The sequence below is a fragment of the Podarcis melisellensis genome (assembly GCF_964234715.1).
Source record: "Podarcis melisellensis genome assembly, chromosome: 13".
In the NCBI taxonomy this organism is placed as follows: domain Eukaryota; kingdom Metazoa; phylum Chordata; class Lepidosauria; order Squamata; family Lacertidae; genus Podarcis; species Podarcis melisellensis.
The window spans coordinates 40,879,267-40,940,214 of NC_138545.1; the positions used below are offsets into that span (position 1 = coordinate 40,879,267).

A 60,948-nucleotide genomic window follows, 5' to 3' on the forward strand; every position below is an offset into this window, starting at 1 on the left:
TCCTGAAGCAAAGTTCTTAACCTGAGGTACTATTTCTGGGTTAGCGGAGTCTGTAACCTGAAGCGTATGTAACCTGAAGCGTGTGTAACCTGAGGTACCACTGTATGTTGGAAAAATCCCATCCGAGATCTCCTGTTGGTCCTTCCTGCTTACTGAGCTCTCCTGAGCAAACGGAAAACACGAGAAAGTAGTTCCTGCTTCAAGAAATTCCAAAAATTCACTGGAAAGCAGAACCAAAGCCAAAAGGCTGGGGGAATCCCATAAGCCAAAATGCTTCTGACTCAATAACTTTGGCTCCATCAGCCCTCAGGAAAATCCCGCCAGCCTAGTACGCAAATCCGCAGGCCTGCTGTGCTGAAAAAGGAGGAAAGAATCCTCCTCCATTCTCCTAGTTATAAATTGATTTTAATACCGTATTTTTTATTGGTCAATGCCCAGGGACCTTATGGAAAAGGACAGGCAAGAAATCTAATAAGTAAACAAACCAAACAGATAGGTTCAATCACTGTGATAAATTGGGAGTGAGGAAAGAGGAACCCAAAATAGTCACTTGAAGGAATAAGCGAACTCTACAGTAATAAACTTTATTGCATTGTAACCAGGGCTGTAATTCCGGTAACTGTAGTTTGTTAAGGGGTTGCTGGAAATTGTAGCTCTGTGAGGGATAAACTACAATACCCATACTTTCTTTGACAGAAGGAATGTGCTTTAAATGTGTAGTGTGTACACGGCCGAAGAAACTCAGGCTGCATATACAAAAGGCATTTAAATCACATGACTTCCCCCAAAGAATCATGGGAACTATAGTTTTTCCAGCATCCTTAAAAAAAAACTACAATCCCCATGATTCTTTGGGGGACGTCATGTGCTTTAAATAGGTCTTAAATATATGGTGTGTACACAGCTTGTCAGATTATTTAACTGCACGCAGTAATGATTACACAAACTTGCAGAATGTTGTATTCTTGCTGGTTTCAGGGTTGCCAACAAAAAAACCTGCACAGTTAACAGCCGCCTGGCTTGGAGAAATTAAGTGGGCGATGTTTTCCTCGTCTCCATGCCAGGAAAATCTTCCTCTATTACATGTCAGTGTGCTATTTAAAAGCACAAAAACAGAGTCACTTGAGAAAGCTGGCCACACAAAAGCTTTTCCCTTTCTTCCTTTTTACCGTGAAAGCTAAACTATTGTGTAAAATTTGGCAGGAATTGGGAGTGGGTGAATCTTCCCAAAGCAGAGGACGAGGCAGTTTGGAAATAAATGTTTAGAGGAAAGAAGTAGGGAGAAACCTGGGTGGGTTGGGGAACTCACCTGTTTGAAATCGGGCTCAAGTAGATCTCATGATTGTGGGATCTACATTTTCTTTCTTTCTAGAGCTCCACTAGTTGGCACCAAGAGAAAAAAGTGGTTTTTGGGGTAGGTAAAGGGACCCCTGACCATTAGGTCCAGTCGTGACCGACTCTGGGGTTGCGGCGCTCATCTCGCTTTATTGGCCAAGGGAGCCGGCATACAGCTGCCGGGTCATGTGGCCAGCATGACTAAGCTGCTTCTGGTGAACCAGAGCAGCGCACGGAAATGTCGTTTACCTTCCCGCTGGAGCGGTGCCTATTTATCTACTTGCACTTTGATGTGCTTTCAAACTGCTAGGTTGGCAGGAGCAGGGACTGAGCAACGGGAGCTCACTCCGTCGTAAGGATTCGAACTGCCAACCTTCTGATTGGCAAGTCCTAAGCTCTGTGGTTTAACCCACAGCGCCACCCGTGCCAGTTACAAAAGGGGCTGGAGTCCTATCGCACCCTATGAGCTATAGGCTGGGATGGCGTGAAAATACAACAAACCATTGTTACAGATCAGTGAGGTTTTAACAGCCTAATTGAGTAAAAGAATTGCCAGCCCTTAGACTATGGCTAAATTAACTGTGTCTGTAAAAAAGAGACACATAACTTGATTTCAATGGGGGCCTAACCCCATTTCTTCCGACTTGGGAGTAATTTTCCACATCTCCCCCTATAAAAACAAACTTGTACAGATAAGGGGAAAGGCTGGTTCACACATGCATAGGTATCTTTAAAAAAATAATAATAATCCATGCTTTTCAGATATATACATTTTACTGATTTTACAATCATTTTGACATTTTAAAAATTCACTTCCCCCTTTTTGCGGTTCCTTAAATTTTTAATATCTTCTGCATATCCAAATTCACTTAACTTACTCATTTATTTATCTTCTTTAAATATATACTCTTATGTAACTGCAGGCGATTGCATTAATCCTGCCAGTGTTTTTATCTGTTTACAATTTATCTGTAAATATTAAACAAACCACTTCCACTCTTTTATAAAAAGTTTGATATCTTGATTTCTTATTCTCCCGGCAAGTTTCGCCATCCTTGCATAATCCATACGTTTTTGTACACATTCTTCATTTTCTGGGACTTCTGGTTTTTTTCCAGTTTTGGGCAAGTAACATTCTTGCTGCTGTAGTTGCATACATAAATAAATTTCTATACCATCTGTCCCTATAATTCCCAAAAGAAAAGCTTCTGGGTTTTGTTTTGTTTTAATAAAAGTTATTCTGAACATCTTTTTCAATTCATTATATATCATTTCCCAATAAGCTTTAACCTTACTACAAGACCACCACATATGATAAAATGAACCTTCTTTCTCTTTACATTTTCAGCAATGCATGTGTGCGTCTCGATCTCTTACCGCTTGATGACTCACAATCAAAGGCATGAGCTGAGGGACTTCATTGATAAATATCGCCTTTGAGGTGACATGTAACTGTTCTGTCTGTGGTTGCTACCGTATTTTTCGCTCTATAACACGCACCCGACCATAACATGAACATAGTTTTTAGAGGAGGAAAACAAGAAAAAAAATATTCTAAACGAAACAGTGGATGTATGATTTTCGTGGTTCATGCTGTGGCCACAGACATGTGATCTGACGGTGAGTTTGGGGTAGCCCAATGCAAAAATCCTGAGGATCCATGTGGATCCATGCTTTGTAACCACATTTTTGCACCACTGCGGCCCCAGGCAACAGTGGGTGTGTGATTTTTTTGGTGCAAGCTGTAGCCATGGACATGCTATGTGATCTGATGGTGAATTTGGAGTGCAAAAATCCTGAGGATCCATGTGGATCCATGCTTTGTAACCACGTTTTAAGTGGGGAGGGAAGGAAAAGCACTCAAGGGACAAGGAACACGCTTGGGGTGGGTGGGTGGAGAAGGATGCTGCTAATAATGCAGAAGAGGGGTATAAGGGGAGAAGGCTCCTCTCCTCTCCCGATTTGCTCCTTTAAAGCAAGCAGGCTCTCTCCTCCCCACTCAGCGGCTCTGCTCCCGCTTTGCTGTTTCAAAGTGAGCCACGGAGGAGGGAAGGAAGGGGAACCATGGATCCTCTGCTCACGACTGCAGCAGATCCCCCCGCCATCCATAGGCATTCGCTCCATAACACGCACAGACATTTCCCCTTACTTTCTAGGAGGAAAAAAGTGATTGTTATGGTGCAAAAAATACGGTAATTTACAGGTTCATCCAAGTCATTGACACTGTATCCCCCCGAGTGACAAAGGTACTTGTGTGAACCAGCCCAGGAAGAAAGGCAGCCGAGGAGCGGAGATTATCTTTGCTGATTATCTCAGAAAGTTAATTGCTCCTGGGGGACGGCCATAGGGATGTTTTGGTAGTTCTTGCAGAGCAATAAAACTGTACCATGGATGATCCGCTCCAAAGTACACTAGGAGACCCACCCTGATGGGAAAACAGTTCTGACATTAGCTTTAGGGCAGGGGAACCTTTGGGGCAGGGGTCAGCAAACTTTTTCAGCAGGGGGCTGGTCCACTGTCCCTCAGACCATGTGTGGGGCCGGACTATATTTTGAAGAAGAAAAAATGAACGAATTCCTATGCCCCACAAATAACCCAGAGATGCATTTTAAATACAGTGGTACCTCAGGTTACATACGCTTCAGGTTACATATGCTTCAAGTTACACGCTACACTAAGCCAGAAATAGTGCTTCAGGTTAAGAACTTTGCTTCAGGATAAGAACAGAAATTGGGCCCTGGCGGTGCGGCAGCAGCAGGAGGCCCCATTAGCTAAAGTGGTGCTTCAGGTTAAGAACAGTTTCAGGTTAAGTACGGACCTCCGGAACGAATTAAGTACTTAACCGAAGATACCACTGTACAGCCATACCTCGGGTTGAAGTAGTTTCGGAATGAATATTTTCAGGTTGTGCTCCACTGTGACGCGGAAGTAACGGAGCGCGTTACTTCCGGGTTTTGCCACTGGCGCATGCACAGGTGCTCAAAATGACATCACACGCATGCGCGGAAGTGGCGAAACACGACCTGCGCATGCGCAGGCGCGCAGTCACGTCTTATGTTTACTTCAGGATGCGAACGGGGCTCCGGAACAGATCCCGTTTGTATCCAGAGGTACCACTGTAAAAGGACACATTCTACTCATGTAAAAACACCAGGCAGGCCCCACAAATAACCCAGAGATGCATTTTAAATAAAAGGGCACATTCTACTCATATAAAAACATGCTGATTCCTGGACCGTCTGAGGGCTGGATTTAGAAGGCGATTGGGCCAGATCTGGCCTCTGAGCCTTAGTTTGCCTACCCATGCTTTAGGGGGCCTTGAGACAAAGTGCCCTCTCTCAGTCTCTCTCCCTTTCTCCCCAAGGCACTGCTACCCACCTGCCCATTCCCTCCTGCTGGGCCCAAACCATGAAAACACCCAGGTGTGCACAAAACAGGTAGAGGATGCTGCTGTTATCTCTACCTCCTTGCCAATGTCTGCATGCTCAGAGCTGCATATTCAGAGATGACAGGAGAGCATGGGGAGGAACAGTAAACAGGCCTAGAAGCAGGCGTTTCCAGCAAGTTGCAGTGGCTTCCTCGCAAGGGATGTGGACTTGGCTGCCGCCCAGTGCTGCCCACACGTGTTGGCAGGTGTAAACCAACGCTAATGCTGCTCTAGGCAGCATCAGCAGAAGTAGTATAGTGTCCAGAACAAGGGAAATCAAAGGACTTCTGCTCTATCCTGCCTTGGTCAGACTACACCTGGAGTCCCGTGTCCAGTTCTGGGCATCACAGTTTAAGAAGGAAGTGGACTAGTTGGAATATGGGTGACCAAGAGGGACAAGGGCACAGAAACCAAGCCTGATGAGGAACAGTTAAGGGAGTTGGGTATGATTGGCCTGGAAAAGAGGAGACTGAGAGGAGATACAGTGGTACCTCGGGTTACAGACGCTTCAGGTTACAGACTCCACTATCCCAGAAATAGTATCTTGGGTTAAGAACTTTGCTTCAGGATGAGAACAGAAATCATGTGGCAGTTGGCAGCAGGAGGCCCCATTAGCTAAAGTGGCACTTCAGTTTCAGGTTAAGAATGGACCTCCAGAACGAATTAAGTTCTTAACCCGAGGTACCACTGTATGATAGCCATCGTCAAATACAGTTGTACCTTGGATCCCAAACGCCCTGCAACTTGGACGTTGGGTCTCCCAAACACCGCAAACCCGGTTTGCGAACATTCTTTAGGAACCCGAATGTCCGACGGGGCTTCTGCGGCTTCTGATTGGCTTGCAGCAGCTTCCTGCAGCCAATCAGAAGCCTCAATTTGGTTTCTGAATGTTTTGGAAGTCGAACGGACTTCTGGAACGGCTTCCGTTCGACTTCCGAGGTACGGCTGTATCTAAAGGGCTGTCACATGGAGCAAGCTCGTTTTCTCCTGCTTTGGAGGGTGGGACCCAACCCAAAGGCTCAAGTTACACAACAGGAGGTTCTGACAAAACATCAGGAAGACCATTTTTGACGATAAGAGCTGTCTGACAATGGAAAACGCTCCCTCTGAAGGCGGTGGATTCTCCTTCTTAGGTGCTTCTTTTCCGCATTGGTTGGATGGCTCTCTGTCATTGATAATTCCGTTAAGATTCCTGCACTGCAAGGGGTTAGACTAGATGACTCTGGGGGTCCCTTCCAACTCAACAATTCTATGATAAGCAGGAATGACTATCATTTTCATGCCTTCCTTGCAAGATTCTCAGGAGGGAAATACAGTGGTACCTCGGGTTACATACACTTCAAGTTACATACGCTTCGGGTTACAGACTCCGCTAAACCCAGAAATAGTGCTTCAGGTTAAGAACTTTGCTTCAGGATAAGAACAGAAATCAAGCTCCGGCAGCAAGGCAGCAGCAGGAGGCCCCATTAGCTAAAGTGGTGCTTCAGGTTAAGAACAGTTTCACGTTAAGAATGGACCTCCGGAACGAATTAAGTACTTAACCTGAGGTACCACTGTACTGGACGGTAGGGACCTTTGACTGCTTCACCGAAGCAGCTGCCAGATTTACACTATCATGAAATGTTTTGATGTGATTCTCATAAAAGGGAGAGAAGAGGTTTAAATCCCAGGAATGCCTGGATTCCCCCCCCCCCAAAAAAACCCCTACCCTGTGAATTCTAGCTCTTAATGGTGAGTTGTCCATTTATCGGCACCCTAATACAACAAAACCAGAATGTACGCTTTCTGTTGCTTGTGTCATGATGTCATCTTTTATTGTCTTAGCTTGCCCAACATTTAAAAATGTATGTTACTTTGAAAGGATTTCTGCCAGGTTTATAGAAGCGCTGTTGCCTGAAGAATCTAGCTCGCCCAGGTACTGCAAAACCACGGATCGGTTTGCACAATATTTGTTTGTGAGTTTCTGCCATTATTGACCTGTTGCCAGCTTCAGAATTGTTGTAAGAGCTACTCTGCACTGCACTACTTCAAACTGCTGGTAGGGAGCGGTAACCTTATTTTTTATATACGATATATACAATATCTTTCTTGTCATTGTCCCATGCAGAACAATGAAATAGAAAAACTACATAAAACTACATAAAAACTACATAAAACATTCAAAAACCCCTAAAAACTCTGAAACCCCATTTTAAAATACACTATACTATAGAGACCCCTTATGCTGCATTTAGAACCAGAATTGCACCCCCTGCATGGAAAAAATATATATATTGCCTGTATTTACTAAACCAGATCAGCAAGATGTTTCCTCCTTTAAGAGCTAGTTTACTACATGCAGGGAGTTGTGCATGTGGATTTTTCTAAAACATACTGGAGCTTTCAGAAATCTTTTTTAATTTGCCTTTCTGCAGAATACATTCTAGACAACTTATAAGGAAGAGCTTATCGCCAATTGATAAATATTTTTTTAAAAAATAAACTGAACTCTCAGCAACTCGGATAACTTAAGATGATGAAGTCATTCATCAAAAGCAGGGGTCAGCAAACTTTTTCAGCAGGGGGCCGGTCCACTGTCCCTCAGACCTTGTGGGGGGGCCGGTCTATATTTTAGAAAAAAAGAAAGAAAAAAGAACGAATTCCTAAGCCCCACAAATAACCCAGAGATGCATTTTAAATAAAAGCACACATTCTACTCATGTAAAAACACCAGACAGGCCCCACAAATAACCCAGAGATGCATTTTAAATAAAAGCACACATTCTACTCATGTAAAAACACCAGGCAGGTCCCACAAATAACCCAGAAATGCATTTTAAATAAAAGCACACATTCTACTCGTGTGAAAACAGCAGGCAGGCCCCACAAATAACCCAGAGATGCATTTTAAATAAAAGCACACATTCTACTCATGTGAAAACAGCAGGCAGGTCCCGTAAATAACCTAGAGATGCATTTTAAATAAAAGGACACATTCTACTCATGTAAAAACACACTGATTCCTGGACTGTCCGCAGGCTGGATTTAGAAGGTGATTGGGCCAGATCCGGCCCCCGGGCCTTAGTTTGCCTACCCATGATCAAAAGCGTAGATCTTATGAAGGCCAAGATACATCTACTTTTAATAACCTAGACATTGCCGGTGTGTGGACAACTGTGGCAAGTGTTTTCTTTTCCCCCGAAGGACACAGCTGGCACCCCAGCGTTTGTACAAAGACACCTGTTTGTGACAGATTGCACGCTGCCATCCATAGTCAAGGCCACAGGAGAAGACTCTCCTCCAACCACGATACAGAATTCTACCCCCTCCGTTTGCACTGTGCGCAGAACAGCTCCATCGTACATCTCTAGAGGCGTTGACCCTGTTCCTTCCCAAGCTTCTCCGAAAAAGGGATTAGGAGATAAAGTACCCCCACGCTAAATGCATCCGCTTATTAAGAGATAAAACATTGTGCACTTTGAGAAACCTTGTTTCAAGGATGTCTTTCCTCTTCCCATTTCAGCAAAGGATTAGCTGGTTACATTAATTTTTTTTAAGGAATAATAATTTTTTTAAAAATGCATAAAACCCACGAACTGTCCATTTTCAAAGACTTTTGCAGAGCTGCAACTTTCCCCTTCTCAAAGTTTATTGCAATTTTAAGAGAGAGGTGGTAAACTGAATCCCGAGGAGGCGCTCTGTAATCTGGGTTCTTTCCTGATCATGGGCCCGGATCCAATGAGCTCTGCTTCTTCCATGGCACTTCCTTATGAAATTCCTCTTTCCCCCAGGGAGACCCCATCAAACTCCACGCTTTCAGGTGACACAGGCAAATATCAAGTTTCTTTCTACTGCTCTCCGGATGATAGAGCTGGCTGCGGGTTGCTGCAGCCATTTCCCACAGTTAAGTTTTTAAATTTGTAATCAGGGTGGATAAAAATCATGTGTTGTTTTTTTTAAAAAAACATATTATTAAATCAGATTTTTTTTGTTTAAATTGGATTTTTTGTAAATTTAAATTGGATTTTTAAAATAAAATGCTTTTGGAGGAAAAATCTTTCTAAAGTTAGTTTTCTATTTAAGTTACCGTACATTACAGTCCAAAGGCTATTCGCTGGGAAATAAGGATTTGTTTTAAGTTTTTCATGTGTGCTACAACTCAGTCTAAGTTTTTGTTTTTAATCGTTTAACCACATCAGTTAACAAACATGGATGCATATGTTATAATGTCATTGTTTCAGTTAAGTAAATTGTTTAGTTATTAAGGAAATGATTATTTTCCTCCTTCCAATAAAGTACAGCAGAAAAGTTGTCCAAACATAAACAGTTAACTTATTAAACCTCACAGTAATTTCATAATTCTCGGTCTATGTATTTCTAATAGTATAACCAAATCGGTAATTTTTGATATGACTGTAAAAAAATACTCTGAAAATTTATTATTCCAAAAATGAAACCTTCATCTGGTTGTAAATATTAAGATTATACCAGCAAGAATGAGTCTTTCTGTAAAAAACAAGAGATTTTATTCAAGTCTTACTGACTTACTTTAAATCATGATTTAAATCGATTTGATTTAAATCAAATCCATCCTGTTTATAATTACCGTAACTTTGTTTTCATCTAAAGGCTTCGTTGCAGGCAGTGAACCTTTTGCCCAACATGGGACTCAAACGCACGACCCTGAGCTTAAGAGTCTCACGCTTTATTTACTTACTTTCTATACCACGCTTCATCCAGGGATCACAGGGCTGTTTGCAATATAAAAACAGCAAAAATGCGTAACATAGTAACCACCAAAAACAGTAACTTTGCCCCCAGTTTAAAGGGCCATCGTTTGTTGACATAGTCAAAGACCTGGGAGAGGAGGAATGCTTTTGCCTGGCGTCTAAAGGTATGTAACAAAGGTGAGCCTTGCTGCAGAGAGCACTTCGGAAATGTGGAGCCACCACCGAAATGGCCCCGCTGTCATGTTGCCACCCTCCGGACCTCTCATGGAGGAGGCACATAAGGAAGGGCCTCAGATGATGATTGCAGGGTCTGGGTTGGTTCATATGGGGAAAGGCGGTCCTTGAAGTATTACAGTCCCGAGTTGTTTTAAGGCTTTATAGGTCAGTTATACCAATTATGCCACAACGGCAGCACAAGGAAGGTGAGAGAGCGACAAGGCTGAGTCCTTAGCTAGAGCAGCTGAAGATCTATTCCATCACCCTTCTTAATTTTATTGTGAGCTAATTCAGGGGCAGACGAGGAAGCCAATACAGTGGTACCTCAGGTTAAGTACTTAATTCGCTCCGGAGGTCTGTTCTTAACCGGAAACTGTTCTTAACCTGAAGCACCACTTTAGCTAATGGGGCCTCCTGCTGTCACCGCGCCACCGGAGTATGATTTCTGTTCTCATCCTGAAGCAAAGTTCTTTACCTGAAGCACTATTTCTGGGTTAGCGGAGTCTGTAACCTGAAGCATATGTAACCTGAAGTGTATGTAACCTGAGGTACCACTGTACCAGGGTAAATATTAACAACTGTACCATTTGCTACATTTTTAGAAGTGGGTGTATGTTTTAATCTGTGCTTCAAAGGTATAAATATATGGTGAAAGAGATGGCATATGCTATCACCTGAGGGAGGCTGGAGGAACTTTGGGGGCATAAGTAGACTGGGTTTTCTATTCCCTTCCACCCCATAAACAGCAGGGCTTTGAAGGGAGAACAACCTGCATTCACGAAGGAAGCAAGGAACCTACTTCCTTGGGGGTGAAGAATAAAAAGCAAGAACATGTGGTTGTAGGGGAAAATAGGGGCAACTTGTTCCATTTCCCCAACCCAGAAAGAGATGATGAGGTTATCTCACCAGTGTTTAACATGCCCAATTCTCCTTTTTCCTGCCTCCTCCCTGCCTGAGAGAAAAGTAGCACGAATTAACCGACAAGTTAGAAACGTGAAAGCGTTCTGTGTAGCTCAAAACCTTGCGATTCCCTTCACTGCTTGTTGTTTTCCCTCGCTGCCGGCTCTGAAACATCCGCTCCCTTCCCCACTGCAGAAGAGAACTTTGTCTGTTTTTGTTTTTGTTTATTTTAAAAAAACCTTCCCCAAGGCAGAGAAAACAGATCAAGGCAGACTCAAGAACCAGACACAGAGAGAGCTGCAGTCAAAGTCTTAGAAAGGGAACCCAATTTTCTGCTGGCTTGGAAACAGTATTTTGGGTGACACAGAACTCTTCCATAGCTGTAGCTCAAAAACAGGCTCACACAGCCTCCATCAGAAAAAGATGGGGAACGTAAGAATGGAATAGAATTGCTTTAGTTTATTGCGACTCCTGATACCCACAGGTGTACACAAGAAGGGATTAATTTGGGATTTGGACAACCCAACAGCTTCTGCTGGGGGTTTATTTTCTCAGCAGGTCCAGACCGGGGGGGGGGGCATATGGGCCACTTGGCCTGGGTTTCTGATTCCAAAGGGGGCCTCGCCAAAACCACTATTGTATATCTATATTTTCCATTTTGTCTTTATATGCAGATACAGTTCAAGCCTTGAAATAAAATTATTTGTCAGCATAACCTTTGTGAAAATTATTTATATACTTACTTATTTATAAGACTTCAGTTATCCCCAGGGTAAAAAAAAAAGGGGGGGTACATTATCTACCTGGCCCGGGCCTCTGCCTGGCTCTGTTTATCAGTTTTGCCAAGGCACCATAGCTGTCAACTTTTCCCTTTTCTTGCAAGGAATCCTATTTGGAATAAGGGGATTTCCCTTAAAAAAAGGAAAAAGTTGACAGCTTTGCTAGGCACTTACCCGGTGAGATAAAACACCAACCAACACAAGGCTTTCCTTACCGATGAGCCCCATATTCTATTGCTCTAGAAGCACAGAGGTACTCTTGGCATCTCTTTCCAGATGTATTTTTACGATGCACACAAGTGGTAGTTTAATGAACCTCTTTCTCTTTCTCTGGCAGTCGCAGCTGCAGCTCCACCCTCTTTAGTTAGCCTTTGGTGATTTCTCTCTCTCTCTCTCTCTCTCTCTCTCTCTCTCTCTCTCTCTCTCTCACACACACACACACACACACACACACACACACACGAAGGCCTCTGCCAACTTCTATTCCCCCCCTCCAAATAATAATTTTGTCTGCTTCTTAACATACAGTACTGACATTGCACCCCTATCTATTCAGAGGTTGTTCTTTGTGGGATGTAACATAAGCAGTAAAGTACACCACTTTGCCCAGAGTGGATACACAGGGGGATGTTACTCCAGCCAGGAGGACTTCCTGTCACACCTGTTCTGGAGCCTCCTGCCCCTGCGTGTGACCAGGTAGATGGGCACACATGACCTGTGAGACCCCATAAAAGGGCTGGTCACGCAGCCATCTTCCTTTTTTCTTTGTTTTATTCCATCTTGATGTACCGTATTTTTTGCTTTATAAGATGCACCAGACCACAAGACGCACCTAGTTTTTGGAGGAGGAAAACAAGAAAAAAAATATTCTGAATCTCAGAAGCCAGAACAGCAAGAGGGGTCGCTGCGCAGCGAAAGCAGCAATCCCTCTTGCTGTTCTGGCTTCTCGGATAGCTGCGCAGCCTGCATTCGCTCCAGAAGACGCACACACATTTCCCCTTACTTTTTAGGAGGGAAAAAGTGAGCCTTAGAGAGCAAAAAATACGGTATTTTGCTGTCTGCTGGCTCTCAGCCAGCAGCACATGAGCTCAGTCCCCAGATGGGATGAACTCAAACTCTATTCTGTACCTCCAAGCTAAAGCCTGCCTTCAGGGAACCTACAGTGAACTGAATGTGAGTAAATGTCTAACTGCTTTTAAGGAAGACTGTTGTGTCTTTATTCTTTTTTAGGAGGGGTAAAAGGGGAGTTTACCAGGAACAAAACCCAACCAGATTGGATTGCTTAAGTGAAGAGATTCAAATGAATCTACCAACTAGCTTCCTGTTATATACTAGGGAATGTACTCTGCTACTGACTCACTAGCGTGAGGAAGGATAATACTGAGTCAATATATCCTCTCCCACTTTCCACAGCATTCCCACAGTTCCACGGAGCTTCATGAGGCTCCCTCCTAGTTAAGCGGGGAGTTTTGCAGCCCAGGAATTGTGACCAGCTTCTAATTAGAGAAACACCTTCCTTTTCCCGTCATGACAGCCTTTTCTGGAACCTGGAATATTCCCTTCCTTCGGCAGGCAGGAAAGCAGGGGTGAAGAACCCGCAACCCTCCAGATTATTATTTCTGGGGTCTCCAGTTTCCCATTTGCTTCAGCCAGCAAGAAATTAAGATGGACGGGCCTGACAGGGTTATTTAAAAACTTGTTGGGGCAACCCGTCAGATGGATGGCCTAATAATAATAATAACAATAATTACTGCAGCTGCTGCTATACACACTGAAGTACAGTGGTACCTCGGGTTAAGTAGATGGAGAACTTGTAGCCCTCCTGGGTTTTGATGGTTAAATCCTCATCATCCTCAACCATTTGCCAAGCTGTCTGGATTAAGCAAATGGGAGCTAGAGTCCACTGGCATTGGAGTAGAACGGAACAGTCTTGCAAAATCAAGATGCATTTTATATTGAAATAATTACTACGAAATAATCCCATTTTGGAAAAGCAGTGTTGGCATAAAATGGGAGAACTAAATACAGTGGCACCTCGGGTAAGTACTTAATTCATTCCGGAGGTCTGTACTTAACCTGAAACTGTTCTTAACCTGAAGCACCACTTTAGCTAATGGGGCCTTCTGCTGCCGTGGCGCCACCGGAACACGATTTCTGTTCTCATCCAGAAGCAAAGTTCTTAGCCTGAAGCACTATTTCTGGGTTAGCGGAGTCTGTAACCTGAAGCGTATGTAACCTGAGGTACCACTGTACTTAATTCATTACAGAGATCCATTCTTAACCTGAAACTGTTCTTAACCTGGAGCACCACTTTAGCTAATGGGACCTCCCCGCTGCTGCCGGAGCACGATTTCTGTTCCCATCCTGAAGCAAAGTTCTTAACCCGAGGTAATAATTCTGGGTTAGCGGAGTCTGTAACCTGAAGCGTCTGTAACCCGACGTACCACTGTATTAGAGGAGAGACTGCTCCATTTATAGCAGGGATGGTCCTACAGATGTAGGTCAGCTGTTCCCAGCGCTAGAAATTAGCTTGGGGCATTTTGCGTCAGGTGTGAGTCCAATTGCGACCATGCAGAGATCTCGGGATGCCGGTTTGGCGACTGACATCTCCATCACCCCTCCGGCTTTCTTAAGCAGCCAAGCAGAATACCTTATTTATTGCCTTTATATCCCCGCCTTTTTCTCCAAGGAGTGTTTGGGTTCAACCCTACGACGACCCAGCAAGGTAGGCGAAGAGGCTGTGATGGACTCCAAGGTCCCCCAGTCCGCTTCATGGCTGAGTGGTGATTTGAACCCTGATCTCCCAGGTCCTGGTCCAACACTCTAGCTCAGGAGTAGGCAAGCGAAGGTCCGGGGGCTGGATACGGCCCAATTGCCTTCTCAATCTGGCCCGCCAACGGTCTGGGAATCAGTGTGTTTTTACATTAGTAGAATGTGTCCTTTTATTTAAAACACATCTCTGGGTTCTTTGTGGGGCATAGGAATTCGTTGCTTTTTTTCTTCAAAATATAGTCCTGCCCACCACATGGTCTGAGGGACGGTGGACCGGCCCACAGCTGAAAAAGGTTGCTGACCCCTGCTCTAACCACTATATAATACTGCCTTCTTTGAGCCCTTCTGCTATGAGACAGCTATATAAATTAAGTTGGTAAATAAATATGGGGAAGGCAAAAGTTCACTTAGAGAAAGATCTTAAATATTTTCCTCGAAGCTTGAATTTGTTTTAGTCTGGATTGTTTTATCTGCTTTTTTAATATATTGTAAACTGCTTTGAGATTTTTTTTCTTTAAAACGAATAAACACAGAAATATAATTAATTAAAATAACAAGAAGAAACTCCACAGGGGGTGGGGGGTGTCACCTAGACATACTGTTGTGGTAATTTGTAACCCAGGTTTAGTGCTATTTTGAGATTAGTGTGTGTGTGTGTGTGTGTGTGTGTGTATGTGTGTGTACTTTTCTATCCATGACCCCAAACTTTCCCCCACTATTGACCACCTGAAAATTGCCGAAGGTCTTGCTGGACCACTTAAATGATTTTTCTGTCTGTCGTGGAAATTGCAATGCACTGTGCAAGGCTCCGTATGATTTTAATCGTATTCTTATTGCTTCTTGTATTTCTTACACGGCATTTTCTTGGACTAAAAATTAAGTTCTACGGAACTCGTGATCGCGTGCAAAGGAATAAATAAAAGGCTGAAAATGCAATTTTAAAATCAATATGAATATTCCATGTGGACCTGCCACAGAACACCTGAAAGACACTTGCAGAGCACTGAAACTTTGGCAACTCCAATGTTGGACTTGATCCTCCCTTGTCGGTTGACCATGCTAGCTAGGGCCGATGTCAAAAGAGGCTAAAGTGTTAACCTCTCAAGTCTTCTGCTCAACTCTTTAATTGGGCAATAGCTACACACCACAGAAAAGGGACGCGGGTGGCACTGTGGTCTAAACCACAGAGCCTAGGACTTGCCGATCAGAAGGTCGGCGGTTCGAATCCCTGCAACGGGGGTGAGCTCCAATTGCTCGGTCCCTGCTCCTGCCAACCTAGCAGTTTGAAAGCACGTCAGAGTGCAAGTAGATAAATAGGTACTGTTCCAGTGGGAAGGTAAACAGCACTTCCGTGCGCTGCTCTGGTTCACCAGAAGCGGCTTAGTCATGCTGGCCACATGACCCGGAAGCTGTCTGCGGACAAACACCGGCTCCCTCGGCCTATAGAGCAAGATTAGTGCCGCAACCCCAGTCATCCGCAACTGGACCTAATGGTCAGGGGTACCTTTACACACCACAGAGGGCAGTGAGGGGGAGATGGGGCTTGACACCCTAGGAAGGTAGCCCACCTAGGAGAACTGATTCTAAACTACTGCCTTGAGGGACATCTTTGGGAGAAGAAAAAGGCTCAAGAGCAAACCCTAGACAGATCCAGAGTCCCTAAAGCGATTGGATGGTGTCTGTTTTCCTTTGGACCCCCATCAGCAAGGGTAAGAAGGGGGTCTTGGCATCTGGGCAGCCCAGGATTCCCATACACACTGCCTAGGCTTTCCCAGGTTCCTAAAAGCCTCGATTCTGATCTCACCAGTGCCCTTCCCAATGTTTGTTTTTGCAAACAGATATCTGGAGTCAACAAACAGGGGCAGATGCAATCCAGAAGTATAGTTATCTTTCCAGAATCAAGGGGAATGAAAATTCACATACAGGAAGGAAGGGCCACAATTCTGAAGAGCAGCCCAACTGTGGTTTGGAAACTCAACAGGGTTTTGTCTGTGCCAGGTTTATGTCTGCCATGCCAAGGGCCAGAACGAAGTACAGGTAGACGGAGAACCTGTAGCCCTCCCAGGTTTTGATGATTAAATCCTCATCATCCTCAACCATTTGCCAAGTTGTCTGGATGAAGCAAATGGGAGCTGGAGTCCACTGGCATTGGAGTAGAACGGAACAGTCTTGCAAAAACAAAATGCATTTTATATTGAAATAATTGCTAAAATATAATCCCATTTCGAAAAAGCAGGGTTGGCATAAAATGGGAGAACTAAATACAGTGGTACCTCGGGTTAAGTACTTAATTCATTCCGGAGGTCCGTTCTTAACCTGAAACTGTTCTTAACCTGAAGCACCACTTTAGCTAATGGGGCCTCCTGCTGCCTCTGCCGCACGATTTCTGTTCTCATCCTGAAGCAAAGTTCTTACCCCGAGGTACTATTTCCGGGTTAGCGGAGTCTGTAACCTGAAGCATTTGTAACGTGAATCGTATGTAACCCGAGGTACCACTGTAATCCCGAACACCACTTCTTGACATAGTCACAACCACAAAAGGGACTTTGCATTCTCCCTGTGTTCATCGAATTCCACCCAACTCGCACTCCCCAAGCAAGTGTGCGTACAATCACATCGGCCGCATGCAGCCCTCTAGCTATGGGTGAGAGAGGAACAAACTGGACACCAGGCAATCAAGTTACTGCCCATAGGCTTAGCTGCACTGTGCAGCTGGCTCAAGCAAGTGAGCCAACTTACATGCGCAAGTGCGAGCAAACAACTGAGCATGCACACAAATCCTGGCCTGGGGGGAAAATCCTTTTGTGGCTGAGCATGAAAAGCAAACCAAAACACTTCTGTAATGAAACGTCTCTGACCACACCCAAATTCTCCTATGATCTCTCTCTCGGGCCCCAGAAACAGGCGTGATCTTCGGCTTTTGATTTAGCCCAGAATGGGCTGTTTAACCTTTTCAAAAAGGCGACATGTCGTTCCTTCCAGCTCATAATGCCATGACTACTATTAAAGTGGAAGGATGTTGGCTGTATCTCCATAAACAATATTCATAATAAACACTTCCAACATTTGATTCAATATTTGGTTCAGGCAGCCAGATCTGAGCTCCACCTCCTATCCTGGACTTCTTCTATATTGCCTTGGACAAATCACACCTCCCCTTACCCCAAACCTCTGTTCTCCAACTGTAAAAATTGGAACAACAGTAACCCAACCAAACAGGCGAGAAACAGTTTGCTTTGACAGCACATATGGTAAAGGAAACAACTGTAAGGTACTATGGACAAGTTAAGGGTGATCTAACAACTAATGTGCTTTCCATATTAGGAAGTCAAAACAATGGCTTAAAGCGGGCTGTCCCAATTAATTTCCCATTAAAACTTTAAATAATGGCATCCAAATGTCACCTGGAAAAATGATTCACAATATTCTCCACCTAGGGAGAATATCTTGAATTATTTTTCTAGAAACCACACCAGAATCATTACGCTGACATGTCCTTCAGTTTATTAGAACTCTTAGCATGAATCTGTATATCTTTTTGTCACAATGTGACCGTGTTTTCCTTTTACAACTCCTCGCCACTTCTCCCTCCACCCACAACTAGTCTTCCCTTTCGAAGACACTCAAAATAATAGTTTTAACAAGTCAGATGCAGTTTTGCAAAAAAAAAGAAGTTCTCCCATGAATGCTGGATATTGTTCCGTTTTGCTTTTTTTAAAAGAACCCCACTCAGAGACCCCTTTGATTACACATAATTTAAAGAAAGAGCACACACTACATTAGAGCTATCTTCAAAAACAGTATGAGGTTTTGAATTTATTCTGATTAAATCACCGAAGAAAAAAAAAGGTCCATTGTCATATATATATATATATATATATATATATTCATAATCTATATATATATGTATATACATACACACACACACGCACCCACAAAATGGAAATAACTTCTTTCATTCTGATTTCGGGGGGGTTGGGGGTTTCTGTCCCATTCCACAAGTCCTTAGGGGGGGGGAAATTTCCCCTGTTCCATCACTCTCCCAATTTGGGAAAAGCTTTCTCTTGTTGTCTGCTGAGTTCGTTCTCTTTCAAGAGTTTTTGGTTCTCAGCTCTCAACCTGCCCAGTTCCTCCTCTAGCTGACTTACCCGGGGGTCTTCCGTCGAGTCCCCCAAGAATTTCTTGTTCTCCATCCGCAGGCGGTTGTTCTCTTCCTCCATCCTGGAGAGACACTTCTCTAGCTCCAGGTACTCTGTGATCAACTCCTGCTTGCTCATGTTCTGAAGGCTCTCGACGTGGTACTTCTCGTAGGTCTCGGAGAAGTCCTTCTGGAGAAACTCACTGCCATCGCCTCCCATCCCGTCGCTGCCACCGCCTTCCTCCTCCACGAAGAAGTCTTCCTCGCTGGTGTCCTCCGACTTGGTGGCAGTCTTCTTGGGGAATAGGCCGGTCTTCAAGTCTGGTTCTTCCTGGTCGTGGTCCTCCATCAAGAACTGTGTGGTGTTGTACGGGGCGACGGGCTGCCCCTTGGCGAACATCTCTGCCCGCAGCCTGGAGGCCCGTTGGCTCTGCTTCTCATCAAACTTCTTCTTCTCCTCCCAGCTGAGCTTGTAGTAAGGTTTCCAGTGCCTCTTCTTCTTGGAAGGACGTCTCCTGTGCTTCTTCTTGACGAGCTTTTCCTCCTCCTCGCCTTCAGCTTGGGGCCTGAACCTCTGGCCAACAGGCCCGGAATAGCCTTGGCACTGCAAGCCGAGCTGCTCTCCATCACATGGCTTTTGGACGTCCGCAGGTGTGCCACAGTTCTGGTCCTCAACCTCACCGCCGACGGCTCCCTCTAGGGCACCCAAACTTCTCCCAACCGGAGGAACCGCATGTTCTGCATCAAGACAAGCTTCTTCGCCTCCGCTCATCAGGCTGCCATCCTGCTGCTTGGTCTCTCTTGGCTGCCACCTACCGTCCATCGCTTCTCCTTGGAGCACTTCTCGGCTGGTGGGTGGAGACACCAAAAAGGGCCCCTCTCCACTACTGGCATCCCTGCAGGGGGAGAAGGGAGAAGTTTTGCCATTGGGTTGCTGCTGGCTGGCAGAGAGGGCAGCGTCAGCCATTGTTGGCAAGCCAAAATTTGGATTTCGGGTGCTGTTGTTCTCAGTCCAAAGGGGCTGGCTCCCTCCTCTTCCTCCTTCAAACCTGCAACTGTCTTTAACTCTTTAGGCCCTGCTGTTGTGGCGGCCAGCTTTTAAAGTTCGCAGGAAACAAAGGCCCTTAACCCTTCACGCGCTGGCCTTCATTTATAAACCTTTGCAGTCCTCTAGGGCCACTTCAGATCGGGATCTCACAAGTTGCCACTGTTAACCCTTGCAGAAGCAGATCAGCAGCAGTCTTGTCCTCCGAAGGCCTTTAGGCCTGCATTACCCTCGCAGTGTCGGCCAGGGGCTGAAGAACCAGTTCTGCCCACCAGCTAGCACCCTGTCTCTTCACATCAACAGCTGCATGGCAACTCTGCACATCTGGAAACACAAAAGTTGGGGGTGGAGAGATATATGAGCTAGCACAGGACCCAAGGCAACAAGAATAACTATGCCCCCTTGAGAGCAACTTGCAAACGATAATAATAGGTTTTTTGGGGGGGGGACAAAATCCTAGAGATGAAAAAGGAAACTGGGGGGTTAAGCTGCAGGCAACGAAGAGTTAAAACTGTCTCAAGTCCAGGCACTTACGGGTTAAAGGGGATCCAGTTCCAGCACCGCAGGAGTTAAGAGCTGTCCCGATGCCAAGTGTTATTCCTTCCTCTCACCAGTTCCGATCCAAATAATAAGCTCGAGGAGAAGAAGAAAATCCGGCCCAAGCTTTCAACAATTTGAAAAACTCTCCCGGTACAGCATCGAAAGGGTTAAAAGAGAGCTCCACCTTAGACAGCAAATTGCGAATTCAGCCCGGAAGGGGTTAACTTCTCCACGCACACCCAACGTTCGAACACCCACCCCCTCGCAGTTGGCCCCGCCCCTCCCCAGGCCTCTTTCCTCCCTTACTCGAGCGCCTTCTGCTCTCAACTGCTACTCCCCGCTCGCCGCCTCGCCTTATATAAACGAGCCAGCCCCCACGTCGGAGTGCGCAGCCGCCTCTCAGATCCCTTGTCCCAAGGTATCTCGGGATTTGTGGTTTCCCTTTCCGATCGATTGCACAGTTCGCTCTAGCCACAACGACTACGATTCCCAGAACTGCGGCGTGACGGCGTTCGTCAGCCAATCAACCATTGGGTAGGGTTGGACGAAGAACGAGACGCTCTCTGATAGGGCTGCTAAACAACTAAGGCATGAATGGCTATACTGGACGCCTTTCATTCGTGGCTTAGCCAATTAGAGGTGGATAGTAGGAGGCGGTGGAGGCGGTGGGAAATGGAATATACCATCAGTTTACGCGGGGGTTGAAATCTCCCCCGGGGGCCGAACAGCTTCAAATAGTCCTCACGGAGCACATATTAAGAGGAATATCACCTTATAATATTTATTTTTCGTAATGGGGATGGTGGAAAAAAGATTGGTGATTCTCCCCGCAGGAAAAAAAATGGTACGGCCCAAAAAGTAGTTCGAGGCTATTTTTGAAGATTAAGAGGATTCCGTAACAGCTCAGCGATTTAAGACAGCGGAATTTCAGTAAAAGGTCGAGTATTTGGAAAGAGAAGAGATGTCATCGGGTGGCGAAAAGGATCTGGATGAGAAAGGCTGGTAGGAAGCTCCTGCAGGCGGAAGGACACTTCATTGTTTAAAGAAACACACGCTGCGTTAACCTATGACGGTGACTGAGCCGTGTGGAAGGAGTTGTAAACAAACCGAAGTCAGAAACGAGTTCCGTCTTAAAGGGACAACGCCAGCTCTCCCGTTAGATCAAATGATGTAATAGGAGGCCTGGGAAGGCTGTGTGGACTAGTGGTTAAAGACTTGGCAGCCTGGGCTCTTCTTCATGTTGTTGTTGTTGTTGTTGCTTCCTCTGTAGAAGATCTATGTGAGTTGCAGCAGATTAAAGCAGAGGGTATTTATTAGCCAGATCCTCCTGTTTCTGACAGCTGAGATGCAAGGGAAGGTGGGGAGGGGTTAACCTCCAGGAAGGTTCAGACCTTCAAGCCTTATTGCATGACGTGGAAGCACGCCCCTAATGTCCCAGATGTTTAGGAGCATGCAAAAGTCGGGATGGTAGTGGGAGAGGCTGCACTCTGCACATGGTCAGAGGCCCCTTCACCTTCCGCGTTGCTTTGTGCATTTCCAAATCCTGCGGGCCTTCGGATTTAAGCAACAGCATTTGCAACTGAGCTAAACCTTGGAAAGCCATCAGCTCTGGCTCCGCCCAGCCCTTGCTTCCACACAAGCCACGATTGTGGTAGCAGAGTACCTGCTTTGCATGCAAAAAGGCCTGGGGTTGTTGTTTTTCCAATCGCTGGCATTTTTCAGGTAGGGCTAGGAAAGGCTGGAACCCTGGAGTGCTGCTGCCAGCTCGAGTAGACAGCACTAAGGTAGATGGACCCATATGGCCTGACTCAGAATAAAACAGCTTCCTGTGAGATCTGGACTGAGGGTTCTTCAAGAAAGAGTGTTATGGGTAGAGGCCTTCCTTTATGCACCTCGGCTGCTCAGGCAAAAATGGTATGCGAATGCATAGGAAACAAAACCTTGATAAAACCAAAGTCCCCTTTTGATTTAATGTTATTTTAAATACAGTTTTAACACGCTGAGCGTTCTTTAATTTCCTCCCATCATCGCAGAACAGTCCTGCGAGCCTGGGATGTTATAACCAAACCCAAATTGAGAGGCCATGCAAAAGAATATCTGCTGCTGGGTTTTCCACCACAGGAACTTGCACCAGACAATAGGGATAAACTGAGTAGGAGGTTAGATTCAGCATATTTGATCTTTTAAAAACCGAAGGCTTGCTTCTCCTCTTCAGCTTAAAAACCCAGGCTTTTTTAGAAGGCATGTTTTAATTAATGTGCAGGAAAGCTGAGAGCATGCAAAGTACTCTGAATGCAGATAATACTGCTCTTGCACAAGTTTCTGCCGATTGCCCAAAACATTCCTTGTGCAACCTTACTGAAGATCGCCAGGACAAAGGTGTAGGCAGGAAATAAAATTCCAAACCAGCTGATCAGCCTGTGAAAGTCACGCTTCCTAAACACCTATGTTACAGACAGAGAAACTGAGGTTGGATAATTGCAGCTTGCCCGAGGCAATGGCGCCACGGCAGAAGCAATGCTTCAGTCCAGGTCAGATTTCAGCTCTCTTGTTATTGAACCACATGCGTTTTCCCACACCAGGTCCAGTGAACCACCAGCCTTGGAGTAACTTTAAAGGAAGTAAGATGTACTGATAGTGCAGTCCTAACTATGCTTACTCAGAAATAAGTCTCGGCTAGTTCAGTGGGACTTAGTGGCTTGTCAGCACGTTCAGAACTGCAGCCTAAAACATTGTCAAACCCGCCAATGGCCTTTGACAGTTATTCTGTGTGGCTGTGGCAACCCTTGCTGGCCCAGGACATATCCTGCACAGAGACAGAGTGGTCCTTCTGGGGCTCAGTAGTTGGATTTATACCGCCTCTCCCGGTATACCCCACAGAGAGCCTCAAGGTCCATAAATAGCAACACCCTAGTGGTCCCGGGCCCTAAGGAAGTTAGATTGGCTTCAACCAGAGCCAGGGCCTTTTCAACTCTGGCTCCGGCCTGGTGGAACTCTCTGCCTCATGAGACCAGGGCCCTGCAGGATCTGATTTCTTTCCGCAGGGCCTGTAAGACAGAGTTGTTCCGCCTGGCCTTTGGCTTGGAGCCAATTTGATTCCCTCCCCCTCTTTCTTTTTTCCTTTCCTTCTCCTGCGATGAGGCTAAATTTTAATATTTTAATGTTGTATTTTAAGTTTGTTTTTAACTTGTAATCATTCAACTTGTTTTTATTATTGCTTGTAAGCCGCTCTGAGCCCGGCCTTGGTTGGGGATGGCAGGGTATAAATAAATATTATTATTATTATTATTATTTAGATCTGGGAGAAGACTTCCCTCTGCTCTGTAGTGGGATTGCTGTGCAGCCTTGGTTATCTTTCTGTAAAATGGGAATAACTGACCAGCCTCCTATGGGCCATGAGATGCAATAAAAACATTAATGCTCTGTAAACATTTTCAGTTGAAGGCTATTAAAATCCACCGCCCCGCCCCCCTCTGATTGTTCCAAATAAATTACAAAGCAAAATCAGTCCAGGTTTTTTTTTTCAGAGACAGTTCCTGCTTTTCAAAACTTGCTCCTGGTCTCTGGCTTTCCAAAGGGATTGTTCTATCGGTATACCTGACAGCAGAACAGAAAGTCTTTTCCTGATAGGCCGCTACTTTTTGGCTCCCTGAAATTTGGCCTGGCTCCTGCTTGGACAGGCTGTTCCCTCTTTGCAGGGCGAAGGAACGCCAAGCAGACGGCTGAACTCTTCAGAGAACCATTCCCCTCCCTCCTGCCGCTTGCTTTCAGGTCTTTTGTTCCTGAAAGGGAACATGGGGTCTCCGCCTTGGTGTTCCTTCCAAAGAGCCTCTCTTTGGGTTTTCCCAGGGCACTACTAGTTTGGCATCCCCTGTGCCCATCCTTTGCCAAGGATTTCTTGGTTCGTAGCAAGAGGAAAGCCAACTTGGTATACAGGAGCTCAGTCAAGGCATAGCTGTCAACTTATAAGGGACCAGCAGCCTTGAAAATAAGGGATCAGCAGCCAAAATAAGGGATTTTAGTCAACCAGCAGCCAAACGAAGCCTCAAGTGGTGGTTTCCACAGCGTAGCAACCCGGCAAAGGGGATGCAGCAAGGAAAACAACCGTCACCTCTCTGCTGGGAAGCGCTGAGCAAAGGCGAGTCCCCAGGCAACACGGCCAGTTTGATTGGCACAAAGTATGCAAGCTCCATTCCCCAGTCGTTCTTAGACTCCTTATTAGGTGAGCAACGCAGCCAAGCAACACAGTTGGAGCCTCCCTCCTCCCTGGCTGGCAGGGAGGGAGGGAGAGGAGCTGCTTCCTTTGAAACTCGGGAAATTTAAGGGACATCATCAATAAGGGACAGCAGCGGGACACGGCACTGGAATAAGGGACTTTCCCGCCAAATAAGGGACGGTTGGCAGCTATGGTCTAGGTAGATTCAGGCAGAGCTGACGGTGGAGAATTTAGTGTTTCGCATCTGGGACCTCTGCAAACACAACTTCACCTAGGGTTACAAACTGCCCAGGGAGAACCAACAGACCGCCTAGGTGTGCCTTGAATATGTGCAGAAATCGCCTGCGAAACTTTTTCATAGCTTGGAGATAATGAGCTGTACTGGGTGCTAAGCGAGCTGCTGTTAAAAGCGCAACTACGGAGGTTGTTTCAAAAAGCTGGCAACCTTGATCTGTTAGGTTTATGCATCCATGTCCAGTGACAGCAACCCATGTGCAGAAATGGGATTCAGCCTATGGACCTGTTGAATCAGGAGAGAGGGTGAAAAATTCCAATTCCTTTATGGCACACAGGTTTTGGATACCTGGATCCTTCTGCTGTGCTCATGGTTCCTTGAAGTGAGGTCTCGCATGGAATGGTAAAATGGGAATAATAGATATTATTCTCCCTAATGTTTGTTGTGTGTTTCATCTTTTCCTGAAATCTCTGAAATGTGGCTCTCCTCTCTTAGCCCCTCCAAGTGTCCCTATTGTCCAGGGACAGTCCCAGACTTATAGATGCCATCCCGGTTTCTGATTTGATCCCGGAATATCCTGCTTTTCTTTAGGACGTCCCTATTTTTATTAGAGAAATGTTGGAGGGTATGGAGTTATGTAGCTCCTGAGCTCAGTAGATAAGTAAATCTACAACCTTTAGAAGACATCTGAAGGCAGCCCGGTATATGAAGTTTTTTTAAAAAAAATGTTTTAATGTTTTATTTTGTTTTTATATATGTTGGAAGCCTCCCAGAGTGGCTGGGAGAACCTAGCCAGATAGATGGGGTACAAACATATTACATTATTATTATTATTATTAATAATAATAAATAGGGACATCCCAGTTTTCATTGGGACATCCCAATAGTATTATAAATAAATAAATAAATAAATAGGGACATCCCTATTTTCATTGGGGAAATGTTGGAGGTCTGCCCCTCAGAATTGTTCCCAAGCTGTATCTCTCACAGGCCCAGCTATGTACCCTGACTCTTTTTGCCTGCCTTGAATATGCTATTGAACTCAGATCATGCCACCTATTTAGTAGGTTTGTTGGGGCCAATTATAATCATGACTGCTGAGGATTAAGGACTTCCTTGTCATGATAAGTTCCAGCACCTCCCCCCCCCCTAGAAAAATAGCACTGGTTTTCTCCAATTTCTTTCGATATCTCACTTATTTACTTTTAAAGTTACTTTCCCATTTATATCCCAGTTTATGAACAACTGTCCTCAAAGTGGCAGCTGTGTGTGTGTGTGTGTATACAGTGGTAACTTGGGTTACATACACTTCAGGTTACAGACTCCGCTAACCCAGAAATAGTGCTTCAGGTAAAGAACTTTGCTTCCGGATGAGAACAGAAATCGTGCTCCGGTGGCAGCAGGAGGCCCCATTAGCTAAAGTGGTGCTTCAGGTTAAGAACAGTTTCAGGTTAAGAACGGACCTCCGGAACGAATTAAGTACTTAACCCGAGGTATGTCTATATATTAGTGTGGTGTTATGCAGTTTTTTCTCCACCCGTGCCAGGCTTGTGAGTTTTTCGCTGCCCACTCTTGGAGACAGTGCACTGGGCTCCTTGGTCCTTTGATGTGCTCCAACAAGCTGGCTTTTTATATTTTTATGGAGGCCACACCTATTGCTCCAAAAGCATACCGGCGGGTGGTGATTCTCAGCGTGGTGTTTCTCACGCAGTGGATCAGGACCCACCACTGGGCCTTGGGCCACTTTCAGGTGGGTCTCAGTGCCTGTTGCCCCCTCGCTTGTCTGCTCTGACTCTTGCTTGGACCAACGCCAGCGCCAAAAATTCCTTGCATGCTGGTTAAAGGTGGCCAGGAGATGGAGATGTTCATTGAAGAGGCCAGAAGGAAGGCTTCCTTCCTCTGAGGGAAAAGGTCTGGAGGAGGTGTTGAAGGGAATTAGAAAGAGACGGAAAGTTAATATATAATAAGAATAGATGCAAATTAATCGTTACTTAAAACAAACCGGGAATAGAAAGGAAGATGACAAGGCGAAAGCTGTTCTAGGAGGAAGAAGTGAACATAAAAGGACGAGGGAGGAAAGAAATGTAGGCATTTTGTGGGGCGGGGGGCGGAGACATAATAAGGTAGAGGATGAAAGGAGAATGGGAGAAGAAATCACGGGAGATGAGGGGGGGCGAAATCAACTTTGAGAGGCATAGAAGAAACTTGGGAGGAGAAAATTAGAAAAGGTCTCCTCCATTTAGAGCCTCTGGCTCAGCAAATTCTGCTGAGTCACAATGCCCCCAGAGCAAATGTCTGTGCTTAACTTGAGGAAAGCTGAGCTGTGGAACTCCCTGCCACAGGAAAAAACGTTGCGGCAAAGAATCTGGCTCTTTTGATGGGGGGGATACCGTCGGAAAGTAAGGCCAGTTATTGCCCAACCCGGCCACGACCTTCCGCCATATTCTGACTATCTCTGCAGATAAATGCATGATATGGGTTGATTCCTCTCGGTCAAAGGCCAGACTCCAGTTTCTGGATCAGATTGTGGGAGCCTGGCAGCGATAGCCTTAAATTTTATTTCCAGGTGGTAGAACAGACACTGAACGGTCCTGACCAGAGTGTTCCTTTTTCTGATCTCACTTGGTTGAGAATGGAAGGGCACAGGGCACAAAAGCATTTTTTTGGGGGGGGGGGAATCTTTAGTTCTCATCGGAGCTCCCACGCCTTTTGAGCTGAGAAAAAGGAGAAGAGGACTGCATTTTCTTTTATTAGCATCCGACTATTTCCCGCAGCTGGGAATACTTTAGGTACCCTGAGTTCAAAAAAATCCGCCCCCCCTCCTCTCCAGGTAGGGGAATTGCGGCAAAAAAGGCCCACCCCCTGGATTAGTTAATACAAGCCCTGCCTGTCCCCCTGCCACAAACCCCACAGTTCAGAGCCTTGCGAAGTCTCGTTTGATTGCGGGTCGCCTGCTCGAATTGTGAGCGCCAGCCTCGGTTTCTCCTTGCGTGTGACTGAACCAAGCCCCGTGACTCTCGGTTTATTTTTGCAGAGATGAATCCCCCCTCACTTCCTTTATTTAAAGGTAAAGGTGACCCCTGACCATTAGGTCCAGTCGTGACCGACTCTGGGGTTGCGGCGCTCATCTCGCTTTATCGGCCGAGGGAGCCAGCGTACAGCTTCCGGGTCTTGTGGCCAGCATGACTAAGCCGCTTCTGGCGAACCAGAGCAGCGCATGGAAACACTGTTTACCTTCCCACCAGAGTGGTACCTATTGATCTACTTGCACTTTGACATGCTTTCGAACTGCTAGGTTGGCAGGAGCAGGGACTGAACAACGGGAGCTCACCCCGTTGCGGGGATTCGAACCGCCGACCTTCTGATCGGCAAGTCCTAGGCTCTGTGGTTTAACCCACAGCGCCACCTGCGTCCCCCCCCCAAAAAAGCGTACCGGTTAGCACCACCCAAATTTGATTAAATATCTTCCCCCACCCACTGACCACCCACCCCGCACCCCAAGATTGCAGCATTGGGGTTAGGCAAAAACCCTTCAAGGCATGCCCATCCCTGTGAGGCTGGAAAAGTTGGCAAGCGTCGAATGTTCAGAGTTCAAAAGTGCCAGGGCTTCTTTTGCTTTTTCCAAGGGGGTTTGTTGTCTTTGCGCAATTCACCTCTTCTTCCTCTGAAAATACCAATGCAGCCATTGGATGATGAAAGGCCAAGCCAGCAGGAAAAACCAGGTGCGAGGAGACAGCTGTGCGGGCCAACCTGCCGGTTCCTGGGGAAAGAGAGAAGAGGGTGGGGGTAAAATCCTGGACTGGATTGAAGGGTAAGCACTGCGGGCGGAATGGCACCTGCTGCTGCTGTTGCTTCCCAGGACGCAATAAGGAGTCCTGCTTTCTCTAACTGGCTTACATTATTCCAATTAACCAGTCAGGCGAGAATGCAAGTTTGAATTGGTTAATAAATGGGAGAAATCGACCGAAGCTTCTTTCATTGATCAGCATTTCCTTGCTGATTAACAGGTTGATGGCAAGCGGATCCAGGCAGGTGAGCTGCTATTTAGGGTGGTCAGAAAAAGCATTTTACACATGCCCAGAGGCACACTCTTCTTTGCGATTGCTTCCTGTGTTTCTGGTTTGGTTTTCTTTAATTAAGCCAACCCACTTAGATGCCTGGTTGCATCAAAGTTATAAAAGGCAGGGACCGCACTTAAGAAATACTTGCCACGTACCTTTCCGTTGTGCGAGGAGGTTGGCCAACAAGGATTCAGCATCGACGTGTGACCCTGAAAGGCAGAAAAATCACAATGAGGATCTAGAAGCCTGTGCACTTTTCCAATCTATGATCTTTTAAAGGGGTTTTCTAAGGCCAAAAAGAGTATTATGTAAATATTTTTAAAATGAAAAATAAAAGGATCCTTGGCAGTTTTGCACAAAGTTTCATAACTCATGCTGCCTACCATTAATCTCTCCGTTCTTTCTCAGGATTATTGTCCATTTTTATTTTACCAAAATAAAAAAAAGTTGTGAATGGATACATTGCATTGTGAGCTTTTGTGGGGGTTTTCTGAATTGTTTTCTAATTTTCCACTAGTCTTTTCAGCTTCTTATGGAAATATTTTTCTAATGTTTCCTCCTCCTTATACTATGTTGTCTCGTATTTAAGCAGGGATGAAGGGGGGACACATACATGGCTGCACAAAAGTTTGACAGGATCAGTGCTTTTTTTCTAGGGGGACACATACTCCTATACATTTTATGAATCTAAGTTTGGCCGCATTGAAGGGCAGTATAGTATTTCAATATGAGTAGGAAAATGAGAGTACCCCTAAACCTTTTTTTTTTTTAAGAAAAAAAGCGCTGGACAGGATCATTACAAGAATAACAGCAAAGCAACAAGATTATACTGTCCCCCCCCCCATGAAAAGAGACAAGCAAAAATGCAAGGTAATCTGGGTATAACGAATAGACTCGGAATAGATTCATCAAAAAACAACAACCCCACAGCTGAACCCCTCTGGACTGTGTCACAGCTAACACTGTCCCAAAGAATTTGTGTGGAACACAGTTAAGGCCATCTTCACGAAACAGCTGCACAATGAGGTTAAACAGATACAGGCCACAAACCATAAAATCCGGAATGGATAAATACAAGTCTTGTTTCCTGCCACTGAAATATTTAACTCTTCTTATTGGTTCTGAGTACAACTGCTATAGCACAAAACCTACATGGGTAGTAATGTGTCGCTCAGGGTTAAATAACTGCTTCCCTGAGTTACTATCGCCATAACATGGAACCTTATAGCCAGAAAACCTTTGCCTAAAGATTCTGAAACTTTTAATTGGTGGGAAAGTTTCTCCATTAATAAAAGAACCCAGATCTTCTCCACTAGGGGGGTTGTTTGAAGTTTCTAAAACTGGGCAGTCGGCTGCAAATAAGAGAATCATTAGCAGTTATTGATCCTATCGGCCAAAGATCATCAGCAAGGGGACAAAGGCAGGAGGTTGCAGAGCAGGGGTCAGCAAACTTTTTCAGCCGTGGTATGTATGTATGTATGTATGTATCTATCTATCTATCTATCTATCTATCTATCTATCTATCTATCTATCATCTATCTATCTATCTATCTATCTATCTATCTATCTATCTATCTATCATCTATCTATCTATCTATCTATCATCTATCTATCTATCTATCATCTATCTATCTATCTATCTATCATCTATCTATCTATCTATCTATCTATCTATCTATCTATCTATCTATCTATCTATCTATCATCTATCTATCTTTTGGGGGAGAAATGAACAAATTCCTATGCCTCACAAATAACCCAGAGATGCATTTGAAATAAAAGGACACATTCTACTCATGTAAAAAACACACTGATTCCCGGACCATCTGTGGGCCAGATTTAGAAGGCTATTGGGCCTGATCCGGCCCCTGGGCCTTAGTTTGCCTACCCCTGTTTCAGAGTCTAGCTGCAAAAGAAGAAGAAGAGTTTGGATTTGATATCCCGCCTTTCACTACCTTTAAGGAGTCCCAAAGCGGCTAACATTCTCCTTTCCCTTCCTCCCCCACAACAAACACTCTGTGAGGTGAGTGGGGCTGAGAGACTTCAGAGAAGTGGGACTGGCCCAAGGTCACCCAGCAGCTGCATGTGGAGGAGCGGAGACGCGAACCCGGTTCCCCAGATTACGAGACTACCGCTCTTAACCACTACACCACACTGGCTCTCTGGCCACTGAGCAGGCCCTGTCATGTGTCCTTGACAGATGCACCTCGGATGCCAGCGCAGCACAGAGGAGAATTTCTCCTAAAGATAATAATGCACAGACACCCTTGTATTGGCAAAAGTGATTTTTGTTTTAGGAAGTTCCTTGTTCCCAGATGTGTAGGAAGATGCACTGCCTGATGACAGCTAGGGACTGTAAGTTTTTATACAATGCATCCACAATGCTTTGCAATATCTCAGAAAGCTTTCCCCCCAGCTGTGCTGAAAAATTAATGCATTTATTTATAAAAGAAATGAATGTGTCTCCCGACATGCCTGGAAAGCTGCCTGGGATTCCAGGTAGCCGAGTCTCTCCATCACTTTCTTCATGTCCTCCTGCAAAGCTTGAATAGCGCTCATCACCTGCAGGTCAACGTCTTGCTGGATCGTGGCACCCGCACTGCTGCCGAGACCCCTCTCTGTAACATGGGACAGGGAGAAAGAAATCAGAAGAGATATGATTTCAAGGGTAAGGTAAAGCTAAAGGGACCTCTGGCCATTAGGTCCAGTCGTGATCGACTCTGGGGTTGCGGCGCTCATCTCGCTTTATTGGCCGAGGGAGCCGCCGTACAGCTTCCAGGTCATGTGGCCAGCATGACTAAGCTGCTTCTGGCGAACCAGAGCAGCGCACAGAAACGGTGTTTACCTTCCCACCGGAGTGGTACTTATTTATCTACTTGCACTTAGAAGTTTTTTCGAACTGCTAGGTTGGCAGGAGCTGGGACCGAGCAACTGGAGCTGACCCCATCGTGGGGATTCAAACCGCCAACCTTCTGATCGGCAAGTCCTAGGCTCTGTGGTTTAACCCACAGCGCCACCCGCGTCCCTGACTTAAAGGGTTGGAACCTTAAAAGGCAGCGGCGCTCAAATATAATCCCAGAAGCGGGAGTTGATTTCTAAAGTGAGAGCTCCTAGGCCTCAGAAGTCACACCCATTCCAGATCTACACCTGTTCGGCAGGCTCTCCTTATTATGTTCTTAATCAGGGGTCAGCAACCTTTTTCAGCTGTGGGCCGGTCCACCGTCCCTCAGGCCATGTGGTAGACCGGACTATATTTTGAAAGAAAAAACACACGAATTCCTATGCCCCATAAATCACCCAGAGATGCATTTTAAATAAAAGGACACATTCTACTCATGTAAAAACACCAGGCAGGCCCCACAAATAACCCAGAGATGCATTTTAAATAAAAGGACACATTCTTCTCATGTAAAAACATGCTGATTCGCGGGCCGGATTTAGAAGGCGATTGGGCAACATCTGGCCCCTGGGCCTTAGGTTGCCCACCCCTGTTCTTAATGGTTGTGGTGTCTAGATTAGAGGAAGGAACATGAGATAACTGGGGGGCATCCACTTGATTGTAGCCTTTTTCTCTTATCAGAGTCACTCCCCTCCTCTGAAAGCCACCAGGGCTTTCCATTGCATCAGAACTGATGACAAGCAAGTCTTAGTTTCTAAAATACGAGGTGGTAGCCAACCTAGAAATGGCTCCTTGTGTTTTAAAAGACCCTTGCCCACAGTCCCAAATGTTTGGGATAAACCAAGTAATAATAATAATAATTTATTATTTATACCCCGCCCATCTGGCTGGGTTTCCCCAACAGAATATTAAAACCAGGATAAAACATCAAGCATTAAAAACTTCCCTAAACAGGGCTGCCTTCAGATGTCTTCTAAAAGTCAGATAGTTGTTTGTTTCCTTGACATCTAATGGGAAGGCGTTCCACGGGGCAGGCGCCACCACCGAGAAGGCCCTCTGCCTGGTTCCCTGTAACCTCGCTTCTCACAGGGAGGGAACCTCCAGAACGCCTTTGGAGCTGGACCTCAGTGAATGATGGGGGTGGAGATGCTCTTTCAGGTATACTGGGCCAAGGCCTTTTAGTGCAGGCATAAGCAAACTTGGCCCTCCAGATGTTTTGGGACTATAACTCCCACCATCCCTAGCTAACAGGACCAGTGGTCAGGGATGATGGGAAATGTAGCCTCAAAACATCTGGAGGGTCGAGTTTGCCTAAGCCTGGTTTAGGGCTTTAAAGGTCAGCACCAACACTTTGAATTGTGCATGGAAACAGTTGCATGCAGAAGATTTCAGGTTTGGTGCTGCCGCCTCTAGTTAAAAGAATGAGAGCATCCCTATAGATTCACTACCAGTTAGTGCAGGAAGCAGTGTGACTCAGTGTGTGCTTAGTTTGCATATTCACTTCCTCAGAGACCATTCATTAAGGTCAGAAGGTTTTCTCCATTGCCCCAGATCTCCTGGAGCGTTTCTTCATTTTTCACAGGGGGCATCAAGGATTGTCTCATCAGAGACACAACGGTGAATGGCGTCAGGCCGGCACCGCTTGCCGCTCTCCCCTAATTCTTGTTTCTGTAAACAAGACAACATCTATTCTGAGCAGATGTAAAGGCTGGGCAAAAAGGGCCCAGCACAAAACCCCACTGGAAAAGTTAGGCCAAACTTCAGTGAGGAACACAGAAGGAGACGAGGGATTGGGGATCGGTGGAGGCAAGAAGTATGACCCATCCATGCTATGCAGCCTTATCTTCACAGGTATGTTACTAATTAACCTCTGAGCAGATGAGAAGAATATTCCGAGATAGTAGAGTTGCTATGGAGGGGGTGGGTGGGAAAGCACACAGGATATTTCAGCGCTCTCAGAAAAAAAGATCATGAGGCGAGGCTAGAATCCATGCTGCCTGTCTTAAGTAATTTTATCGTGGGCAGCAAATCTTGGCTCCTGGGCACCAACCTTTCTAGATCCGGCCATTTGCAACGTGGAGAAGCACCCTCAAGATGGGCCATTTAGAGAGGCATAGAAGCACTCCAAGTGAATTTCCTTCAGCGATTATTTTATTAGGGTTCACTTCCTGAACAGCTCTGTTTTGGAACGTTTCGGCTCCCGAACGCCGAAAACCTGGAAGTAAATGCTCTGGTTTTTGAATGTTTTTTGGAAGCTGAACGTCTGACGCGGCTTCCGCTTGAGTGCTGGAAGCTCCTGCGACCAATCGGAAGCCGCGCCTCGGTTGTCAAATGTTTTGGAAGCCGAACGGGCTCCCGGAACTGATTACGTTCAACAACCAAGGTTTGACTGTACCACGTTGTCCCAAGGTAGTAAATGGCTTGGAACAGCTCTTTCATCCCTCCATACCATGTGTATGCCTGTCACTATTTTGGAGATACTTCCTTTTGTCACTACAGGCATTTTTTTTTCTGTTTTAAAAGGCCAGATAAATTGTCACTTTATATGGCATTAATTGTGTGAGTGGCCCTTGCGGGTTTGTTTACCAAGAAACAGCCAAAATGCAACACAGGAAGCGTATCAAAACATGGCAAATTTGATGCGACTCCTGTTCCCTTTTATTAGCTAGACCTACAGTAATGAGAAAGGGACGCGGGTGGTGCTGTGGGTTAAACCACAGAGCTTAGGGCTTGCCAATCAGAAGGTCGGCGGTTTGAATCCCCGCGATGGGGTGAGCTCCTGTTGCTTGATCCCTGCTCCTGCCAACCTAGGAGTTTGAAAGCACGTCAAAGTGCAAGTAGATAAATAGGTACAGCTCCAGCGGGAAGGTAAACGGCATTTCCGTGCGCTGCTCTGGTTCGCCAGAAGTGGCTTAGTCATGCTGGCCACATGACCCGGAAGCTGTACGCCAGCTCCCTCAGCCAGTAAAGCGAGATGAGTGCCACAACCCCAGAGTTGGCCACAACTGGACCTAATGGTCAGGGGTCCCTTTACCTTTTACCTTATGGTAATGAGACTATGGCTAGGCACCCACTGGTGTGGATATATATTCAACTGCATCTTAAGTGACTTCGGCGTGTCCATAACATTTCGTTTGCTATTAAGTGGGCTCCCCATACACCCAACTCCGTAACCTGTTGAATGACTGCCATTTTCAGTTGTGTTTGTTATCGTGGTTACGTTTTTGGAACGTCAATAAAACTCTTTTTAACAAAATTGCCATGGGGGGAAGGGGCTGGCCTCCATTGGAAGCACAACACTGGGTGAGGTGGCTTTAACCCTTTGTCATAATCCAGATCAAGTCTCTCCTCTACGCTCCCCCCCCCACAAAATGGATGCTTCCTTATTGGGCCAATAGAAGACCCAAGATGCATGTGACCAGGCTTTGGGTCATGGTAGGAGACAAGTTGATTAAAGTTAGTTAAAACGGTTTTACAGAACCCTATAATGCCCTCCTGGTCAGAGAACGAGATGCCCTTTTCCTGCCTTCTGCTCCCATTGCTTGCCTTTCTCTCAAAAGGTTTGTTTCTGTTATGGTGCCAATTGTACAGCCCCGACTCTCCTGGCACATCTGCTGTTTCTTCATAGCAAAAACTCCTGCTTCCTACCAGATCCGGGACATTGCCTCACAGACTTATCTCAGGATCAAACTGAATTAATTACACTGGGGCTTGTTTGCACTTGCAGATCAGAAAATGGCCTTTCCTTGCCAACAGTGCAAGCTGCAATGATTCTTCAACATCAACTGCGTTGGACTGGTCATGTTGTGCGGATGCCTGATTATCGTCGTCCAAAGCAACTACTCTATTCCGAACTTAAAAATGGAAAGCGTAATGCCAGTGGTCAACAACAGAGCAGGGCTCAGCAAACTTTTTCAGCAGGGGGCCAGTCCAATGTCCCTCAGACCTTGTGGGGGGGGGGGCGGACTGTATTTTGAAAAATAAATAAATGAACGAATTCCTATGCCCCACAAATAACCCAGAGATGCATTTTAAATAAAAGCACACATTCTCCTCATGTAAAAACACGCTGATTCCCAGACCATCTGCGGGCCAGATTTAGAAGGCGATTGGGCCGGATCTGGCCCCCGGGCCTCAGTTTGCCTACCCATGACAATAGAGATTCAAAGACTCAAGTAAAATATAAAATATATGGCAGCTGTAAACAAAATTTGCTCCCCCATATTCTATGATTTAAATATCTTAGATAGCAGAGCCAATTACGTCACTAAATTAATAATCCCAGCCCAACGTAGGGCTTTTATGCTGGCCCGTTTGAATGTTTTTCCCTCAGCATTTGTCAGGGGAAGATATCAAAACATTCCTAGAAACAAGAGATTCTGCAGATGTTCTATGAATGTCCCGGACACTGTAGAGCATATTCTCTTTCATTGCCCATTGTACAGTACGCTCCGTCAACGCGTGCTGTCCCCTCTCTTGGGTGGTCTGGAACCCCAGCAAGGTGAATGTGTGGGACTCTACCTATCCGACGTTGACCAAAGGGTAACGGCGGGGGTAGCCGAGTTTTTGGTAGCAGTCCTCCAAGGAGCAGGTTAACAAAGAAAACCATTGATTCTATATGTATATATATATATATGTATGTAGCCAACTGCTGCCCTTTTACATATATTTCAAGGCTTTTATATGCTATTTTCTCTTTTATGGTTTTATTCGCATAATGCCTAATAAAGGTTTGATAAGTAATATAAAAAAATGTAGTATAAACTCCGACAACTGGGAAACACTGGCCTGCGAGTGCTCCAGTTGGAGATCAGCCTTTACCAAAGGTGTTGTGGGCTTTGAAGATGCTCGAACTCAGGTCAAAAGGGAGAAACACGCTAAGAGGAAGGCACGCTTGGCAAACCCTCATTGTGATCAACTCCCGCCCGGAAACCTGTGTCCCCACTGAAGTGTGGATCCAGAATTGGCCTCCACAATCACTTATGCACTCACTGTTAAAACTGTGTTTATGGAAGACAATCTTACTCGGCTACGAGCGATCGCCAAAGAAGAAGAAGAAAGCTGTATTAGTCAAGGACCTGCATTGGACCTGCCTCCCCCTGTGTGTTTTTAAGTCAAAACGTTAGTCTCGCGTCTATACCTTCCCTGGTTGAAGATGCTGAAGTCTTATATCCAGTCTTCTCTCCACTCTGAATATTGTTCAGGGGGAGGTTTTGCATGGCTGATAGCCTCCTATCCTGTGGGGGAAACGAGAGAGGAATTGAAATTGTATGGGCATGCCTAGACTGCTTTTTTTCCATTCCTGGCTCCGTTCCATTTTAACCGTCATGGCTTCCTCCAACAGATCTTGGGACAGTGGAGGTGCTGGTTGTTCACTGTAACATAATTATCAAGCCTTCCTTCCGCAGAACTACAATTCCCAGGGTTCCCTGGGGAGATGGAAGGATTGTGCCCCGAGGGACTGTTTCTAGTAATAGCTCTGAGCTGGGTGTCATAATAGAGTTTCAGAGCTGTTGTGACTTGAATTACGGCAAGGCAAGAAGGCTCAATGGGCAGGGCTGTTCCTGTTTCCTAACAGGGTTGGCAAATGAAAGCCATTTCATTCTTCGCTAGGAAAGTATACCAAAGGTCAGATGTTAAGATGATGCATCGCGTTCCATTATTTTAAGACTAATGGAAAGTATTGCATTGTCTCTTGTTCTTTGCAGATTTGACCTTCCTTAGGTGAATTAATGTATATGTGTGTGAGTTCACCCACCAAGCTATTTACACAAAGCCAGATGGGCCAGTTATATATAATAAAATTGTTGTTGCTGCTGGAGTTTCGTTTCAGTTTTATCAATATTCCCAAGTCTGCAAACTTTGCCTCAATACACATTAATCAGTATATTTTATAAAAGTTTTTTTGGGGGAGGCAAATTTCACCATAATATTTTTTTTAAAAAATTAGCTACTTCCTTCAAAGCAGCTCTGGTTTGATTTAGCAGCTCAGTACATTCAGAACTCATTTTAAAACATGATTGCCCATCTCAATGAGGAGATTAAACTCCTTTTTGTTTTTTAGTATTTTAAGTTGTATGTTTCAAAATAGAGTTGTAAATTCTTCTTGATTTTACTGTTTTAACTTTGATAAACTGCTTTGAGGCTGGGTTGTGGGTTGTTTTTTTTTTTAAACCGTGCAGTGTATAATTTTTATCAAATTAATGTAATCAATTAATTAACAAGAGCATGTTCATAGCAAAAGAAAATCTAGATCAGATCTATCAAAAAAGTAAGGAGAAGGCTCATAGTTAACTTCACAATTACCTCCCACCCCATTAGTCATCATCACCTCATCGGGTTCCCCGGGTTCCAGGCTGTCAAAGAAGACCTCGCTCTCCGAATCGCTGGGCACATGGATGCTCTTGCTTTCTTTGTCCGCATAGCCTAGCCAGCGAGATAAAGAGTTATGGCTCAGAAACGGAAGTACAGATAGGAGTTTGTGCAAGCCATCATATATTGCAGTACAGTGGTACCTCGGGATGCGAACGGGATCCGTTCCGGAGCCCAGTTCGCATCCTGAACATAACATAAGATGCGATGACAGCCGTATGCGTGTGCGCGGGTCGCGTTTCGCCGCTTCCGCGCATGTGCGTGGCGTCATTTTGACAGTCTGCACATGTGCGAGCGGCGAAACCCGGAAGTAACACGCTCCGTTACTTCCGGGTCGCCGCAGAGCGCAACCCGAATGCGCTCAACCTGAAGCGTATTTATCCTGAGGTATGACTGTATCTGAATGTCCGATGTTACACACACATACACACACACACACACACACACACACACACACACACTATTATTATTATTAGCATTAATCTATAAACAAATTCAGTATCTTTATAGGGGTTCTTCTGACCCCTGGACTTCCCCCCACTCCTCTCCCTGGTTTTCAATAATTATCTCTTCTCTTTTCTGTGTCTAAATACTTTTATACAATCTATTAAATCTCTTTTTTAATACCCTTTATCAAATTATATTACAAGTGCTAATCCAATCCTGCTAACATTTTTAAGTGTTTACGTGTTTAAGTGTTTATTATAAAGTTAATCCATTCTTTTTTACATTTATTGTCCTCTTGGTGTCTAATCTTCCCGGTCAATGTCCAGATGTGAAAAGAGTGTGGCTTGGGAGCCTCCATCCTTTGTTCTCAATATCTGACCCGTGATAGATAAAAGGCCAAGAAAACCAGGTGTGCATATTCTGATCACATCCTCAAATGTGTGCCAAATCCAAAAACTAGGTGCTTCGTATTGCTTTCATGCTATAGTGGGTTTCACACACACACAAACACACAAAATGAACTCGGTATCTTCGATAACACTGTCGCAAAAGGTTTTGGATCTGGGCTGCGTAGCAACTCGTATTCAACATTTCATCTGATTTGCAAAACAGAAGGACAAAGAGCTTAGCTTTGATCCCACTGCTTAGGCTATGCACAGCTCATGAAGGCTCAAGAATCAAGCTGTCCTTCAGTGAACCAAGGAAATGGCACCAAAACTTAGATCTGGGTTTCCCAAGCTTGGGCCTCTAGCTGTTTTTGGACGATGATGATGATAATTTATTATTTATTCCCTGCCCATCTGGTTGGGTTTCCCCAGCCACTCTGGGCTGCTCCCAACAGAATATTAAAAACGTGATAAAACATCAAACATTAAAAACCTCCCTAAAGAGGGCTGCCTTCAGATGTCTTCTAAAAGTCAGATACAGTGGTACCTTGGGTTACATATGCTTCAGGTTACACACTCCGCTAACCTAGAAATAGTGCTTCAGGTTAAGAACTTTGCTTCAGGATAAGAACAGAAATCAGGCTCCGGCAGCGTGGCAGCACCAGAAGGCTCCATTAGCTAAAGTGGTGCTTCAGGTTAAGAACAGTTTCAGGTTAAGTACAGACCTCCAGAACGAATTAAGTCCTTAACCCGAGGTACCACTGTTTATTTCCTTGAAATCTGATGGGAGGGCATTCCACAGGGCGGGTGGCACTACTGAGAAGGCCCTCTGCCTGGTTCCCTATAACCTCACTTCTCGCAGCAAGGGAACCGCCAGAAGGCCCTTGAAGGTGGACCTCAGTGTCTGGGCTGAATGATGGGGGTGGAGACGCTCCTTCAGGTATACTGGGCCGAGGCCATTTAGGGCTTTAAAGTTCAGAACCAACACTTTGATTTGTGCTCGGAAACCTACTGGGAGCCAATGAAGGTCTTTCAGGACCGGTGTTCTGTAGTCTCCGCGGCCACTCCCAGTCACCATCATCCCTAGCTAGAAGGTCAAGGATGTTGGTGACTGGGAGAAACCCTGACTTAGATGCTGGGTTTTGGCATATCACGTTGTGGGAGGAGGAATGGAAGGCTCCCACTCCCAAATCAGCCACTTGTTGCTCAAAGTGGGAATATGAACCAACTTGGGCTCTGTCCAAACTTGAACCCTAAAGAGATTTTAAAACTGGTTTAACCGACATTGCTTCTCTAGACACCTGGGTTTGTTTTCTTTTCTTAAAGCAAATTTGCACATCGAGATCCTCACCGCCACCGCAGGTTATGTCGAAATACACCCACAATAATAATAAAAAAGAGAACCTCTCCTTCCTAATTAAATTAGTTCCCAATGTTTCTGTCCCACTCTAATGTGACCAGGGAACACCATACCATTGAGCCAAAAAGAGCAGGCTTAATTCTTAATGGCTGGTGCTGGTCATAAAGAAACCAGAGGCCTTTCTGTTAGGAATACTAGGAAATGAGATAAAAAGAGAGGGCTGTAAATTCTTTCAATATGCAGTAACAGCCACATATTACTGTTAATGGCCCAAAAATGGAAACAACAGGAAATACCGACAGTGGAAGACTGGAGAATGAAGCTGTTAGACTATGCGGAGTTGGACAAATTGACAGGGAAGATTACATATTTAAGAGACCAAAAGTTCACCGAGGACTGGGGAAAATTTGTGGAATATCTGGAAAACATAAGTGAGGGACAGATAACACTAGAGGGATTTAAAGAAGCACTGTGAAAAATTAAGAAGTATTGTCTAAAGGGAATAGAAAGAAAGATATAAATAATGTCAATATAAACCTAAGGAATGTGTAATTTAAATAATGACTATGGATGATTTATGGGAAAGCTGGAGGAAGTCCAGAAAAAGAAGTCCAGAAAAAGAAGAATTTGTGAAAAATTCGATGTGAAATTAATATGTGTTTTTGTTTTTGATGTAAACCAATAAAAATTATTATATAAAAAAGAAATGAATTTTAAAAAAATCTTAATCGCTGGTACCATGCATAGCAGGAAGCAGGTTAGCTCTCATCTCCAATGGTGTGCCTGAGTGCATCTTTTATTAGCTTCCATATCCACGGATAGCTTTTCCCTAGAAGAGTGGATTACAAAGTGGGGCTGCTTTGGGGACACCTGAGGTTCCTGCAAACCCTGTCTGCTGGCTCTGACGCTGCACAGCTTGGCCATCACTTACAGGGATGATGCAGTCTGCTCAGAGTTCATAAAGATGCATGGTATCTTGCAGGAATTGCTGCAGGATTAAAACCCTTTCTCTGCACACATCCCACCTGTCATCATGATAGGCATTTGGCTAGAATATTTGTAAATCTTGCCTGTTTGATTGCACTCTCCGTGTTCTGGTGGGATGCTCTCAGCCGGTCCCCTTAAAGAGCCGTTGTGGAGCGGGGAGTCTGTTTTTACTACCAAGAGAAGGGAATGTCCATCAAATCTGCCCATAAGGTCTGGATTATCTCCTACGAACCTCTGCGGCTTTTTCAAGAACTTTGATGCCATCTTTTCATTCAACCACGAGAGCATCAGCACCTTAAATTTCGCTGGCTACAACGCAAATAACGGCACCCCAGTTTTCTGACCTCAGAAATACCCACGGCCATCTCAAGATTTTAAGGTGATGACCACAACAGACCGCTTATAGAGTGTCCTCCCAATTATTTCCATCAAAGTAGGGTCACCTAGGGGACGTGGGTGGCGCTGTGGGTTAAACAACAGAGCCTAGGACTTGCCGATCGGAAGGTCGGCGGTTCGAATCCCCACGACGGGTGAGCTCCCGTTGCTCGGTCCCTGCTCCTGCCCACCTAGCAGTTCGAAAGCACGTCAAAGTGCAAGTAGATAAATAGGTATCTTCTGCTGGGAAGGTAAACGGCGTTTCCGTGTGCTGCTCTGGTTTGCCAGAAGCGGCTTAGTCATGCTGGCCACATGACCCGGAAGCTGTACGCCGGCTCCCTCGGCCAATAAAGCGAGATGAGCGCCGCAGCTCCAGAGTCGGTCATGACTGGACCTAATGGTCAGGGTCCCTTTACCTTCAGGGTCACCTAACACCAACCACAACCACCTGTCAAAATGGCCTATGGGGTAGGATGGATTAGGTTAAGGTCCAGACCCCAAGAAGCATCTGACCTCAGAGGAGATGACCTCTGCATTTCTGAATGAGTTACTCTCCAGGGTAAACCGCTTCCACTCCAACCAGGACAGGTGATGTTTGTTTGTGACTGAACGAGTCACAATACCTTGATACGGCAGACCTACCCACCCTTGAATTAAAGCCATTTACAGCAGTGGTGCAGAACCTGTAGCCCTCAAGGTGGTCTCGAACTCAACTCCCATCGGCCCCAGCCAACATGGGCAACAGTCGGGAATATCAGGAGCTGTAGTCCGGAAAGTTCTGGAGGTCCACAGGTACCCCCCTCCCCCCGGTTTAAAGGATCAAATGATGTCCAGAGTAGTGAAGCATTCAGAGATACAGCAAGCAGTCTCTACTGCAGATCATTTTGAGCTCATAGGAGCCTTTGATTCTTTAAATTCATTCATTTCCTATGGCACAACCAGCAATGACAAGCACACATAAAAGGTAAAGGGACCCCTGACCATTAGGTCCAGTCGTGGCCGACTCTGGGGTTGCAGCGCTCATCTCGCTTTATTGGCCGAGGGAGCCGGTGTACAGTTTCCAGATCATGTGGCCAGCATGACTAAGCCGCTTCTGGCGAACCAGAGCAGCACACAGAAACGCCGTTTACCTTCCCACCGGAGCAGTACCTATTTATCTACTTGAACTTTGACATGCTTTCGAACTGCTAGGTTGGCAGGAGCAGGGACCGAGCAATGGGAGCTCACCCCGTCGCAGGGATTCGAACCACCGACCTTCTGATCGGCAAGTCCTAGGCTCTATGGTTTAACCCACAGCGCCATACAGTTTTGGAAAACTGCCTGTTCTTTTAGCCATTGTTTGAGCTTGCCCGACCCCTGCTGAAGTCAGGCTAGCGTACCTTTTGCACAAACAGGGGCAAGCTCTCACCAGGGATATCCCCATAAGCACTGAAAAGAGAACCAGGATAATTCCACAAAACTACTTCTCTTTCATAGTCTGTGGGTCTGGACAAACACTTGTTGTTTCCAAGGGCCTTCTCTAGGAGCTGGCAGTGCCTTCGGTGTGGGGGTGGAACAGGAGGGCAATAAAAAAGGGAATCTGCCTGTTTCTTCCACCATCTTGATTACAATGGACTTTGCAGTCAATGAATATGATCAACTTCCCCTAAGATAAAGGAGCTGAAGTTCAATAAAAACTGGATTAGCATTCCTGGGAGGCTTGTCAACCAAACCGTAACTCGGATTTGAGGGTGTTGGCTACAAATCCGACTAAAATATTTAATCTACCACCAAATGACAGGCTCCATATAAAAGGCCCAGGAAGAGCAAAGTGGTTTTTCTGTGAGGCTAGATCAGGGTTTCCCAAACTTGGGCCTCCAACTGCTTTTGGACTACAATTCCCATCATCCATGACCACTGGTCCTGATGATGGGAGTTGTAGTCCAAAAACAGCTGGAGACCCAAATTTGGGAAACCTAGAGCTAGATGAAACTGTTAGCTCAGATGGCCTGTCTGGGGTGCCATTAATACGTAGACGGTGCTAATATTTACGGCACAGTCCATTAGGAAGTTCTCTTGCACAAGCTTTGCTGAAACAAATGGGCGTCCGTTCCAGCATCAGATACCAGAATCCCTGGGCAGCTGCAGTGGTCCCAGAGATGAGGGCGCTGATGGCTGTCTCAAGCTCCCTGTACCTGGTGGGATTGTAAGCCACCATTTAAATTTCCCACAATGCTCCTGCTGTAAAGTGCCACTCTGGGGCATTGTGGGAAATTTAAAACCGCGGCTTTGAACAGTCTGCTGCTCCATGCAAGCTCACAGCCAAGGGTCTACCAACATAGTAGAGGGAGCGCCGATGGGCACTTTTTGACCGTGAAGCTAACCCCGTTGGCAGCGCTGTTATCTCCACCGATGACCCAGGCAGCAACAGGGCTTCTGTTTACACTGTAAGAAGAGTGATGACAGCTGGGAGGTGGGCCAGATCTTTTCGATGGGGGTGGGGAAGTCAAAAGTGCTCTACAGAAGAGTTGCGCATGCCAAGATTTTAGAATGAAACGGGCAAGGGGAGGGGAAGGTCTTGATATGCATCTCGCACAATATAGACTAAAATCCAAACCCCTTCCACTGTCCCAAGTTTCCCTGCTTTGCCCTTCCCATCTGTTATGTACTGAGTTGAATAGGACCCAAAATGAAGCAGTCTGATTGGTCCTAGAACAATAGGATCCAAAATGCAGCAGGCTGATTGGTCCTAGAACAATGCAGCAGTCTGACTGGTCCGCAGGAGCCACCCAATCCAGCTCCAGGTAGAAGTGAATCCACAACCTGATTGGCCTACAGGAGAATCCCGGAATTAGCCAATCACGTGCAGCCCATTGTGTAAATAATGTATATAAAGCAGATATTTTGGGGGAACATCCATTCCTCCTCACCACTACGAGCTGAATAAAGAGCATGAAATCCACTCTCGACTCCGAGTATATTTCACCAACTTTGAGAGGAAAAAAACAAGGCCGGAAGTTATTCAGAGAAGGAAACCCATCATGCGCTGGATCACAAGTCTTCTTCTTTCCCCTCTCCCTGCCAACAAAAATCCTGCAGCAGAGTTGGGGGTGGGGGCTGTCTATGCTGCCCAATCCCTAAGCAGGTCCAAGCAGGTTGGACTGCTTCACTCCCAGCTGATGAATGCAAATTGGCACCTGAGAAATTTCAGGGAGGGACAAGGATCAGCTGAGATTAGGGATTCCTTTTCCTACAGTTGCACGGCTGGGGAATGACCTGAAAGCAGGTCATCCAGCCAAGTCTCGCTCGCTGCGAGGCTCCACTCTCAAACATGCCGAACAAGCTCTCTGCAGAAAAGACACACTTTACGGAGGCCAGATTAGATGGAAGCACCTGCAAAGCTCGCATAGGTTGTGTCCAAGAGGAGCTGGGGACAGTGGCGTAGCGTGGGGGGTGCAGGGGGGGGGCTGGCCGCACCGGGCGCAACATCTGGGGGTTAGGGGGCACAAATCCATGGGTTAGGGGGCGTAAATTACTTGCCTTGCCCCGGGTGCTGACAACCCATGCTACGCCCCTGGCTGGGGAGGTGACTTCTACATTCTTATTTTAAAAAACTGTGGTCTTGAAGCACACATCATAAAAGCTGGAGAACCCACGCACCCCTCTGTCACCGCTAACGGACATACCTGTTTTCTTCTTGAAGAAGGAGTCTGGGGGCCTGGGCATATCGTTTATCACTTCGTAGAGGGGTTCAAAGTATGCAAACATGTCCTCCGACGACTCATCCAACGGCACGGTGTTGATGACCTGCCAAAAAGTCCTAGAGAGGATCCCGGGTGGTACGAAAACATTCCCTGGGATCCAGGTGAACCTAACACTGCAGCAATGTTGAAATCTGGACCTAACTCCCCCCCCCCCCGGATCGTGGACCACCGAGAGTCCCACACAAGGGACCCTCAAGCAAATTTTCTTGCAGAAGTGTAAATCTAACCCCGTCTCACTTGGATTTATTTTACAACATTGCCAGTGGAGTATGCTTTTGCATTTAGATGATTCGAAAGAGAACTCAGCCAATGTCTTATCAGGAAGTCTAAACATCAGGCCTGGTGGTTTGTGCATTTTAAAACATCTCTCAGGGATCTCAGCTGTACTTTGAATCTCACAAACGTTTGACACGTTTTAAAACGGCACAAAACTTCGGTTCTGTTCAAAAACCCGCTGGGTTCCTTCATGCTGAACTCCTTCATTTCAGAGCCAAAGGCTCTCTGAAATCCCCTACCCACAGAGATTTGTTCAAGCCCAAACCCTGAGGTGCCTTCCTTGCCATTTCTGCCGTTGAATCGCTGTTAGGGTTGAGCTGCAGCCCACTCATATCTCATTGTAAGGAGTTTCCATGGCGACCCAACCAGGCAGACCAGGCCTGAATGAGGAGGGTGTTCCCCATTTCCTACCTTCTGAGCAGCCTTCTTCATCTCGGCAATATAAGCTGCCATGGCTTCCATTTTGCTCATCTTCCCCAAGCTGTTCCATGCATCCCTGCCAAAAAGCCAAACGTAACTTCTTACCTGGGGGACAGGTGCTTAATTTTGGGAAAGAAAGATGCCAAGAGTTCACACCGGCCTGAAAGTCAGGTCCTCTGAATTAGCAGCCCTCTATTATTCTTGCGATTATTGACAAAGTCTATGCATAACACAGAGTATTTTTACTTCTCGTTTTGATTAATTTTAAACATTCACTTTCCCATACAGTGGTACCTCGGGTTAATTCGTTCCGGAAGTCCGTTCTTAACCTGAAACTGTTCTTAACCTGAGGTACCACTTTAGCTAATGGGGCCTCCAGCTGCTGCCGCGCCCCCACCACACGATTTCTGTTCTCACCCTGAAGCAAATTTCTTAACCCGAGGTACTATTTCTGGGTTAGCGGAGTCTGTAACCTGAAGCGTCTATAACCTGAAGCATATGTAATCCAAAGTACCACTGTATGTCCCAAACAGCACACACACACAAACTAGGCATGATAGCTCCGTTGGTAGAGCATAAGTCTCTTAATCTCAGGGTTGTGGGTTCAAAGCTCCATGTTGAGTGAAAGATTCCTGTGTTGGAGGGGGGTTAGACTAGATTACCCCCAGGGTACTCTCTAGCTCTATGATTCTAATAATTCTATGTCAGTTTGCATTTTTTAGTGCAAAAAGTATTGATCTGATGTGTAGAGATCTTCCCTATTCTAATTAATTCAAGAGGGTTCTGGAAGCTTCTCTGTGTGAAAGAAGCAAGCAGAAGGTTCATGATGATTGGGTTATTCCTTCAGAGAAGCTGAGTACAGCAGATTTAAACTGGTTCTCTTATCTCTTTCTGTGAAGGCCATGCTGACTATAATAGTAAAGCCAGAAGGAGCCTGAGTTTCATTTTCTCTTTTCCATGTCTTTTCCTTCTGGTGTGGTGTTCTGTACATAGTACAGTGGAACATAGTACAGGAGGCACATTCACAACCCACAGCGTTCGCAACCCGCAGCGCTGAGTCTGTGCACGTGCGTGACGCGATTTGGCACTTCTGCGCATGCGCAAAGTGTGCTTTAGTGCTTCTGCGCACGCACCAAAACCCGGAAGTAACCCATTTCAGTACTTCCGGGTTTGGTGCGTCTGTAACCCGAAAATGCACAACCCACAGTGTTCGCAACCCAAGGTATGACTGTAAGCTTAGTGTTAAGGTTTAGACTTATTGTTTAGACTTATTTAGACTTAAGTTATTGTAAGTTTAAGTTAAATCTGCTGCAACTGGATTTCCTATGGACAGTGCCAATCCTGAATATATTGGATTTGTGACCATTCTGCTCATTTGCCTTCAGTTGCAGTAAAGCTCTGTTGGATGAAATACAATTGCCTTTGGTCTATTTTTTGGGAATCCTGCGACGTGTTTTAAGTTTTGACTCTGCTAACTATACATTGGAATCTACTCTTGATCAATACTGAGTAAAATTCAATGCAATTCTATTATTTGCACTACAGTGGTACCTCGGGTTACATACGCTTCAGGTTACACACTCCGCTAACCCAGAAATAGTGCTTCAGGTTAAGAACTTTGCTTCAGGATGAGAACAAAAATCGGGCTCCGGCGGCGCGGTGGCAGCAGGAGGCCCCATTAGTTAAAGTGGTGCTTCAGGTTAAGAACAGTTTCAGGTTAAGAACGGACCTCCGGAACGAATTGAGTACTTAACCTGAGGTACCACTGTATTTAAAAACGGCATGGTTATTTTATTAATAAATAACAACAACTGGCAGGTGGCCATTGTAAGAACAAGAGGCCACCAAATCAAATGATTGCTTGCTGTTCTTAAGGGAAACGGCTCGGATTTAGCTCCGGCTCAGAACAAAAGGCAGGGCCTTCCAAAAGTAGGGGGCCACTGCAATGAAAGCCCTGCTTCTCATTCTCACAGTTTTAATCTCTTGCAATAAGGGCGTTTTTGTTTTGTTTTTCTTTGACAGGCAGTGCTTGATCACCCGACTGCAACTTGACACAGGCCAAATACAGGGAGACGTAAGCATTTTATGGATCAAAGCCAGCATCTAAAATTAAATCCATAATTGCAACAGTTGCCCGTGCAATTGGAGCAATACTAGCTTATCCCCATGCCCATCAGATAAGCAGCAGTACTTTGCACCAGCGCTGCAAGACTGGGTCCATTTGTTGAAAACAGGATCAGGGGCTAAGTTCAAACAAAGTCAGTGCCTCACTAGGTTCTGAAAGGAGATGTTGGTCCTTGCCTTTCTTACCATTTATATCTGCCAATAGGGTCCCAAAACCCTGGCCTGGGGATCTGGCACTGACCCACCGTGGCTTGCTTGTAGTAGCTGTAGAAGCGCAGCATTTCTTCGTAGGATGGTCTGTAGGAACCTGAGAAAAGTGGGGAAGGTCAGAATTATCCGGAAGGTGGCAACATAAGAACAGGGCCTTCTCTGCAGTGACTCCCCATCTGTGCAATGCTCTCCCCAGAGAAGTTTGCCTGGCGCCTTCATTATACACCTTTAGGCACCAGGCAAAAACATTCCTTTTTAACCAGGCCTTTGGCTGATCCAATTTGCATCCTATGCCCTTTTAAAATGTGTGGGGTTTTTTGGGGGGGGAGCTATTGGGTTGTTGTTTGTATTTTTATTATGTGGGTTTATTTGTGGGTTTATATCTTGATTTTAGTCTGTGAACTGCCCTGAGATTGCTGGGTATAGGGCGGTTTATAAACTCAATAATAATAATAATAATGATGATGATGTCTCTGCCTCTATGGCAGTGATGGCCAAACTTGGCCCTCCAGCTGCTTTGGAACTACATTTCCCATCATCCCTGACCACTGGTCCTGTTAGGGATGATGGGAGTTGTAGTCCAAAAACGGCTGGATGGCCAAGTTTGGACATGACTGCTCTATGGCTTCTGCCTGCAGCCTGCTTCTACCCAGGTCTCTTTCACACAGACCTAAACTCTGGCTTTTGTCTTTCTAACTAACAGACAGGGTTTTTTTTTGGGGGGGGAGAGAGACCCACCCATTTGTCTTCTGGCACAGAGCCACTCCCTTTGTTTCTCTTAATGACCCATTGCCCAGGTTCACCTACCGATTCCAGTAATTGAATCCAGGAATTAGAAGATGAATCTAACCCCCTCCCCCTAAAATAAAACTCACAACATTCTTCTTTACAAGACACATGCCAGAATAGCTTCTAAGTGGCCTACACTTACAACTATAATTTTATAAAATCTCTGCTCACTAAAACAGTTCCATCAAAACGTTTAAAACCCCACATTTAAAACACACAATCAATCATGCCCGTTAAAAACCAAAACAGTCAAAACAATTAAATTAAATTAAAACAGATTGATCAGGAAGTTCAAATTCAGTACATGCAACTCCCGATTTAGGTGCGTCCGAATGACGCATGATCGTGCACGGCACCAAACCCGATAGTAGCCCCAAAATGTCATGAAAAGGAATGGGACAGAGCGGGCTGTATTATTACCGTATTTATTAATTATTAATTAAAAGACTGAGCTTGAACTGATCTGTTTTAATTGTTCAATTAATTATGTTTTTAATGGGCTCAGCAGTGTGCATTTTATTTTTTATTTTATTTTTTATATAATTTTTTATTAAGGTTTTTTTTCATACAAATGCATATTAAACAAACAACATTAATTTTTTTATAACATCTTTTCATTCTGCTATGGACTCCCTCGCGCCTTCTGCTTCCACTTACTTCATTAAAAATAAAACTTTTCCAAGCAAATTATCATTTTGTTTGTAAACCTAGATCCAATAGATTTAGTTAATCTCATATATAAAATATAATTTAATGGTAGACAGTTGTTTCTACTCTGACATCTTTGTTAACATTCAGCCAAATTGTAATACTTTTGTAAATAAATCTTAAATTTCTTCCAGTCTTCTTCTTCAACCCACTCCTCCAGTGTGCATTTTAAATACGGCTTTCAAAAACGTTTTGATGGAATCGTTATAGATTGTGTGTATGGATTCTGTAATTGATTTTATACTTGTAACTTGCTTTGAAGCTGTTCTGGCATGTAAGCAGCATGTTGCAGTGGTAGTAAGTAGTAGTAATTTATTTATATGCCAAATAATAATAATAATAATAATAATAATAATAATAATAATAGTAATAATTTATATGCTGCCAAACAACAACAATTTATATGCCACCCATCTGACAACAACAACAACAATTTATATGCTACCTAACAACAACAATTTATATGCCACTCATATAACTGGGTTCCCCCAGTCACTCTTTGGGCGGCTTCCGGAACATTAACATTTCAAACACAGTAAATTGGAATATAACCCATTCTGGTGAGGATAGGGAATCAGGGAGTATAACACAGCAGTAAGGGAACTATGCAAGCTTCAAACTAAGAATCTAAGTTCCAGCTCTTGAGAATCCCAGATTCTTTTTGGGGTTTTCAAAAGTTGTTGTTGTTATCTCCTTATGGCTGTACAGACAAGCTTGGAGAACTTGTTATCAGAGGTCTGTGGAGCAGTACAGCAAGTAACCACAGAGAATCCCCAAATGGGCTCTCACCATTTTTGGGCAAGCCTTGAATGACACGGACAGCAGCGTCAAACTGCTTTTGGTAATCGGATTCTTCTTCCTTCATCCCCATTGCCGCCACCACCGCCAATCTTGGAGGAAAAGCAGAGGTGCTGAGGAAAGCCGAGGGCTCTGGAGGGAGAAAGGTAAAGATATTCGTTTGCTGCCGGTTCTCACAGGGACAGCGCAAGAGTGATGAAACCAGCATTTGAAATTCGCCAGGTTGGCACCTGGCAATCCGCCACTTGCAACCAAGTAAAGATACCAGGGAGCCAGGATGACGCCCGATGTCTGCACCTTTTGACAGGCTGGCACACAGCAACTTTTTTTCCTGTGGTGCTGTGACACGAGCCTGATTTTAGCTGGAGCTTTCAGCTTTGTAATCTTGTGTGTGTGTGTATATATCTATATATCTATAGATATATAGATATATATCCTAAACCATCTGGATGAAATCTAAATACAGTGGTGCCTCAGGTTACAGATACTTCAGGTTACATACACTTCAGGTTACAGACTCCGCTAACCCAGAAACAGTACCTCGGGTTAAGAACTTTACCTCAGGATGAGAACCGAAATCGTGCAGTGGCAGCACAGCGGCAGTGGGAGGTCCCATTAGTTAAAGTGGTACCTCAGGCTAAGAACAGTTTCAGGTTAAGAACGGACCTCCGGAATGAATTAAGTTCTTAACCTGAGGTACCACTGTAGTTCTTTCAAAGCCTACCAACTCCCCCGCCAGCCCCTATCTAAAGTACAAAAAGTGCCCAAGTACAATCTTCTTAATCCCCGCCTCCACAGAGAATTACAGACTCTCCCAGCTTTCACTGGGAGTTTTCCTTTGCTCTTCCAGTTTGGAGAACTCTGGGAGAATTTCACTTTCCTGTCTCTCAGTCAAGATACTTCTGCCATCCCTCTGCCTCTCTCATGTGAAAGTGGTCCTTGTTCCCCAGGGGCATCCCAGAAGGGGAGACTCCAAAGGGCTAATACCCTTTGTATTATATAGGGGACCGGGTGGCGCTGTGGTCTAAACCACCGAGCCTCATGGCCTTGCCGATCAGAAGGTCAGCAGCTCGAATCCCCACAACAGAGTGAGCTCCTGTTGCTCGGTCCCTGCTCCTGCCAACCTAGCAGTCCGAAAGCACGCCAGTGCAAGTAGATAAATAGGTACTGCTGCAGCGGGAAGGTAAATGGCGTTTCCGTGCGCTCTGGTTTCCATCACAGTGTTCCATTGCACCAAAAGCGGTTTAGTCATGCTGGCCACATTACCTGCAAAGCTGTCTGCTGACAAACGCCGGCTCCCTCGGCCTGAAAGTGAGATGAGTGCTGCAACCCCATAGTCACCTTTGACTGGACTTAACTGTCCAGGGGTCCTTTAACTTTTTTTACCTCATACATTCAAACCTCGACTACCGAACGCCTCCGTTTTGGAATGTTTTGGCTCCTGAATGCTGAAAACCCGGAAGTAAATGCTCTGGTTTTCAAACGTTTTTTGGGATCGGAACGTCTGGCTTGTGTGCAGGAAGTTCTTGCAACCAATCGGAAGCTGCGTCTTGGTTGTCAAAAATTTCGGAAGCCAAGCAGGATTATGTTTGACAACTGAGGTTTGACTGGACCCCGTAGTGTCTTCTCTTCAATGTGGCATTGGCCCACTTCTGGGCAGCCTGCTGCCTGGAGTATAGCTCTCTCGTGCAACGGCTACACCTCCTTACCTTACTGACACTTTTCAAACTACACATCACATCCCGAAAATCTGGTTTCTGTTGCCAATGTCACACTGATGCTGCCTGCTTGCTTTACCCATGCAAACAGCACTCTGGTGCTCTGTATCTATTACACTTTGCTGTAAAAACACCAGGCAGACCACACAGATCACCCAGAGATGCATTTTAAATAAAAGGACACATTTTCCTCATGTAAAAACACGCTGATTCCTGGACCGTCCGCGGGCCGGATTGAGAAGGCGATTGGGCCGCATCCGGCCCCCGGGCCTTAGGTTGCCTACCCCTGCTCTAAGTAACTGAGTCCTTTGAGCTGAACACCCTATACATCTAAAGCATATTCAAAACACGTCCTGCCCCCCCAAGGAAACTGTAGTTTACTCATCACAAATATACAACTCCCAGCACACTCAACAAACTACACTTGTCAGGATACTTGGGGAGGAGGAAACCCGCTTTAAATATATATGATGTGTACACAGGCTAAGGCTGAGACCTACCACAAGTGTGGCCCTCATGTGTCCTGCTTTTTGCTGCCACAATGCACGAAGCATTAACTCTCCTCTCCTGCATAGCTCAGACAGTAGAGCACGGGGCTCTTAATCTCAGGGTGGTGGGTTTGAGCCCCACCCTGGGCAAAAGACTCCTTTGTTGCTTGGGGTTGGGTCCCTTTCCAGCCCTGCAATTCTGTCATTCTCCCCGTGCAACCCATTCAGTGGTGTAGCGTGGGGGGTGCAGGGGGCCCCGGCCGCACCGGGCGCAACATCTGGGGGCTAGGGTTAGGGGGCGCAAATCCACGGGTTAGGGGGTGCAAATTACTTGCCTTGCCCCGGGTGCTGACAACCCACGCTACGCCACTGAACCCATCTTCTGCCAGCCGGACGACAAATTGCTCCCACACTGCAATCCTTTTGCTTGTCCTTGTGGCTTGGAGCCCACTCACCCCAGTGCCAATCGCAGTCCTCCACCACCTTGCCCACAGCCCCTTGTTCCCTGGTGCCGCTCTGCTTTTGCTTTCCGACACCTCCTCCTTCCACCTCTTGTACGATAACGTGGCTGCCCCTTACCTTTCCCTGCCCTGTCTCCCGACTGCCAACTTCCTACTTTTGATCACAAACCCAACCCAGCACCTTGTGCCCCTTTGAGGAATCACAGAACCATCAAACTGCAGAATTGGAAAGGACCCTGAGGCGCATCTAGTCCAACCCCCTAACGCAGGAATCTTCTGCCTCTCCGCAGAACTCGAACCCAGGACCCTGAGATTGAAGAGTCTCATGCTCCACCGACTGAGCTATCCCAGGCCTATCCGACCACTTGCCCCCAGTGCCCACCCCCCAGCACCCGTGACCCCACGCCCTTTGCACAAGAGTCCGCTTCCAGACTCACCTTGCTCCGCTCAACTTCGCTCTTTGCCCGGGCACTGCGCTTTCCCGGCGCCTGGCTTGTGTTTTTTGGCTGCTTGTTACTTTTGACCTCCTAAAGCCAGCCCACGGCTGCCCGGTTCAGGGTGAAGCGCGTCTCAGCCAACCACCGCGCTGCATCGCGTTCCACGCTTCGCGCCTCGGCCAATAGGCAGCAGCCCAGCCATCCGCCGCCCCCCGCCTTGCAGCTTGAGAAATACTGTGCTCGTGTTTTTGCTGTGATGTAGAAAAGCCTCTCCTGTTGGTACGCCAGCGCCGCCCGCAGGAGAAGGAAACGGCCTCGGCTAGCAGATATTCATGCGATATTCATTGTCTGATATCGCCATCGTCGGGCGGAAGAGAAGATAGCAGGCTGATTCCTTTATCCGTGCAGTTATTCATACTGTACGTATTTATTTGCTCCAGAGGTTAAATTCTGAGACCAGAGGGATTTAAATTGTGCAAGGAAGATGCAGACCGATAGCCTTAGGCTTCAGTCCAAATTCCAATTTACCCCATTGCGAGGGTGCTAGACAGCATCTTAAAAAGCAGAGACATCACCTTGCCAACTAAGGTCCGTATAGTTAAAGCTATGGTTTTCCCAGTGGTGATGTATGGAAGTGAGAACTGGACCATAAAGAAGGCTGATAGACGAAGAATTGATGCTTTTGAATTATGGTGCCGGAGGAGACTCTTGAGAGTCCCATGGACTGCAAGAAGACCAAACCTCTCCATTCTTAAGGAAATCAGCCCTGAGTGTTCACTGGAAGGACAGATCCTGAAGCTGAGGCTCCAATACTTCATGAGAAGAGAAGACTCCCTGGAAAAGACCCCGATGTTGGGAAAAATGGAGGGCACAAGGAGAAGGGGACGACAGAGGACGAGATGGTTGGATAGTGTTCTCGAAGCTACAAGTGTGAGTTTGACCAAACTGCTGGAGACAGTGGGAGACAGAAGTGCCTGGCGTGCTCTGGTCCATGGGGTCACGAAGAGTCAGACACGACTAAACGACTAAACAACAAATTCATACTATATTTATTTGCTCCAGAGGTTAAATTCTGAGACCAGAGGGATTTAAATTATGCCAGGACGATGCAGACCGATAGTCTTCGGCTTCAGTCCAAATTCCAATTTATCCCATTGCAGGGGTGCCGACTTGAATAAAATCTTCTTCTTTGGTGATCACTCATAGCCGAGTAAAATTATTCTTCCATAAACACACGTCCTTCCACAGTGGGGACATTCCTCCAATGCAGGAATCTCAGCTAAACATCCATGGCAGATGGCCATCCAACCTCTGCTCAAAAACCTCCCAGAAACGAGAATCTACCGCCTTCTGAGGGATTCCTTCTCACAGTCAAGCAGCTCTTCCTGTCAGAAAGTTATTCCTGAAGTTGAGTCAGAATCTCCTTTCCTGTAACATGAAGCCACGGCTTCAGGTCCTGAGGGCCTCTGGAGCAGGAGAAAACAAGCTTCTTCCCTCCTCCTGGTGACGGCCCTTGAGATATTGACAGGGCTGCATGGTGTGGCTCTCATATCCATGTCCTGAGAGAGAGAGCAAAACCTTTCTCTCTCCCCTTTCTCCACCCCATGCAGAATTGCAATCCCAACTTTATTGGAGTGGCAGACAAAAATGGTTGAATACGCAGAATTGGCGAAATTGACTTATAAGATTCGGAATCAAAAAGATGCAAAGTTCGAAAAGGATTGGAGTAAATTTGTTGAATATATACGGAGTAATTGTAAGAATTTAAAAACTGTAGCAGGATTAATGTAAATCTGTGATGTGGGTGGAGTGTGCGGTAAATAAGAAACTGCAAGAAAAGACTTGAGACATGAAAACTTTTGAAGGGATGGAAGGAAGTCTGGGTGCAATAAGGCGCAGGGTAAATAAGAGGACACGGGTGGCGCTGTGGGTTAAAGCCTCAGCGCCTAAGACTTGCCGATCGAGAGGTCGGCGGTTCGAATCCCCGCGGCAGGGTGCGCTCCCGTCGCTCGGTCCCAGGCCTGCCAACCTAGCAGTTTGAAAGCACCCCTGGGTGCAAGTAGATAAATAGGGATCGCTTACTAGCGGGAAGGTAAACAGCGTTCCATGTGCTGTGCTGGCTCGCCAGATGCAGCTTGTCACGCTGGCTACGTGACCCGGAAGTGTCTGCGGACAGCGCTGGCTCCCGGCCTCTAGAGTGAGATGAGCGCACAACCCTAGAGTCTGGCAAGACTGGCCAGTTCGGGCAGGGGTACCTTTACCTTTACTATAAATTTTTGAATGTAAGAGTATTTGTTTTATTTGCTGTTGTTACAAAAAAGCAATTAAAAGTATTGGCAGAATTGCAAGGGGTCAGTGCATCTGGCTGGGAAGAAGAAGGTCGGAGTTTGGAGCCCGGTCAGGACTGGCTGTGGGCAGGATCCTGGCATTGCCGGGGGTTGGACTAGATGACCCTTGGGATCCCTTCCAACTCTGCCATGCTATGATTCTATCCAGCAGCTAAAGGAAGGGGCAGGGGAGCAAGATGCGGAACAAGGGGAGGCACAACCACACATCCCAACAGCATCCTCTGGTCTGATCCACCGTGGCCTCATCTCAGCACACTTTGACCCCCCTGGTTTTATTCTTCTTAATTCAGCTGCCTGGTAACCCAGCAGCCTGGCCCCTGTTTGTCATCTGATGTCACAAAGTGCCACTTTGCAAGCAAGCCCTATAATGCCCTGCAAAAGGGATGCGTGTCAGATGATGGTGAGAGACTTGGCAAGATCCTTGCCCATCACTGATCATGAATAGGAACTGTGAAGGTAGGAGGAACACGAGGCCCAGAGGAGAGGAGTGGCATAGAATTATTATTATTATGATTATTAGCATCACCCATCACTAGTGCATGTGGCTTGGCTCCCTGGCTTGACTTGTTGACAGCTGTAGGTAGCTTGCCAGGTCCCTGCCTCTCAGCGATGCAGCTCTGTGGACCTAGCCCCTTTTCATGCTGCAGGGGCCCCCAATGGATCCTTTGGTTTTAAGGGAAAGGTGTCTAGCGGGCTTCATCTTGCATGGGGCAGGAGCGTAGCGAGATTTATTTTGTGTTATTTGTTTGCACCACCACTGCGTGTGACCCTTGAGAAAGAGGTTCCTGCCCCGAGGAGCTTACAATCTTAAATTTGACACACGGTGGGAACAGGGAAAGGTGGAGGTTCAAGGTGAATCCTGAGTCCTCCTGCGAGACAGAAGTCAGGGTCTGTGAGTTTAGATTTTGGGATCCCTGGACATTTCCCATCTGTATCCTCTTCCTCTGTTTTCGTAATAGGGTAATTAAGGTGATTCTATTAGAATTGCCAGGCGTATGTCAAGCAAGGAGGGAGGGGGAAGAGAGAGAGTGGAGTTCTGGCGGAGACGGAAGGTTGCAGGAGGCTTAGAAAGGGAGAGTGAATGTTGGGGGGAGGCTGTTTAGAGTCGGTTGAGAGTGGTGGGTTCTAGAAGGGGGGTACTTGGTGGGGGACCTGAAGCTGGGCTGGGCAGCTCTTCAGGATCAGAAGTCTAGAAGTAGGATCAAGTGTGCCCATCAGTGACCATGAGAAGGAACTCTGAAGGTAGGAGGAGATCCGAGGCCCAGAGGAGATGAGTGGCATAGAAATATTATTATTATTATTATTATTATTATTATTATTATTATTATTATTATAATATCACTGGTGCATGTGGCTTGGCTCCCTGGCTTGTCTTGTCCACAAATGTTGAAAGCTTGGCAGATCCTCAGCTGTGGTCCCAAGATTATATTTTCTGTTGTGAATATCTGGTTGCTTACAAGGTTGAACCATATAGCCTTTCCATGCCTCTACAGTGGTACCTCTGGTTACGTACTTAATTTGTTCTGGAAGTCCATTCTTAACCTGAAACTGTTCTTAACCTGAAGCACCATTTAGCTAATGGGGCCTCCTGCTGCCGCCGCACCACCGGAGCATGATTTCTGTTCTCATTCCTGAAGGGTTTGGCCTAGAGTTGGTTAATTGCTTAATTGGTGAGCTATGAAATGAAGGGGAGGGTCAGATGCCTTGTAAATCCCAGAATGCCTTGTCAACCAATCAGAGGCAGCTTTGTCAATCCCACCAGCAGGTATAAAACTGGACGACCAGGCCTGCGCAGGCCCACTTTGCACAATCTGGAAGAGAGTGAAAGATGGAAAGAGTGGCAAAGGAATTAACAAAACAACAACCCAAAACCCGAGAATCGGTGTGCAGGCCTATGGCAGGAATTGGAAGGAGTTGGAAGTTTTTTGAAAAAATCCCTAAGCAAAAATCTGACTTTTGAGAATTCACTCAAAAATGGTGCCAAACGCTTGCAAATGCTCCCCTGAAAACTTTGGCGATGGAAACAGAATGCTTTTTATCACAGGACAAGAAATCAGCCGTCGACAACTTAACCAACAACTTAACCGGCAGAAAAAGATTTTTTTGAAAAATCCCTAAGCCCCAGGGTCACAATTTCAGCAAAAATCTGACTTTTGGCAATTCACTAAAAAATGGTGCCAAACGCTTGTAAACGCTCCCCTGAAAGCTTTGGTGATGGAAACAGAAGCCTTTTTATCACAGGACAAGAAATCAGCCCTCAGCAACTTAACCAGCAGAAAAAGATTTTTTTGAAAAACCCCTAAGCCCCGGGGTCACAATTTCAGAAAAAATCTGACTTTTGGCAATTCACTCAAAAATGGTGCCAAACACTCACAAATGCTCCCCTGAAAGGTTTGGAGGTCGAAACAGAAGGCTTTATATCGCAGGACAAGAAATCAGCCCTCAGCAACTTAACCGTCCGAAATTTTTTTGGGGAAAAAATCCCTAAGCCCCGGGGTCACAATTTCAGCAAAAATCTGACTTACGGGAATTCATTCAAATATGTTGCTGAACGGTTGCAAATGCTCCCCTGAAATGTTTTGGGGTTGAAACAGAAGGCTTTATATGACAGGACAAGAAATCAGCCATCAACAACTTAACCGGCGGAAAAAGATTTTTTTGAAAAAATCCTTAGGCCCCCGGGGGTCACAATTTCAGAAAAAATCTGACTTACGGGAATTCAGTCAAAAATGGTGCCAAACTCTTGCAAATGCTCCCCTGAAAGGTTTGGCAGTCGAAACAGAAGGCTTTTTATCACAGGACAAGAAATCAGCCCACAGCAACTTAACCGTAGGCCTGCCCAGGCCCACTTTGCACAATCTGGAAGAGAGTGAAAGATGCAAAGAGTGGCAAAGGAATTAACAAAACAACAATCAAAAACCTGATAATGGGCAGACCTATGGTTGTTGTTTTGTTAACTCCTTTGCCACTCTTTCCTTCTTTCACTCTCTTCCACATTGTGCAAAGTTTCCTCTTTCCTTCCAACTCCTTTTGTCTCATGCGTTTACAATTGTGAGCCCAAAAGGAGGAGGATTTCTATATGGCACCCCAACGAAGGGGGAGTGCGGGTGTGGCGGGAGCAAACTGTGCTGGTCCCGGGGGTAGGTACCGTGGGTGTAAGCAGAGTCCACACGAAGAGGGGCGAGGTCCAAGGCGGAGAGCCGGGCGGGGAACAGGAACGCTGGAACAGGGGGCTGAGCAGGGAACAGGAGCACCGGATAGTCAGGAACAGGAGGCCGAGCAGGGATCAGGAACACCGGATAGTCAGGAACAGGAGGCCGAGCAGGGATCAGGAACACAGGGAGGTCCGAAGCCAACAACGACGTTGCTCCCGCAACCTGGGGCCAGGCTGACTGGGCTTTTATCCTCTTCTAAGGCCGGGGGCGGTCCCGGCCCCCAGGAGCCCCGCCTCCTCTGGCCTTAAGGCGAGCACTCCTCCTGGGGGCAACCAGTTCCCTTCGCCTCTCTGCCCTAAGCCTCTGCAGATCAGGAGAGGCCGAAGGGTTACTGGGCCCTGGAGGAGGCTCACCTGTGGCCACTGAGTCGTCAAGCCCCTCTGGGGCCAGAAGGGCTTCACCTGGGGCCAGCTCCTGAAGCTCTGACACAGGTGCAGGCTCTTCAGCATCTAGACCTTGCCCCAGTTCAGCCGGCCCTGGAGGCGGGGACTCCAGTGCAGGCTGGGATTCCTCTGGTTCATCCTCTGAATCGGAATCCCAGGCCATCACAGGCTGATTTCTTGTCCTGTGATAAAAAAACCTTCTGTTTCCATCGCCAAATCTTTCAGGAGAGCATTTGCAACCATTCTGCACCATATTTGACTGAATTTCCGAAAGTCAGATTTTTGCTGAAATTGTGACCCCGGGGCTTAGGGATTTTTTCAAAAAATAATAATCCGCTGTTTAAGATGCTGAGGGCTGATTTCTTGTCCTGTGATAAGAAGCCTTCTGTTTCCATCACCAAAGTTTTCAGGGGAGCATTTGCAAGCGTTTGGCACCATTTTTGAGTGAATTCTCAAAAGTCAGATTTTTGCTTAGGGATTTTTTCAAAAAACTTCCAACTCCTTCCAATTCCTGCCATAGGCCTGCACACCGATTCTCGGTTTTTGGGTTGTTGTTTTGTTAATTCCTTTCAGTGGCGTAGCGTGGGTTGTCAGCACCTGGGGCAAGGCAAGTAATTTGCGCCCCCTAACCCGTGGATTTTAGCACTCGAGTGCGAGCGAGCGCCCCCCAGATGTTGCGCCCGGCCCCCCTGCACCCCCCACGCTACGCCACTGGGGCTGGGAGCGAGCGAAGGAGCCAAGGACCCCCCCAAAGGCTCAGCAGGAATTTATTAAATTTATTATTTGCGGAGCCCCCGCGGGCCGAGGCAGCCGAAGCCCCCTCCCCTCGGGCGCCTCCCCGCCCCCTCCTCTCCTTGGGCTGTAGGTGGAGCCCGCGCTCCGAGGCGCTCCAGATCCGGGCTTGGCGAGCGCCTCTCCTCCTCCCGGCCGGGTCCGGGGGCTTCCAGCCGCGCTCCGTCCTCCCCCCCCCCCGCGGCTGAGACTTGCGCTGAGAGCCGGAGCCAGCGGTGCCCCCTTCCACCGGGAGACCCTCGCCCGCCCGCCGGCTTCCTCTCAGAGGGTTTTGGGGAGCGCAGGGCGCGGCGAGGCCCCTCGGAGCTCTCCTCCCTCCCAGTCGGCAGAAGCCGCCGCTGCCTGTGGCTGGGCCGAGGGGATGGCGGGGGCGTCGGGGTGCGGAGGCTGCCCGTGCCCGGCCAGGCGTCGGTGGCGGCGTCGGCGCTGCTGCAGCGGCTGTTCCTCCTGCAAGCAGTGAGTGGAGCGCAGCTGCAGCGGCAGCGGCAGCGGGGGGCGCGCGCGCGCTAGGGCGCAAGGCTGGCGGTGGCGGCGCGGAGCCCGCGGAGGAAGGAACTTGTCCCTTCCCTCTGGACTCGCGCCTCCCCAGATGTTGCGCCCGGTGCGGCCGGCACCCCTGGCACCCCCCACGCTACGCCACTGATTCCTTTGCCACTCTTTCCATCTTTCACTCTCTTCCAGATTGTGCAAAGTGGGCTTGGGCAGGCCTGGTCGTCCAGTTTTATACCTGCTGGTGGGATTGACAAAGCTGCCTCTGATTGGTTGACAAGGCTTTCTGGGATTTACAAGGCATCTGACCCTCCCCTTCATTTCATAGCTCACCAATTAAGCAATTAACC

General features: G+C 46.4%; 2 protein-coding genes across 5 annotated transcripts; both read right to left on the reverse strand.

Annotated features, from left to right (window-relative positions):
* Window positions 1-17,619: 17,619 nt before the first annotated feature.
* On the reverse strand, window positions 17,620-20,192 carry HEXIM1 (HEXIM P-TEFb complex subunit 1). Of its 2 annotated transcripts, none has more exons than XM_081884330.1 (2): window positions 19,856-20,192; window positions 17,620-19,172 (listed from the first exon to the last, which is right to left on the reverse strand). In XM_081884330.1, exon 2 carries the CDS (start codon window positions 19,097-19,099, stop codon window positions 18,173-18,175), a length of 927 nt encoding a protein of 308 aa, XP_081740456.1. In that variant the 5' UTR covers window positions 19,100-19,172; window positions 19,856-20,192; the 3' UTR covers window positions 17,620-18,172. The 2 variants fall into 2 exon arrangements, with proteins under 2 accessions (XP_081740456.1, XP_081740455.1); XM_081884329.1 differs by having other exon boundaries at window positions 17,620-19,645.
* Window positions 20,193-27,045: 6,853 nt separating this feature from the next.
* On the reverse strand, window positions 27,046-53,498 carry ACBD4 (acyl-CoA binding domain containing 4). 3 transcript variants are annotated; one of them, XM_081884369.1, is made up of 10 exons: window positions 53,372-53,498; window positions 50,259-50,399; window positions 47,949-48,069; window positions 45,630-45,714; window positions 44,865-44,985; window positions 37,604-37,698; window positions 36,394-36,509; window positions 30,849-30,987; window positions 28,529-28,582; window positions 27,046-28,072 (listed from the first exon to the last, which is right to left on the reverse strand). In XM_081884369.1, exons 2-10 carry the CDS (start codon window positions 50,338-50,340, stop codon window positions 27,962-27,964), a joined length of 924 nt encoding a protein of 307 aa, XP_081740495.1. In that variant the 5' UTR covers window positions 50,341-50,399; window positions 53,372-53,498; the 3' UTR covers window positions 27,046-27,961. The 3 variants fall into 3 exon arrangements, with proteins under 3 accessions (XP_081740495.1, XP_081740494.1, XP_081740493.1); XM_081884368.1 differs by lacking the exons at window positions 45,630-45,714; window positions 47,949-48,069; window positions 50,259-50,399; window positions 53,372-53,498 and having other exon boundaries at window positions 30,849-30,991; window positions 36,413-36,509; window positions 44,865-45,525; XM_081884367.1 differs by lacking the exons at window positions 45,630-45,714; window positions 47,949-48,069; window positions 50,259-50,399; window positions 53,372-53,498 and having other exon boundaries at window positions 44,865-45,525.
* Window positions 53,499-60,948: the final 7,450 nt, after the last annotated feature.

Bases quoted from the DNA above. Each gene is read 5' to 3' on its own strand.
- HEXIM1 (XM_081884329.1), bottom strand. From the start codon at position 19,243: ATGGCTGACGCTGCCCTCTCTGCCAGCCAGCAGCAACCCAATGGCAAA.
- ACBD4 (XM_081884367.1), bottom strand. From the start codon at position 45,297: ATGCACAAACCACCAGGCCTGATGTTTAGACTTCCTGATAAGACATTG. The intron at 36,510-37,603 runs GTGATGATGACT...TTTCCCCCACAG, and splicing joins AACCCGGGGAACCCGATGAG to GATAGGAGGCTATCAGCCAT. The intron at 28,073-28,528 runs GTACGTGGCAAG...CTCTTTCCCCAG, and splicing joins CCTCCTCGCACAACGGAAAG to GAACCGGCAGGTTGGCCCGC.